General features: G+C 40.3%; 2 protein-coding genes across 2 annotated transcripts in view; one reads left to right on the forward strand and one right to left on the reverse strand.

The window, feature by feature from the left end:
* Positions 1 to 16309, reverse strand: part of usp31 (ubiquitin specific peptidase 31) — a 16649-nt gene extending 340 nt beyond the window's left edge. The window contains exons 1-16 of the mRNA XM_041063071.1: positions 15126 to 16309; positions 14608 to 14742; positions 14145 to 14239; positions 13945 to 14037; positions 13177 to 13312; positions 12627 to 12774; positions 12351 to 12531; positions 12011 to 12122; positions 11663 to 11757; positions 10680 to 10757; positions 9164 to 9293; positions 8606 to 8725; positions 8236 to 8461; positions 7964 to 8122; positions 7444 to 7596; positions 1 to 7104 (exon numbers count right to left, since the gene is read on the reverse strand). The exon at positions 1 to 7104 is cut by the window's left edge and continues 340 nt beyond it. Coding sequence (XP_040919005.1) covers positions 5624 to 7104; positions 7444 to 7596; positions 7964 to 8122; positions 8236 to 8461; positions 8606 to 8725; positions 9164 to 9293; positions 10680 to 10757; positions 11663 to 11757; positions 12011 to 12122; positions 12351 to 12531; positions 12627 to 12774; positions 13177 to 13312; positions 13945 to 14037; positions 14145 to 14239; positions 14608 to 14742; positions 15126 to 15650 — 3867 coding nt within the window. The 5' untranslated portion in view covers positions 15651 to 16309 and the 3' untranslated portion in view covers positions 1 to 5623. The remainder of the gene's footprint in view (positions 7105 to 7443; positions 7597 to 7963; positions 8123 to 8235; positions 8462 to 8605; positions 8726 to 9163; positions 9294 to 10679; positions 10758 to 11662; positions 11758 to 12010; positions 12123 to 12350; positions 12532 to 12626; positions 12775 to 13176; positions 13313 to 13944; positions 14038 to 14144; positions 14240 to 14607; positions 14743 to 15125) is intronic.
* A 6838-nt stretch (positions 16310 to 23147) lies between these two features.
* Positions 23148 to 57189, forward strand: baiap3 (BAI1 associated protein 3). Its single transcript, XM_041063526.1, has 34 exons — positions 23148 to 23261; positions 32939 to 33081; positions 38610 to 38697; positions 39308 to 39391; positions 39549 to 39656; positions 40208 to 40267; positions 41356 to 41422; positions 42155 to 42368; positions 42619 to 42663; positions 43086 to 43163; positions 43893 to 43998; positions 44165 to 44272; positions 44352 to 44444; positions 45203 to 45306; positions 45402 to 45519; positions 45691 to 45815; positions 46959 to 47049; positions 47404 to 47460; positions 47550 to 47647; positions 47795 to 47846; positions 47974 to 48125; positions 48277 to 48400; positions 48805 to 48945; positions 49132 to 49227; positions 49502 to 49717; positions 50386 to 50454; positions 50557 to 50636; positions 51048 to 51156; positions 51707 to 51778; positions 51901 to 51984; positions 52338 to 52458; positions 52541 to 52664; positions 52752 to 52957; positions 53158 to 57189. The coding sequence occupies exons 2-34, from the start codon at positions 32948 to 32950 to the stop codon at positions 53259 to 53261; spliced, it is 3528 nt and encodes a 1175-aa protein (XP_040919460.1). The 5' UTR covers positions 23148 to 23261; positions 32939 to 32947; the 3' UTR covers positions 53262 to 57189.
* The last annotated feature ends 14900 nt before the right edge of the window (positions 57190 to 72089 follow it).

Raw genomic sequence — 72089 nt, forward strand, 5'->3', positions numbered from 1 at the left:
TACAAAATGTTTTATGTATGATACATAAAAAAAACATAAGTAAAACACAAAAAGGTCAAAGTAGAGACGTGCTATGTATTTAGCACTGTAGTGTTCTTTATGTTAGCTTGAAAAATATAAAATAAAATGAGACTAATGACATTCATTCATTACACAGCTCTTTAGTTTTTGTATCATCCTGATACACATTAACCATTAAGATTTGTTTTGCTTAAGGCTTCTGAAAAGTTTCAGTATCATCTGTTTGTAGTGTTTACGTCTGACAAATGTCCTCCAAAATCTATCTGCCCTCAAATAAAACAATGCAACCCCAAAGTACTATGAGTCTTCTAATGTTAAGGACATCACTTCTGTCCATGCAGCTGTATTGCTGTAATACTACAGTATCTGAAGAATCTTAAGTCTGTGGCTCAAATTTTGTAATTTGGTATTTCAGTTTCAGTGGTTATTGCAACTGTGACTCAGTGGTAAAATAGTTAGGCAAACACGTTGCATATAATATTAATTAATGGCCTCATCTTGGAAAAAATGGAACTTCTTGTGACTCTGTTAACAACAACTAAACAAAACAACTGTGTCACAACATTAACTCAATGCAGGAGGATTCTCTAATCTTAATTAACTTCTGCAGGGAGGCCTGTATGCATTTTAACAACTAGAGTGATTAATGTTCCACACCCACTTGACCAGTCATCAGGGAAAAAAAAAATGGCACTGTTTGCAAAGAATGTTTGGACATTGCTGTTTTTTGCTGATAAACTGCCTGCTTTGAATAAAAAAATAATAAAAATCACATCATGATTAAAACGATTGATGTGGCATAAATACTACAAAAAGTATTAACTGAACATTTATATCTGAATGTCATTTTTCGTTACATATTGTAATATAAAACTATAAATTTGCTATCTTTCTTTATTGCATTTAGCTATATATATGTGTATATTTATTTGAGTTGCCTTTATATTAGAGACTGACCACATCTTTGATGCAGCTGAGAACATTTTAACAGGGGTTCACGAACTGTTATCATTGAAGTGAACTAATGGAAGGCCTTTTCACAATACATACATACATACATACATACATACATGAGGCTATTTAGTACCCACATAGAGATTATCGCATCCATAGTGTTGTCTCTGCTGGTGTACAACAGTAAATATTAAACATCTTGTCAAAAAAAAAATCAAAAGACAGAAACCTACCAGTGTGGTAGGAGCACCCAGAGAGCACAGATCAGCAGAAATTAAAAAAATAAAATAATGAGGAAAAAATACAAAATATAAACATTAAAAGGTAGAATGCTTTTTTTTTTTTTTTTAGTTTAAGCCTTTTACATGAAAGATGAAATACTCTGTAATTTACAATTTCTAAATATTGGAATGGTGTGCAAATTAAGCGATGGGATATACCAGCCATGCTCTGCTTTCTACTGTACACAGCTGCAGACTCTTGCATAGATAATGAAATACATGCATTAGCGTTTTCATGCAATACTGCATTCCTTAGTCATTCTTAACTCTGTACATTGACAACAAAAAAAAACAAAAACAAAAGACAAACAATAACTGCAGTGAAGAAAGAGGAGAGAGGAAATTCAATCATGTAAAAATGTTTTCTGTTACATTTTACATTGATTTTTGACATCTTGTTTTAACAGGTCTGTATTTGGATTAATTGGATAGAAAACCTCTCATATGGAGTACAGTACTTGTCTGGTCTTCAACGGCCTTTTGAGCTCTCAAAGTCACGTTGCACTTTTTGGTCATTCATACTTCAGCCTCCTTAGTCTAACTGATGAACATCAAACAATGAGATGATTATTGGATTATTGCTCTACCACTAGCATATTGGTCAAGGCAAAATAAAAATCTTTTTTTTTTTTTAAATGATTGGAAGCTACTGATTAAGAAGTTTTAATGTTTGTCACTAAATGACAGCAGGTTCCTGTAACATATTACAGGACGGAAGTGATACCATAGACATTCATATCATACACTGGGCTTTACAACAGCTCTGCAATACATTACATACCTCGTTTTAAGACTTTAGGCTGTACAAGTTGCTACTGAATGAGCTGCTTGATGTGAAGATCAAACTTTGCTGCTAAACCACCATGTTTTATCTAATATTACAAGATGTAAAGACAAAACAACAATGTAGGCAATGTGGTGGCAATAATCAAAATTGTTATGGATGAATGAAAAATGGTTGGAAAACAAGGCAACAGGCTGCAGCTTTCAGAAAAAAAAGTCTCAAAGGTTTTGGTCGGACACAATTTGATCTCAAATTACGACCCATATTTATATAAGCAATAAACAACATGACTCACATTATTTACTGATCTATGTTTACAATACCCCCAGAAAATGAAATAATAATGGCAAAAGTGAAGGGGCATCGCATCCTAATGCACTGGCTTTTGGCTACAAGAATGGATTAAAAATCCAATAAACTGCAAATATAGCAAGTGTAATGACCCAGCTCTAAAATGCACACTAGCCACAACAACTTAATTACACACCGTCTCAGGCAAGCGAGACGGTGAAAGTTAAAATTACATAAAATTGTCCTGCTTTGATCCAAAGTGCCATGCACAGGTTCCTGATAGAGTACAATGTTAAGTAGAAAAGAGCAGCTACAGGAATACCACTATATTTAAATGATAAGTATGTTATTTCTATGGTCTATTAAAGTTTGAACACAACTTCAATCAGTCAATATATTTTCTCTAATGGTAGTCCCACAAAGTTTTGGGAGACAGGTTGCCCGTAAAGCGATGTGCTCACAGACAGAAAAGCCACAGGTCTACAGCAGATAACTTTTCCCCAACTCTATATTATCGCCTAAGGACAGAACACTATGTTAAGTCAGCGAAAAACACAGTGATAAAAATGTCCTGAGGATACAGAGAGGATTTTAGTGTCGATCATGTTTGTCACTTAACAGGTAAGCTGACTGACACATCTTCAAAAGTTTTTTCTTCCCCTCCAAATGTCAGCTTTGATGCCCTGGTTTCATGTCTTGGAGAGAAATTTGTTTGCTGTGTCTTAATATTCTCAGAAATTTTTCTCATACATCATGAGATGTAAAAGGAAAAAATATATATCCTCAAACCTTTTGGTTTTTGATGACTCCAAAGGCAAACCTCTCAAATCTGTTCAAACCCCATAAAGGCCATTTAAATAACATACTTAAATCTTTAAAATTGAGTGGCATTTCCTCTGAAACCATCTGAGAACCAATGTAAACCTGGTAGATGCTACAGAGAAACTGTTGAGAGAAATACTCTAGATTTATAATTCAAAGATTATGTTAATGCTTAAAGTAAAAACTGCTTACTAATGGTTGGATTTCAATGCCATATCCACATTCATTCACTGAAAACGTAAATACATTATGCTGGTATCTAATGTATGAATACTGCTAATTACAGGTGGGCTAATTCTAGGATGGTAAAGCTGTTCAAACTGACAACAGCAAGCATCATAACAGCTGAAGTGACACTAACCTGCCTCTGCCTTTGCATCTGTCATTATACTGCAAAATTAGCACGCCATGCAGTGCCTGATAGCTGAGGAAATTCAGCCTACATATCCAGATTTGGACAACTGCTCAGAGACGATATAAATGTTTTTCTATGAATTAAATGGCTCGTTATCAATATTCTGTTTCAGCCTGATGAGGCAAAAAAAAAAAAAATGGCAACGTATTGTCCTCCCCAATGAGGTACCACAGGTTATGATAAACGCTGCCAACAGGTTTCCAGTTCACTGAAGTCTGTGCGGCCACAGTTCTGAACACCAGCGTTTGAAAATATGTTCATTTAAGAAACTTCAGTGCCAGAGGAGCAGTGGTCTGTTACAGCACCAGGTGTAGTAAAGGGGTGATTTTTGTTTTTTAAATGACCCCTGAAACATTGAGATGAATGTACCCTTTTACCATTTCAAGTCTAAGGCCTGTTGACACAACCTTTACGATATGTCTTGAAATTATGTACAGACAACATATTAAAAACAAGATAATGACATTGTTAAGTCAGTGTGTACATATGACTGTTCCGGGTAAGAGAAACCTACTTTATCTATACAAAGTGCAAACAACACAACATTCCTACTCAGTGATGCATACAGTAGTAGACTCCTATGTTGCCAAAGGCAATTGTTTGTTTCCATGTACAGTATTGAAAGGCGCTTAAGATCATTTTCATCTTGCTTGTGGAAAGGAAAAAAATTGGATTATATGCTATATACTTTCTGTCAATATCTGTACAGGTATATATTTATATATTTTGAATTTAAAGGGTTTCATTCCAAAACACCATCTCTTTTGAGGAAAAGTGATGGCTAACTTCAATAAGCATTTAATAAAATACACTTCTATTGAAAAGGTACTAGTATAAAAAAAATAAAATAAATAAAATAAAGTTTTGTCTCAATTTGCGCACCAATTCTGATTCTTTCTCATTTCTCTTTTGGTCCGGGGTCTGCTACTACCTCTGTATTTCACAACTATTCTCTTAACATTTACAATAAAGACTCTTATCTCTTACTGCTGCTCCGTATTGATCCTAGATATTCTAGACATATAATGTGAAATTAGTCATGAGTACATGTAGTCTACTAATGTCCTTCTCCATAGCTTTACCCAGAAACCACTCACACTATCCCTATTAAGCAATGGGGTGAGGTGTGTGGAGAAAGTGTGTATGTGAAAAAAACAGACTGCAGGTTTTACATATCACTGGTCAGCATGACTGGCTTAAAACAATCAATGAAAACTACTTGCTTAGCCACAGCAATTTCGGAATGAAACTCTTTTGTGTGTGTGTGTGTGTGTGTGTGTTTGTGAGTGTTTCAACTCTGTTTCAGTATTTGTCCAGAGACAATTATCAATGTTACGGTTCTGCTCTCGCTATTGTTCAGTTAAAAGTGCATATAGAACAGAAGTGAGGTTTTAAGCATCAACAACCAGCTTATTTTCATCTCAGAAAATTGTGAAGCTATATTATTTTTAAAATGTTATTCTACAAGACCAACTGTGCGTTACAAGCGGCTGCATTTTAAATCAGGTTCTTCAAGCTGGACATTTTTCAAAGCTGTAACAAGCCTCTTGTCTGAAGAAAAGATAATTGGATTTCAAGATTCCAGTAGGGATTTCTGTCAGCTGTCATACGGGCCTCAAGTGCACACAATCAAACAGGTTGTGTGGTACAGCTGAATGTGTATGGCATGCTTATGTGTCCTTCATGCCAGAAAACATCTAATGTCAAGCAATCGCCCTGCCCTCCATTTTATCACTCACATCAAAACAGTACCTAATGCTCAAGGTGTAATTATACCCTATTATTAAAACAAGAACTGGAAGCATACCTGGTGAGTGTTTGGTCCCCAGATATGTATATGGCGAACAGTTACTTTATTTTTTATCCAGTACGGCAAAAAGGACTCAAAGCTGGCTGCCAATGTTAAAAACTCAAAGCCATCCTATGCATATAATGCAAAGAGTACAAACCCATAACATCAAAACATGTCTCTCTACAAATACATCTGGTGCTCACTGAAACTTAGGCACAAAGAAAATAGCTGCAATATGGTTCAATATAACTACTATGGATATATCATTGAGGCCTCTGTGTTGTACGTGCAGGAGATTGCATGCTTGACGACAGTTTTCGGGAAGACGCCATCTTTTCAAGAGGCTTCTTCCCGTTTGTGGGAGACTTGAGACTTACTTCAGAAGTGGAAGACTTGGACTTGCCTACGTTTAACAGAGTGCGACTGAGAGAGCTGGGGGGCTTGGAAGACTCCTTTGTTTCACCTCCATTACTGCCTATAGATGTCTGTGAAGACACAGCGTCTCCTGTCTTTCCATTATCAGCACCGATCTCCTTGGCTTGTCCATTCTGCTTGCATGTCCTCTCTGAGGCCTTTTTGGCAAGCAAGGTGCTTTTTCCCAAATCAGCCGACCGGCGGCTTTCCCTTTGTCGAAGGGCGCTCTTGAAGAAAGACAACCCTTTTTCCTCAGATTTGCTGCTGCGCTGCAGGTCTCTGGTGGATACACTTGGTGAGCGTAGACTAGTGACAGAAGAGCTGCTGCTGGAGCTTCTTACAGATTTCCTTTCAAGCCGGTTGCTTTCCCCACTCCTAGAGAGCGAAGAGCGAGCTACTGAGCTGCCTCGGAGATTGTCGACCAGAGGACTAGTGTGCATAGAATCTCTGCTGTAGCTCCTTTCTACCAGTCGTTTCCGACTACTCGTGGTACTTTTCTCTGTGACACTGGAACTCTTCTTTGCAGTTGGTGAGGGAGAAGCTGAGGACTGAGGTGTGGAGCGGACACATGGCTTACGTTGTGGCGTTGCCTCTGGAGGCTGAGTTGCTTCCTTTGTTTTGGAGGGAGTCCCAATGGGTGTTGAGGTGCTTTTCTTGGCATTTACACTCTTTTCTTTTGTATTGCTCACCTTCTTGCCTTTCACAGGTGTACTGGAAGACGTCTCAGAAGTGGAGGTCTTAAGGGTTGAGCACAAACGTTTTTTCGAGGTTTTCTCTTGCTCCGGTTTGCTGGAGCTCTTTGTGGAGCCTGTGCTTTCTGCCTTTGAGGAAAATCCTCCAATGCTGCTCTTGCGTTTCTGTTCTTTGGAGGGGGTTGCTTGGGCAGGTAGTATGTTTTGGTCAATAGCTGTAATCTGGTTGTTGTTTTCAGTTGGCTCATTTTTGGTGCTCTTCTTTTCCACTGGAGTGGGAGCCCTGCAGTACATCATGTCTAGGAACCTTTTATTGCTGTCCTGGTCACTGAAGTTGCTCTCCATCATAGACAAGGGAGTCCTGCTGCCAAAGTAGCGTTCATGTCTACTGTAGCTGCCAAAACAGGACGTGGAAACCTTGTCATCACAGGCCTCTCCTATCCTCTCTAGAGGAGGTGAACATCGAGAATCGAGGGAGAAACGTGAGGGCGAGTTGGATCGCATGTGCAGCTTTGCAGAGAGAGACCAAGAAGGCTTTATCCCGCTGTCGCTGTAGGCTAAAGGACTAGCAATAGATGACCTGGAGGACAAGCTCTGACGCTGAATGCTCCTCACAAAAGGGCGGACAGAGAATCCTCCTAAAAAGAGGTAAAGATTTTAGAAAAAAATTTGTTCTTTGTTAAGGAAGCTTGACTGGATTGAAAGTGCGATTAGAAACCCTGAACTAATCCAAAGGGGGAAACAACTCTGGGAAACCTTAAATGCAAAAGTCTAGTCTCATTTACTTGGTGGGTGTATTTACAAATGGCATTATTCTACCATCTAGAGTAAAGCTCAAGATCAAAAGCTCACTATGAACTCTAAACTTTAAAATATGAGGAATTCATGGGCAGGTAATGAAAAAGTACATTAAACAGCATCACAAAGCAGAATCTGGCACCGGAAATTTCATATATACAACAAAACAAAAATCTCACCATCATCCTCACTGCGTTCTCCTGGAAACTCTACTGATTCAGCCAGTGAAGCCAGAGAGGTGCGTCTGGATGAGGCTCCAGAGGCCAAGCTAGCAGGCCTGCTACCAGGCAACCTGTTGATCCAGTGGTCACACAGTGATGAACTGGTTGAACCTGTGTAAAAGACAACAAAAACTGTTGTTTCTTCTAAAAGTTTAGAATCATGGCAAGGCATGCTATCTAGTTATTTTCTACAAATAAGACACATTCTTTTTAAAAGTCCATGGACCTGTGTGGTAGTTGCATGCACATGAATATCATAATAGCTAAGAAGCAGAATAAGGGTTTACTTTAATTAGTTTACACTGGTCTTGTTCCCATGCTTCAAAACGCATTAGCTAATGGCTAAAGACACCTCCACATTACAATACATTGCAATGTTAATTCTCTCCAATATCCAACTGCAAATCCACAACTTCATTCACACAAATAGTGCAGCTAAATAAGAGTTACAGATAGACAGCAGAAATGAAATACTAACCAGCAACAGAGCTGTTGGCCGACCAGGAGGGAATGGCAGTCCTCCTCTGGTAGAAGAGTATATAGGCCGTCTGCTGACACACGTCATCATCAGCTATTGGTGACACCTCGCTGTCATCAAAGCAGTACCACTGACCATCTATGGAGTTCTTGCAGTAAGCTGAAAGCACAAAGGTAAAAGAAAACAATGGGTTAAAAATGAATGACGAAGGCAAGATTTCATGATCATTTTTATTTATATAACTTTTAAACTGCTAGAAATCTTTGTATTACCAGTGTAGTGGCCTCCGTGCATATTCCCATGGTGGTTGCACACAGCATACAGGTCATATAGGTAGTCATCAGGGTTTCTTCCCAGACCATAGGGTCTTCTCCATGGTGACCAGTGAGAGGGTAAACTCCAGCTGCTCTGACTCCTCTTAACTACATGAGGTGCCATGTCCATGCCCATCAATGGGAACCTCACCATGTTCTGCATCTTCACCCTGCGGTCCCCTTCCTGAAAGAGAGCACAAAAGACAGAAACAGGTCAGCATTTCGGGAACAATTTATGTTTACCTGTTACTTCCATTACACAGCAGGTTTTCAGCTTATTACCATAGACATAATGAGGTTTGATCATTTACAGTGTGAGTTGAAATACCTGTCTGAACCTCTTGAGATGTAAAATGAGCACATCCGGCAGCGTCCACAGGCTAAGCTTAATGCGGCCCTGCTGCAGCTGCTTGCAGTGGGGACAGCGCCAGGCATCGTCCGGGGCCAGCTGAAACACACACAGCCCAAGCAGCAGCCATCAAGGACGAGCTCTAACCACACTGCTTATAAAACAGGCCTCACACAGGATGAGGCTCTAAGTTTTCCTCTTGCTGTTCTCTAGTCTCCTCCAGAACATTCGCAGGCGAGTTAAACCACAATGTATATGTAGGTCTGTGCTCAGAATTTCTACTTTATTCCAAACATAGCATTAGCAGTCAAACACACAGTAAAACCACGGCAAGTGAAAGCTTTTTGAACTTTAGTAAAAGAATAATAAACCAATGGGGAGGAGACAAATGTGAAGCTCTACTAAAATATACTCACCACTGACATATGCCGAAGCAAATCTAAGATTTATTTTCTAATGTCAAACTACCGACCCTGCAGTAATTGACTGTGTGTAGTTGTGTGCGTGCACCCGTTACATGTCTGCTCAAAGTGTTACCTGCTCCTCCTTAGTGTAGAGCTGAAAGCACTGAGCAAGGGTGCAGGCCTGCGGCTGATGATGTTGTTCTCTGTGCAGATACACACTCTCAGCATCAGGAATGTACTCCTCCTCAGTGTGTCCAAACAGACTGTGGGAGCATGAAGCACAGTTGTCCATTCATTCAACCACTTAAGTCATGTGAGAACCACAGTATCTGCTTTGAGATTTTGGTCAAACATTTCAACATCTTATATCAAAGTACAGCATTAAAAACAACTGAGTTTGCTGATGGGACCACCCTGCTGCATAAGACCCAGCACAGTAAGACAAACTTTAATGGTTCACGGTATTATCACGGTTCTTCTGCAGCAGTGCGGTGGCATTGAAAGGCTTTGAACAGCATCACAAACATTAACATCAACACTAACAACATAAAGGTTTGAGAGGATTCATTCATCAACCTCCTCTGGTGAGGATGTGACTTCTGTTTGACTTGCAAAGGCGTGCATGTGTGTTACCTACACAATATAGTAATTAGCTGAGGAAATAAGAGCATTCATGTCGTTGATTGTGTAGGTGGAACTAGACTCTGGTGTTTGCTTGTGTTGAAACAACAACTGTTTCAAATTAAGCACATTTGTTTGTGGATTAATAAAGTTCACTTTTCAAAAGCAAATAGTGTGAGGGATAGCAGTTAGGGGAAAACAGTAGGAGGTACCTACATTCAAGGGCTCAAAAGAGGCTGAGCCCTGTAAAACAGCCTTTGTTAACTTTGAGGTGTTGCTGAACTTGAAAGTCTTTTTAGAAATCCTGCACAATGCAACAAATGTCACTATGAATTTTACTGAAACGTTGCCACACCTTCAACTGTGTCCTTAAATGACAGACGAAGGTGCAGTGATGCGTGGGCAACCTTGTTTTTGTGACTGTGGCAAACTGTTCCCTTCTAAGCCAATGAGCAGTCACATTGAGTTGAGAAACACGTGTGAAGACTGGATGACATGGATGACCAATTAAGGATCACAATGTTTTGGCTGTCGGCTGGGGCTGACACTTTGGTTTTAATATCTCATCCTGTTGATTGTTTTCACTAAGCAACGCCTTGTCTCTGTCATGGCTGACACACACCACTGCGAGGTTCAGGCATATTCTTTCATAATGTTATGTATTCAGCATTAAGGCTGGTTCTGCTTTCGACATAATTGCTTACACAGCCAAGCTTGTAAGTCTAACTGTTAATAAATGTCCTTTAATAAAATTACAGTAAATTACACACTCAGTGTCATGTCTACAAGGCAAGTTCATGAACACCATGGTTTTATCAAATGTTGTTTGGTGTATGGATGTCTCCCAAATAAACGGTTTTACGGGAAAGAGTCTAGGTTTTTTGAAATTCAATATATTGCTCCCAGTGAAGATTACAGCAACAAAATGTCAAAGTCTGGCTTCCTCTCATTCTGTGCAAAACAAATATAGTGTAGATAAAACAAAACAGACCACAGAAGTCCAGCAAATATTAATCTTTTTCACTCACTAGTCCTTGGTCTCTTTGTCCCACTCTACTACTATCTTCACATGTGGTGGTCCCCCTTGTCCACAGGACTTGTATGCTCTGTAACAGAAAAAAATGAAGTGATTTAGGCAGGTGACACTTATAAATGCCATTTTACAGTAACCCCAGTCATTTATGTCACCGTAGGCTTCTGGGCAAAGTTGTGTGCTTCACAATGCACTAGGAATTACATTGAATTTTTTAAAAAATGGGGAAAGCACCTATTGATCAGTCGCAGTAATGAACAAAACAACTCTGATTTCATTCGGATTCACGCACCTTTATGGATCAGCAATGTTGTGACTTTTATTACTGAGAACTTATGTAGGTTATGAGTCAAACGTACTAAACTGGCAGTTTAACACACAGTCAAAATCCTGTTGGGGCATGCCATCTAGCCAGGTCTATGAGAGAAACAGAACTAATGAGGTATGTCTGTAAAGCGAAGATTAAAAGGACAAGGTGGATATAATGCTGACCTCACCCCATTACCAAGGATTATGCCTGTCTTTACCTTTGTATGCACATGTACAGCATGTACAGTGTTTACTGTGAGTTTAGCCTTCTTCAGTTTTCACTTTCCACTGACATCAGTAATGAGAATGTTGTGAAAAAACACAGACACTTGAAAAGAGCTAGACATAGGTGATTCACCCTTTTGAAAATGATGTGTAGTTTTCTAGAATTTCTGTGCTACTACACTACAGACGTTCTGATTTCACACACTGGTGTCGAATATCTTGTGCAAGGACTGGTTTTCTTTGGCTGCATCCCACCGGATGAAATGTCTGGCTGGTTTTGACTGCACTTGCTTTGCGGAAAGAAATGAAGATCAAGATAGAAAACTTCTCTTCTGAACATTTGATTCAACAGCAATATGCAAATTCAAATGGTCTATAATACAATAATAATAGTAGTAAAACAATAAATAGTAAACACTCATTATATAAAAAAACAGAACGGACCTTTCCACAGTTGGGTGACACAGTGGTCGCTCGTCTTGGGGAAGGAGGTAGGTTATACCAACAACGCCAACCACCCGAAGGCTGAAAGGTCCCACCTACACAGAGACACCATTTTTTAATTCTTCTATAAGACCAGTACAGCTGGCTTACTAACAAGGTGCCTATTACTAATTAATAAATAGAAATTTCACATAATCTCGCTGATTTCACTCATTTAGAAGGCTCATATTTGAAATAAATGTTTTTATATTCATGCATTGTATCCTTAAACTGCCTTACCATGTGCGGAATCAAAATTATTAACTGTATGTTCATTATAAAAGATTTACTGCCCGTTCCTCTTCCTACCTGAATGTAAACCCCAGGCCTCAAAAGATGACGCATTTTCTCCAGGATCTCTTTTTGTAGAGCATCCCAGGTCACAGTGCGCTCCATGTACAGTACAAAAGGCAGGCCAAACCTAAAACAACGTAATCAGCTTCTATTAGCGGTTATCAATTTCTCCAGTAGGCTTCATAACTACGTCCATTAACCCTTTACCATTTTTGGGAACTACCAATTGTGTTATAATAACCCCACAACCTTTAATATGGACAAGAACATGAGAAGAGAATATGTATTACACAGTTATAAGAAATACAGAAGAGGCAGCATCATTAAGGAACAGAAAGTATTCTGATTGTAGTACCTCTTTCCTTGGTGGCCAGTACAAGCCCTGTTACACACTAAAAGGATCATTTTTTCTGGTCCCAGGTTTTTATTGGGTGATGCAGTTACAGGAGTCATGGCCCCCTGCATGAAAGACGGAGTCCTGCTGATTTCAGTCCCATACTTCAAGTTGTTATGATTCAGGTTCGCAAGAAGACTTCCTGTGATAGGTAGAAAAGAGAAGGCTTGACAAATTCTGTCCTATTCATTTAATTTGAAAAAGCAGTACGTTTTCAAATTACAAAGAAAGGGTTACCTCTTTTTGTGCGTATATTTTCCAGTTTGAAGGTCTCTGGTGTCTCAAAGGCAAAGATGGAATCGCTCTCTTGAATGATGTCAAGGTCATCGTCATCATCACAAAACGAACGATGAAAACCATCGTAGTACATTTCAGTCAAAACGAACTGAAAGGCGAAAGAAAAAGAGGAAATTTTAAAATATGTACCACCTGTGGTGTTCAGTTTCTTCAAGTGTTTTCACATTGTTATCCCAAAATAAACACAGTCATCTCAATATCACTCCTTATCCCACATAAGCTGTCATTTACATTTACTTTCATGGCATTTTCACCCTGCCATTTTTCATCAGTGTTAGCACTCGGCTGTTGAAGCCCTAAGGAAAAATGTGTTTATAAATATGTTACTCTCCAACTGTGTATTGAGCTCACTCTATAAAAAAAACCTGGCTTTGTAAGAAACTACTGCTCAGAGGTACAATCTGCTTTAGGAACGTTGAGCTAACATTGTGTGACTGTAATATAGTCTCACTGTGGCAGACCCTGAGATGATAAGTGACAGGAATAGCACCTGGTCCATTGGGATCTTGGTCTCACGTGACACAGCATCTCTGAGGCGATAGACAGTGCTGTTGAGGGGAACAGCAACTCCAATCCGCATACAGTGAGAGTACTTCCCCTGGTAGACCACTGTCACGTACAGGGGCCTGGCAAAAAGTAATGTAGCATAAATTTAAAAAGTACAGTCATAGTTTAAGTTGACTACCCAAGCATGGTTTGCTTTTATTATAGTGTAACCATAAGGACACCTTGACATAGGCTCTACAACACAACAACACCAAGAACAAGATTTTCCCTCCTCTTTATTCCCTGCACTGCAGAAAAGCCTAAAGTGAACACATTGTTGTTTTGGTTTTAAACTCTAAAGTGAACGCTCCTCCCATGCCTCTCTGCTGCTCCTGCTGCACCCTCAACCCCTCAACACCCCTGCCAAACCAGCTTGCATTCCTCCTTCTGTAACTACACACGCTGTTATTTGCTTCAGGTCCTCGTAAATTTGTCAACACACACTCGCACATACACTGAAAGGTGTCAAGCCTTTGAAGAACTCTGTCTTTGCTCAGACAGTAGAAAAAGAGGTAGAACAAACATACTGCATTTTCTGAAACTCTTGTAAAAGGATTTTGTCCCAAGAAATGTTTTCCTTATGCATGAGAGATTACTGTACAAAACTTGTAAACCAGCAATACTTAATCCTGAACATGTAAAAACTTGTCAGTTCAGGGCACTGTTAAATGATCACTCCCTGTGCTGTAGCACAGCTCAGGTGTGCACTCACCGTGTGTGTGGTAGCGGGATGGGTAAGGAGATGCAGAGGAAGGGATCAAACGTATTGCTCTGCTTTTGGCAATGCGGGCAGGTGAGAGAAGACCTATTTGAAAAAATTATATATCTTAATATAATCTTAATATGGCACAGAAATAATATGGACATAAAGGAAAAAACACGGAACTCTTAAAGCCAGGACATAAAGCCTACCTGTACTGAGCCTGAAACAGTTCTTGGACAAACGACCCCGCAGAGAGGGGAGGAGAAGGCCCCTCTATGCTTTGGTCATCTTCTTCAATAGGGGGCTGCACAAACACAGACAGGTTTTTCTGAGTCAAATAAGTCATAAATAACACTGGACTATCAGGGTTAATAAGCTAGAATGAAAGCCAAGCAGTCTTCACATAATGAGTTATTACTGACTAATCACATGGAATCAAAAGGAAACAAGATGAGGTATGCCTACTTCAACCGGACTGTGAAAGCGGCTCATTTGTAAGACACACTGAGTGACCAGAATTACTGTAAAGTATTATGCAATGTAACAAAATAACCCTGCAATATAAACAGAAAAACTAGTTTCAGATTTCCAGATATGAATGACTACATTACTAAGCAATGGTTGAGAAATTTGGGAAATATGCTCAGCCCCCCCATAGTCTTCCAAATTCACCTTTATAGTAGGCCTGCCGATGGGGTTGACTGTGTTGAGGTCCTCGTGTACTCTGTCCAGCAGCCACAGCAGAAACTCTTGAGCATCGTGCTGAGCGTTCCCTTTAAATTGCGTGGCATTTTTTGACACAACATTCTGCAACAAACAGCATGACCCAAAGGTTACAGTTCATGTTAGATCACAATCTCTGCGCTGTTCATCCTTAAGTGACTTTACATGTGCTGGTCATGAGGTTTCATCAGCAGCTGATCCTAAACATGATACTTTCCACATGCACTGACAATGGCATTTTTCCACAGACAGTGCACCAGTGAGAAAAGCAATATTATAAAGCAATATCAACTGAAACTTAAAACTAAGACACTGTTCATATTACTGAAAGCTATTGTGTCATAATTTTAAAGGTTTGCTTTATGTTGTAGTCTCTCTTACTGATTCATTCTCTGGTTGCACAATCACAATGATAGTAATCCTAGTGAGAGTATTTTGCTTAGTGTGACCATTCGTGTCACTCTTACCTTGAAGTCTCTGCTGTGCTGGGGGGTATACTCAAAGGTCCATAAAGCCCGCACAAGTCCTGACAGCTGCTCTGTAACTTCTCCTTTGGCCAGAGGACCCTTCTTCTGCAGATGTACACCATTTGTCTTCGGTTTGTCCTCATCTAGCTCTTCGTCTTTATAATGCTCCAGAACGAGGTACTCAGCAAAGAGTTCAGTGTTACTGAGGCACTGAAGAATTGCATTCATGAAGCAGGTATTCCCGTGGTTTTTGAGACCTGCCACCCCAGGGACTCTCTCCCCAGACAGGAAGCCCCCAATGTCCCCATCATCCATGGGCACATCTTTACTTCCAGACTTAAAAGTGGAAAATCCTCCATCATCTTTGTCATCCTCCGCTTGTACTTCAGATCCAAAGTGGGATAAGGCTGTCAGTGTCCTCAGGACTTTGCTCATAAAACTGCCCACAGAGCGCACAGAGCCTCTCCTGAACAGCTTCTTGCTGAAGCTCGACTTCTTGTCCTTGGTTGCGGCTTTGCAAGACATGATTTCCCTTTCAGAGACGTACAACTCAGACAGATGTTTTGAGCACAGCGACAGTCATCTCAGTGGCTCCTATTTGCTGTTCCATCTCAAAGTATTCAGACAGCAATAACGCCAACGAGTTAACGTTAGCGTTCACGCTGCTGGCAGCGTTAAGGTGTGTAAGCTAGTAATAACATTTTAATTGAGGTTTCTTCTTCTAAAGAATGCAGCGGTCGACGTTTAAGTTCACTTGTCAAATTACGCTGGTATTTCGTGCACTACAACCTAAAATACTGGCTGAGGCCAGTTACCTAATGAGCTAAGAAGCGTAACATGAACATTGCTCAGGTCAGCTGTTTAAGCCTGCAACTTGCTCCACAGTTCTCCTTGTCTTTGCGGTTTCACTTACTGCCCCGCAGCAATGAATCAACGTCGGTTATGCTGACAGCGAAGACAGCGGTGTTAGCTAATCTAGCTTACGCTAGCGCTAGCTACAATAACAAAAGCCACAGAAACAGCGACAGTCCCTCTCAGTGAAGATGTCCAAATCCGACAGAAACCGATGTTCCGCCATGGTATGCAGGCAATTGCAGTTAATGTAAAGAGTGTGTCCGAAATCTGGTAAACCTCAAATTTCTCACATATTTGGAGGCACATTCGGGCTAAGCTACCAAACAGCAGAATCGTTTTACTTCTTCTTCTTCTTCTCCGTCTTGTTTGTGTTGGCAGCTGGTCGGCGGGTTTACAGTTACATTGCCGCCTCCTATCGGTCAGGAGTCAGAGCAGCAGCCTGGCCATAAAATGTAGTTCTTTTTTTTTCCAACCCTCTTTCTTTTAAGTTGTTTACAACACAGAACTATCCAGCCATATTTATTGCCAACCATCCAGTTATACATACTGACAAATAAGCAAATGTTCCCTTTTTAATAGCTGAGCTTAACCTTAAGGAAGAAAATCTGTAGCACCCACTCACCAGAATCAAGGCAGTCTAGGACTATGAAAAACATATTCCACAAAAACATCACCAGTGTAACTCTGCACTTTTCTCCATGCAAATATGGACACAGGGATACTCTTGATTAATTGGTGTTTGGTACTGTAAAATGAGCAGTCTTGTTTTCTGCCTTTGCATCACCTATCAATCTAAAGTAGACAGAACACAAACATTAATCTGACTAATGATATTCCTCCCATTTCAACCTGTATTGCAGAAAATGATGATTTAGTTACACCACTACAAATTCAAAGTGCCCACTCTTGCTGGATATATACACTTTTTTAAGACATTTGTTTCTGCTTTTCATATGTAGGCTCTACATTCATAGTCTATTAGAGTATGTGTAATGACAGAAGCAGCTATGACCTCCCTTGTGTCAGTTTTCTGTTTTTTTTTCTGTTATTTTACAGCTGAAAATATTCAGTGAAAGCAGAGAAGACAAGCAGACAGCACTTGGAGAAGAATTACACCAAAGGTCTGAGATTTGATCAAGGATGACCATGATTTCAAAAAAAAGTTTTAAAAAACATATTAATGTGTCAAAACATACAAAAATGATCAAAAGCAAGTTCTGTTTAAAAATTTAAGTCAGTTCACTCTTCTGCCTGAGGGAGGCACAAGAGACATGGGAAACCAAAAAGACATGTCTAATTATTTGAGAACTTCATACACTAATATTGGAAAGTAATATGTACATACTGCAAGTTTGCATGTGTGTGGATTTGGTATGGTCACTGTGTGGTGATGCGTCTGTAGAGTATGTATTTGTCTTATGTAGTATAGAGTATGAGAGTATGTATGCGTCTTAGGAAATTGACGTGGTGATGAAGTGTAAATGCACTACTTTATCTTGATGTCCACAACTTTGCAAGTGTGAAATAAAAGAGTCAGAATATTGCTGTCTTGATGTCAGAGTATGCACAGTTAACTGGAGTGGACTTGAGAGCATGAGAGCAGTTCAATCAATATGAATCATCCCTCTGCGCAGAAAATGTAACACATTTCCTTTTTTCAGTTAAGTGTGTGGAGAAGACAGATAAAGATTGGAGAGAAGAGGAAATACACCCTCAAACATCACAAGGACAGTTGGAACTTTATGCTGTAAAGTTAATTCGTCAGATGTCACTGTGGTGGTGCTTCGTTTGTCTTGCCAGTGCTACAGATCCGTAAAAGTAGAAGAAAGCTTTATCTATGGGGTGAATACAGTCTGCCACAGGACTACAAATGAGCTGCACTTGGTCTGTGGCTTAGTCAGAGGAGGCTAAAATTAGTCATAAGTTACTCAGGTGAGTTTTACGGTTACTTTCAAGCATCATTGAAAGCAATGACACCACAGAATTGAGAGTGATTTGTATGCCCCAAAACACATCCAGACACATTTGCTATGCAGAGCTCCGAGCGGCACTTGATGTGTGCTGTGACCAAACACTGAGGCAACAAACCACTCAACAATGGGTTGCTGTGCATGTATTTTAAACGTCTGACATTTAGTCACCCCCCCTTATTGAGGCCCTTGAGAACAGCTTTTTGTTGCTCCTCACAAACAGAATACAGTGGATCAAATCTGAGTGGATGTATTTTTTAACCTGTCAGCACTTCTTCAAATCTCATTTGCAAAATCAAAACCATTGAAAACAAATCAATTCCCTTTTTGTGCTGTGTTGCAAGTTATGTGCAGCTTTGAGTTCTGGTGGACGTACTGATGAACAGTTGAGCAGGGGTGGCTGGCTAATAGTGGGCAATAGGGCGCCACCCTCCTTGACAAGAAAAACATATGAGTTTATTTTGCCGTTCCAAGTCTGAATATCAGAGTCAGATTGAAAATCGCCCCAGGCGCTCTCATAGACTTATATGTTAAGTTTATTTTTTTGTAAGACCTTGTAAAGCCTGCAATGCTTATCTATGGGCTCCGGGAGGGCTTGCCCCAACGTGTTTTCGTCATAGGCACTGATGAGGTCACGTGCGCTTACGCATCGCGTTCACGTTCAAGATCAACGTGGCTTGTATCGCAACTCAAGGGAGCAACTCTGTCGTGTTATTGTGGAAATTACCATTCTGTGACCGGAGCAATCAAGATAAATTGACTATGAAAGAATTAGGACCATCCAGACCACATTTAAATATCAAGCAGGTGTCTTCAAAGGCGGGGAAAACCTACAGCCGCGGATTTTCACGGAGCTGGTACGAGCGGAAAACGTGGCTAGCAGGATGCGAAGTAGCTAACGCGCTGTTCTGCTACCCCTGCTTTCTGATTCACCCGGATGGAAACAGACACCGACATCCACCACATCTCTCGGAGAAGGTGAGAAAACATGAAATATCGAGGATGCATATGGACAGCTGCCTGAAACTTTAGTCTTTTGGAAGAGTTAATATCGACACACAGTTGGATGAGAGCTACATGATAGCCGTGTGTCGTCACAACGATGAGGTGAGCAAGAGCCGCCATGTTGACTGTGTCACATTCTGTGGCGTATTTGAGTTAGCTTTGCGAGGCAAGGTCCAGCAACCCTGGGATTTTTCGTGGACTGGTCGACTTAGTGTCGTCTCTAGACCAGGTGTTTGAGAAGCACTGAAAAACGGCTTTGTTATTGTACTCTAAATGTGGAATTGTAAATAGTTGTATTGATTGCTCACTGTGATGATCACTGTATGTAGAGTAAATAGTAGGCTATGCTAACATTGATTTCATTCATCGAAACAACTGCTGTACCTAAAATAAAATGTCAGATGAATACAATGGGATTGTTGTGATTAATTGTAAAGCAGGTCTTTTTTTTTGCTTTCAGAGGTATAAATGAGGGCAAACTAATAGATTACAATGTATGTTGATGGCCACAGTGGAAGTGTTTCATCGTAGAACCGAAACAGTTGTACTCAAGAAATTAACTATGAACTTGATGTAAAAAATTCTCACTTCTCACCTCCCATTTTATTTGAAGGTTTTTCTGATTGAGACAAATAACTATCTAGTGCACTGAAAAATATTGCATTTAAGCCACATAATTTAGCCACATGGAAATAATGACAAGATTTTGTATGTTATACACCTCTCTTCTCTTCTCCTCTCTTCTTTTCAGTCAGACATTTCATATGCTCACTAGAGAGATGAGAAGAAAAGAAAATAAGACTGACTTGCATCTCTGAACGTTGCATCAGTGAGACAAATGATTACAGTAAGTGACTGAATAACCTTTAAATGACTCAGAAAATTAGACTTGAGTGTGATTTAAAGGTAAGAAGGTGCAGTGACTTGACATTAACTGGTACTGCATTATTCATGAGAAAGGAATTCATCAAATGTGTGATGATAAATTATATATAATATGTGAAATAAGTGAATAATTAAAAATACAAAAAATAAACACTGGTGTGTTTACAACACTAGCATGTTTATTTTTTGTCACTTGCAATACATCCACTACAATTGCTCCGTTTTGTCACAGCTATAGGACTTCAGGTTGAGTGTTGGTCTTGAAAGTCGGTTCTGCTTTGCTCTTGGTGGTAACCAAATCCTTCACTTGCTATTCGCCTTCGACACTTCAAGCAGTTGGAGCCAGCTGGGGAAGTTCTCTAATGATGTGTCCATGGAAACAAGGCAAAGGGTCACATGTGTCTTATCACTCAACATAGGAAAAGCCTTCTGTTTGATTTTGCTGAGATCTGAATATTATGTCAAAACATATCAAAATCAGAGAGGTCCACCGTTTTTGTTTTTCCTTTTTCCCTCATTAGGGCTTTGGGTAACACTTCTGATGTAATTCTCCAGAGTCCAGCCTCAGGCTCCTTGTCCCCTCATTCGCAGCTCAGGAGGTACTTTCAGTCAGTCATAAGAAAAATTCCCCTCTCTTACCATGCATTGGTGAGAAAACGCCAAACAAATTAAAAAAAAACAAAACAAAAATAGCTATGGCTTTTAACACTGGCAATTATCCAATCGTGACCTACCTAAGGATCAAGTATTAATTACCAATGGCTTTGAAGTGAAAAAACAGATTTAATTTTGAATACTGGACTACAGCTATTATGCCTGTGAGTTTGCTTAACATACAGCTCAAGTGTTGTGGTGTTGTTTTGACCTTCACTTGAATGCAGAGAGCCACCAAAATGGCTTTTCAACCTTTTGAGCAGTCTGGTGTTTGCAGCAGGGATTTGCACTTCCATGCGGCATTATTTCCACAAACAGATCAGATTTGATTTTACGTTACCTGGGCATTATAAACAAATTCCACTCTTGGTAATTGATTTAAATTGTTCCACGTCACACAGTAAATGCTTCAGAATTGGCTCTTATGTAGATTATTGTAGGTAAACAGTGATGAGGAAACTCCTTAATCTATGCTGACCAGCTTTGACTTTGTTGTTGATGCTGATGAAGGGTTCCATTTGTGAGTTATCAGTCCTACGCTATGAGATGGCTGCAGCTCCTGTTATAATGGCCATGTGTGAAATAATTTCCGCGCTTAGAGAGAGAGAGATACCTCTCCCCTACAAGCATATAATTAATGTTCCTGCGCCTATTTAAAGCGGTTGTGCACATGCCTTTTCCGTTCATGTGTCCTACAGTGCAAACAGACAAGTGAGAAAGTGCCTGACGTGTCCTATAATACAAGGGCTTCGTCTCATCTGCACAGTCTTTTTTGCATATGTTGTAAATATTTCTGTGAGGGTGTCATTCAACAAAGCACTGACACAGAACATATTGTCAAAACAGACATCAGTGCCAGGAGTCAAGAACAAGTAACAATAGTAATAATGTAAGTAATATAAGGAAATTTTATTTTAATAGGAAATTATGGTTCAGGTGAAATATTGCATGTCTCCACAGGCCAGTGTAATATGGCATGCTTAGTAGGTTACTGTAGTAACATAATAGTTTGTGGTGGACGTATGCAGTGAAACTCGCTTGTGGACATTGATTCTGATTCAGCTGCATGTGCCAGCAGTGTAGTGCAGCTATGTTCATTTTGCATAAAGCCACATTGTGAAAGATGTGAAATGTTGTAGTTATTGTTCTTCTGTTCAGGGTACAGCTACACCGAGACCTACTTATTGTAAAGCTTGTGACTTCTTGTAGCCTGCTAATATACTGTATTTAGATCCCGATGAAGTGTTGTTTGGAAATGACGGGATTGTTAATGCACTGTTCCAGCTAATTAAGCGGGAGAAACTAAAGGTGAATGAATCTCAGTCTGACTGACAGCTGGACCTGCTCCCCTGCGTCGCTCAGAGGATTTTTCTCCGCGACATCCCTCAGCAACAGTCAAATGGTGCCTTCAGGTGCACACCGTAAAATCCTGCTTTTCATATCGTTCAAGTGCCTTTGGTAGAAAGTAATCAAAGTAACCCAGCCTTAAGAAAGAGGAATACCAAGAGTTTAATTTAGATGAAATAGCAGGCAACTTAAATGAAATTACTTTTTGGTTAATTTAGCTACATAGTAAATTTTCAAATTGAATTCCAATATGACAATTGGACACATCATGTGTCAGAGACTCTAAATATTAACACTGAAAAATATAAAGTAAAACCACTTTCTCTTCCGTAGGCTCTGTGCTCTATGAGAAATGCAGTTTATATTCTTGAAAATATGCCCCACTTCACAAAAGTAAAATTAAGCTACAAACCAAATCTGCACTCCCAAAAAGTGTCACGAACCAAAAATGTATATCATAGTTGTTTTTTTTTTTGTTGTTTTTTTTTTTTTTTTGAAAAGGACTACAGTACAGCTGATCTTGTTTAGCCGTTGCTTTATTTATGGCAGGGGTGTCAAACCTGTTCCACAAAGGGCCGGTGTGGCTGCAGGTTTTTGTTCCAACCAAGCAACAGCAGCACACCAGACTTGACTCATTTAATCAACTGATCTCAGTCTTCAGACAGTTGATTGGTCAAACTGTGTGCTCTTGATTGGTTGGAACAAAAACCTGCAGCCACACCGGCCCTTTGTGGAACAGGTTTGACACCCCTGATTTATGGTATCATCCATTTGCTTTGTATTTATTGTAACTTTTTTCTGTATTTAACAGTCTCATTTACATTACCACTGTTTAGACTGAATAACAAACTATAGCAAATGATTATAATAAAACCCATCAGGCCATTAAGTCACCTTTATGATTAAGTGCGTTTAGAAACAGCACATGCTGACCAACTATGCTGTACAAATGGGCCAGTGGGATCACAAGTCTGTAAACAGGAACAAAAAGGCTAGTCCACACAGCCTTTTCACGTCTGAACTTTTCTTAAAAAAAATTAGTGAATGAAAAAAAATCGTAATTTCACCGGTTCCATTTGAACACTACACCTGTTTTTTGGGTCGTGCGATCAAGTCGTAATTGCCATATTTCCTACAGTAGTTTAGGGCAGTGAAGTATCGCTGCACTTCCTACGACCATATTTGGCTGCGCACTGGTGGCGCGTGAGCTCAGGAAATGATTTCGAAGGACTAAAATGAGCTTTTGTCTGTCGTCTATCACAAGAAAAATATCCAAACGTTGTTTTCGCTTAAGTTGATTGCGCCACGTTTCCGGGAGCAAACAGCGTCTTCCTGCAGCGACCGAAGCTTTGATTCACAGGAACTCTGACACACGCAGCTGCAAAAACATTTCACACTGGAAAACTGTCAGGAGACACAGGTGAGCTGGGTTTTTCGTCTTTTAACATCATGAAAAAATTACCTCCGTAGTTTAGAACAATTAAAGCAAAAATAAATAAAAATAAATATGCGTCAGCTGTTCTGACTCATACTGTCGCTATTAAGGTTGGTTAATTGGCACCTGTTGCTCAGAATCCAGAATAGTTTGAAATCGTTTGAATTTGACCTTTTTTTTTAGGGAGTTTAAAGTTCTGTTGATGCTCAGATAATAATCAGTGTGTGAATGGATAGATGATTGACATATGATGAATCTCATGAGGGTTTACAACCGCGGAATCAGACCTGTGCCACTTCTTGTGAGAAGAAATATCATAAATGCTGTATCCTGCCGTCTGTCTGACCAAAAGTTCGTCTTCTGTTCATCATAAACATCTTTAAACATGATGTTGGGAACCTGATCAGTAGCTCAAGTTGAGTGGAACCAGATTTTGGCAGACAAGGCTGCCACACCACACACTGGAAATCCATTTCAGTGCAATGTTACATAATTTTGGTTTTACTAAAACTCTGGACAAGTGGACAAGGTTGCATGGTTTTCTGAAAGTAGTTGACTTGTCTTTCTACCGTATTTCTGTGTTTTATGTAAATTCTATCTTATTATTATGGGCAGTTACTCTGCATATTTTAAAAGCTAGCAACGCCCCACACCCATCAAGAATCGAAACACAGGTGCAGCACAGCAACATCACATCAGATAAAAAATTAAGTTGGCACTGAAGATGTACTATTTCTCTTGTGAGCCTGGTTACAGACATCCTGAATGCACTCTGAAACATTTGTAGACTCGAAACAGAAGCAATGCTTTATTCTGATCAACAGGTTTCCTAGAATAAGTTATATTTCTCATGAAAATGAAGGAAGATCTCTTGATCTTGATATGATTATAACTCCTTTAGCAGCTGACACACAATACGTGCTGAGCCTCATACTGTGTATAAGTCAATCTTGTGCTTTAGAGATGCCTGTGGACCGCTGTCTCTCTCACACAGGCACACTCACACACTTGTCTTTCATTAGCTGTGAGGACACTCATTGACATGATGCAGTCCCTAGCCTCTTAACCTAATCTTAACCATCACAAATAAATGTCTAACCCTAACCGAAACCTGATTCTAACCATAACCCTAAAACCAAATCTTAACCCCCAAGAAGCGCTTTCACGGTGTGAGGATCGGCCACAATGTCCTCACAGCCATGGTCAAAGCAAAATTTGTCTACATAACCATAGAAAGACACACACACACACACACATACAGAGACATCTCAGCTAGTACTATCTTTCCCCCAGTGACAGCAACAGCAGCTCCAAGCCTGTAATTTACCTGCACTTTTAATATTGACAATGATTACATGAGCAGCCGATTAAAAGGGTAATAAAAAGGATTATTATTCACCAACTGCATGAAATTGCTGTCTTATAGAAAAAAAACTCTTTTCTATAAGACAGCAACAAAAAAAATCCTTGTGTTTCATGTGTTTGATTCACAGAAACCATCTTTCCATCTTTGCCTGTTTTTTTTTTTTTTCATAGTTTAAATGATGTGACTCTGTGGCTTTCTCCTCTTTTCTTAAGAAGCCTCCCGGTGGTGGTCATAACTCCACTTTAGACCAATCATTATGAATCCATTAGTTAATAATTAATCACTGCCTCTTATCATTATACAGTAGATCAGTGGTCATTGCTCAAACCTGTCTATAAAAAAAGCAGCTTCCCCTGTGTTTTCCTCTTGCTGTACAGCCAAAGATACATCATAAAAGGTTATGGTAATGCTGTACAAATGTAGTGTTCTGTTGTTCTTTGCGGAAGTACGCCATTAATTACAGCATGTGTGAGCAGTTGTATGACTTTAGAGCATCACTTGTATTGTAGCGCAGTGTCTTGTAAATGCAGATTGATGTTTTTGAGTAAACTATGGAGGTGGCATTATTGCTTCTGCATAAAGACTCAATGGCTGCTATTTTTGACTGTAGTGTTACTGCTGGAGTGAGTGTTTTCAGGGTGACAAAGGATGTATTATCTGTGGCATAATAAGCAAGGATTTGTGCCATTGTTTAAGTTTTATATTTTGTGCGTGGCTGTCAGGGATTTCTGCTGCTTGGCTGTGGTGCAGACGCCCTTTACAAAAGCTCACAACCATCAGTTCCTGGGATTTTCTCTGGCAATCAATTTCCAAGCCAAAGTGCCTGTCATGTGCCTTGACAACACAGACTCTGGGAGCTTTTGGGAGTAGAGGACCAGTAGCACTGTGTCTTTTAGGCTGGATTATAGATTATGTGTTATCTACAGGTGCATACAGTATAAGTCACAGTGATGTCTGTACTTTTTCAGATGCGATCTGGAAGGCTTTTGAAAGATTTGACACAGAAGTGTCAGATTGATCCGTTTAGCTCATATGTCCCTAAGGTCCAGTCACATAACATTCATGGCCACTGATGAGGCTTTTGGTTCTGTCTTAAAGGCTATGATAGTCGTGGTTTTTATCATCAGTGACACTTCAGAATAATATGCTTCGAGTTATGATTTGAATCTGTATCTCCTCCGGCTGATGTAGTTAAATTAAGTCTGAGGGAATATGGAGGTCAAAATGTGCATTTGATTCAATTACATAAACTGTCAATGTCATCATAAAATGAGATGGTTAATATTTCCCTTTCATTTTGGAGACTCAGGAGGAATGTAATGAATTAAATACATGGTCCTAATTACACTGATTGTAAGACAAAGAAACATGGAAAATCATAATTCCCCACCCCCTCCTTCCTTCTCTCTCTCTGTCCCAACCCCTTTGAACAACACTCAAGGATGAAGCTTTCACGCTCAAACAGACACTTGGCGAAGTGCTCAACAACAAAAGACTAATGACTTAGAAAGGTGTGTAATTGAAATCCACACAAAGACTAATCTTGAGTCTGTTTGAAGCCGCTAATGACCGACCGTTGCAGAACACATTGTAAACCTTGTTACTTTATTGATCTGCTACAGTATCTCTAGCTGTGTTTTGTCTGACGTAGATTTCGGAGACGTCAGACGGAAAAGGAATGAGAAGTAGGAACAATAGTTGAGATGTATAAGCTCGTGAGTCACATTGAAAAATTATTCATGACTCCAAGCTGATTGACACTGTTGGGTTCAACAGTGACTGACAATGGTAGCCCGAGATGCTGTATAGGTGAGGAATTGCATTATATACACAGGGATTACAGTTGCCTTATACATTGTGTATCTCGGTCGTGTTTGGAGATAAAGTGACCAGATTGTGACCTGTTGTGATGGCCATACTTGTCAGCATGAACTGTGTATATATAATTCTCTCCATGTTTTGCTGCGTTAAGGTGAACACATTATAACATCAAGGGTCTTTTTTCAGCCTTTGTAGAATTCCATTTACCTGTATTTACCAGCTCCTTTTTCTCTGCTGTTACCATAGAGACACTCCATCCCCATAAGCAAGGCGCCTTTGGCTGCCGGGCTCATTGGCTCTCACAGGAGAGAGACACTGGTGAGCAAGTGTTTCCCTGGCATGACTTCAGCACCAGTGTAGCGAAAAAGGCATTTACTTGGCTTTGACAATGTTTCCTTGGCAGCCGGCGCCCCACCGAAGGTGGCACGTCGACCCGTTTTGTCACTATGGGATGACGGCTGAGACAGAGTGAAATCCAGTTGGGAGAAATCTACTCCTGTAATTGAAATGAGTTCACCTGGGAGACAGCTGCTCTGCGGTGCCTGTTAGCTGTCAACAGTCCATGCTTACCAACCTGCATGTAGTGGATATGATGTGATGCTTGAGCAGTTTTTTTTTTGTTTTTTTTTTTTGTCAGTGTCACCACAGTTTGAAGTTGGAAAACATTTTTCCTGTTTACCACAGCAAAAAAACATGCCTCAGGTATTTCAGCTGCTCTGCCTTTTAAAAGATGTCATGAAGAGAGCATAACACTGTTAAATAGAAGTCACCCAGTAGAGCATAAATGGTGAACAATTTCTCACCTCACAAAGCTGTAGACTCTGATGTTCAGTGACAAAATGCACATAGATGCAGTTCTGTTTCAGCAAACAATCTGGAAGCCTGGGAATTTGGGCTTTTCAGTACTGGAACATTGCATAAAATCTATAGAATGGATACAAGATAAAACTGTCTATAAATTTAACCCTGTCAGTGGCAGAGGTAAAAACAGTCTCTCTTTGCAGTTTACCTGCTGCTTTTTATACCTGTGGATAAATATAAGTACCTAAACTTAGCCATTATACCTTCACGTTTATGACATATTTCCAGTGGAGCTCCGATGGAGATTGACAGCAGAAAGTATCAACAACTCTGAGACACAGTCAGACTCAAAGAGCAAAAGCTCTCTCAAGAGACAGGTTTTAACTGTGACATAGTCAAGAAGCAAGCAAGAATAAATCCATCATACAAGAGGCAGCGACTCACAGTAGCCTCAAGACATGTTATGTTTATTGTTCAGTGTTTATTGCTAAGAGGATCCCCCATTAGCTCCCGCTGACACAGCCACCAGTCTTCCTGGAGTCCATTAGTATGCACAGACATAGAGCAAGATATACATATACATTAATAGTTACTGAAGAACAAAGGTTAGAAGAAGAATATAAAATAAAACAATAAAAAAAGAGTGAAAGAGTAAACTGTTCAATGTTCATGTTATTGGTTCATTTAAGCTGAGCCCAAAATTTAGGTTTACCAGAGAACATGATTTTTTTTTCTTTGATAAACAACAGGATACTTAGGTGATGACTTTTGGCTGCAACCCAAGCAACAGAAGAATATTCAAGGTGTGCTATAACCAGCGATGATATAACTGTGTTCATAACATCTGGGGTGGCATAAGGAGAACACTTTCTGCTGATGCCTCATCATGTATTTTTTTTATCATCATCAGTATGCTGTGACCGAGAGAGACTGTGGTTCAAATTGATACCCAACAGCCTGTTTTCTTTAACTTGATCCAGTAGAACACTCAGCTTTTCAGTGACAGCGTTAATTGTGCATTGCAGGCTAGTCTGGTTCCGGATCAGAAAAAAAGCATAGATCTGGACTTGGGTAAATTAAGCACTAAGTTGTTTTTGTATACCCAATCCATCCACTGTTTCTGCCTTCTTATTTCAGATTTCAGTTATATGGTCAGTGGTACCAGCAGAGGAGTACAATGTACTATCACCAGATTATATCTTCATGGTTCCTTGGTGTACAACACTCCACAGTCAATTAAATCAAAAGCTGAACTAAAATGAATCCCTGCTAATTTACTCTCATCAAGATTTTTAAGCCAGTGACCACCTGAACCAGGGCAGTGGTGGTAGAGTAACCGGGTCTGTAAGCATGTCGAGAGCAAGTGATTTCGTTGACAAAATGGGGAAATACGCCAGTAATCAGACATCTATTGAAAATCTGAGTAACCAGAGGAGTTATATATGTTGCTGCGGTTTTCAGTAATGTAGCATCTAAATGGTTGAGGCCAGGAGATGACTCTTCAGAGAGAGATGAAAGCAATTTCTCCACTTTGATGTTATTGACTAACCTAAACTCAAAAGAACACTGTTTATCTCCAATAATTTTCCTTTTGATTATATAGAGAACAGGAGAGTGATGGACAACCATAATGCATTCTTGAGCTCTGAGTGTAGAATTTTATTTTATTTTTTAAAAATAATTGGCAATTCCAAGCAGCTTATTAATGATGGACCCTTCCGATGCATTTTGTGATATACCTGGATTAGTGCTTTTTCTTATTGTGCCTTTTGGATCCACCCATGTGTTCTTGCTGTAGTTAGCAAGACAGCTTGATAGTATGATTTCTTTTTGTGTCCATTCATTTTGGAGACAGTAGTGTTCCTCATTTTATAATGTGTGAGCCTGTCATATGGATTATTTGATTTAATAGCCATGTGTTTAGCATTGTCTTAAAGATTTTAACTCATAATTTGTCCAAGTTGTTCATGTTTTGTAAGGAGCATGTTTATTGGCCAGTAACGCCAGAGCAGTTGTGGGACATGGTTAATTCTTTGCAAACCTGGCACCATTGAACTTCCTGTATATCAATAATAAATGCATCAAGACTGAAATGTATGTACAACTGAAAATATGAATTTCAACACATAATTTGTGCATTATTTAACCACTGGTGATGCTGCATGACTCCATGTGAGTCTGAGTTAAACCTAGTACATGAATATAATTAGAAAGAAATATAAGTAGAATGAACCAAAACCTATGAGACAACCATTTGGCTATTTCTGAATATTTATATGCACTTCCGCCACCTTGGATCGGAAGTAGTGAGGTGACACCTTATCTGGGGGAAATAGACAAAATCCCAACAGTTCCTCACTGAATTGCATTGGAAATGACACTTTGATAATATCTAACAGGGAAGGAGTATCGACACTTCAGTCTGATAGAGTAAAGTGCGGATACTCCAAGTAGATAACAGATGTCAGCCTCCTGGATCAATAGCGTACTGTCCTTTGCCTCAGCCAATGATGCAACTTGTACCATGAATTTCTGGCTTACTCCGAGCTTGAAAGCTGGAAAGGCAACTGCACACTGCTCTCAGTGCAATTGGCCTGGAGCACCAAATGACAGCAGTCGTACAAGCCAATATGTTTCATTTTCTGGATCCATTTGGTGTAAGCACTGTAATTCAAAACAGGCAACCTTCAACAGTGTCATCTAAAAGATAAAAAAAAAAAAAAAATCAATCAACATTGCCTTCAAAATGGGCCACATCAGCTCAGAATCTCTTTCCACAAACACGCCGAGCTAATCGTCCTCTATTACAGTTTATTAATAACAATAACTATTGTGTCTTTTACTGGTTGAAAAGTCAGAACAAGCTCCCAGCCCATGGCTCATTGCTTCTTTTTCACACAGATGTACAGACACTGGCTGTCAACTATTGAAAAGAGTGTCTGACTGTCTGAGACTGTCTGACTGTCCTCTGAAACAAGTTCTCCATCAATCAAACCTCTTCTCTTGTGTCCTTGTCAGTCCTCTTTTTTTTTTTTTTGAGTGCTCTGTCTCGTCTTCCTTCACTACTGTTCTGTCGACACACAGACTGTTGGAGGCTCACAAAAGAGTCTCAGTCATGCAGGTGGAGCCAGTATCACAATCCCATTTTAAAGAACTTCACATCACAGTTAAAATGCAGTAAATTGGACAAGCAGGGACAAAAGTGATTGGATGCTGTTAAGGAGACTCTTTGATCTGACAGCAAGCTTCACTCTCTTCCTCAGTTGCTAGGCAGATGTATGAGTCCTCCTCCATCCATGTTTTGCTGTGGAAACTACTGTAATTTATTCAATTAATGACCTTGCAATCAGATTTCCTTCCTGCACTGTAACCATTCATGCTGCCACAGTGGCCTGAAATGTTGTGTTGCACTTAAAAATGTGGCAGCTGAAAATGTTATTCTGTTCCTGTGAGGTTTTAGTGACTGACTTCAATATTGAACCGCAGGTATTTATAGACGCCCAACCTTCTGTCGAGATTGAAAGGATTAACTCTCAATAAAGGGTATATACTGCAGATACATAATGAAGTTCAGTGTCTGACTTTTGACCAAAAAAGTCATAAAGGGGCATTACAGTTAACAATATTATGCACACCAGTTATGTGTTTCTTTAGCTAGATTTGTTAGACAAAATAGAGACAGTTTATATTTTAGCTTCCTTTGCCTAGAAACTCAGACTGCAGAGTCAGCTATGGTAGGCAAAAATTAGCTGATATAAATTATTTGATGTTGCTAATGCAAAGAAATTGTAAAGTTTGCTTGCTTTACATTTTCTTTACCCTTTTCTTTACCTACTTGGGAGCAAATGGTGACATTCACAATTCCATTAAATATCTTATTATTCTTAATCTTTATTCTTTGGCCCTTCTTCTGTGGGGAGCACCGACCGAGCACAATATTGTTATGAGGTCATATAATTCAGTTATACTTTAAAGACACCATGAAGCCAAAATGAGAGTTCACTTCATGGCCTCTGAGAAAGGCCTACTCGGTCTCAGTGAATTGCTTAGCAACACAGTGCCAATCTCTACAAGGTTGTCAGATAGGCTCATTTTTCTAAATTCAAATTTCACAGTCACAATAACCAAGGTATACCTTGCTCTGCAAATGCTCAGATAACACTCTGTTAAGCCTTATCAAAGTGAAAAGCTGCCATATGTGAATATTTGCAAAAATATAATGCCTTGATTCCCATTTCTTCCTAAATTGCTTTCTGTTTAAATATTTTTGGTTAATATTATTGGAAATTGATGATTTATTATTTAACATATTTAATAATTACTGGTTTATTCCTGGAATTTAACAGAATGTATAATAGTTTCTTTTTTTAAAAATTGCTCATCTTCAAAATATGATGGTGGGTCAAAGGACATGAGAGATGTTCTTTTATTATGAGTAATAGAGATTTTCAGGAATACGCTTATTTTCTTTTTTGCTGAGAATTAAATGAGAAAACTGATGCTGCTCACATAACCTTTATTATAAATCTACAGTCTACAGCCAGCCAACGTAACTTAGCACTAAGACTGGAAATGGGGAAATCAGCTGGCTATTTTGTAATTGATATGTTATATCTTGTTTGTTTAATCCTTCCAATAGCTCAGGTGTACTGTAAAAACAACCTGGTCAAATAAGCTTGGAGTCTTTATGCTAAGCTAGCTAACTGACTGTACAGACATGAGAATGGTATCAGTCTCCTCATCTAACTCTCCGCAAGAAAGAGAGTTAGCATAGCTCAAAAAATATTAAAGCATTTCTACTAGTGGATTTGAAGCATTTCCGTATAGTAGTACCTATGTCAGGAAACTAAATTGTGTTTCTGGTGTTTCTGTGCCACTAAATGATCCTAATTACTTAGTGAAATGTAACAGCTTTGCAACTAATGCCATTATTACGCTAATTATCTGTAAACTTTTCAACTGAAATTAGCCATCTGCAAGCCCACATTACACTACACGTTTCCTGCAGTCTTCTTTATTTCTTATTATTCTCCATTTTCATATCGTGGTTGACTGAACTGTGTTTGCAACATATTCGGGGCATAGCCGTTAAAGTCCTCTCTCATAGTTTTTACCCTGCAGATGTTCCAGGTCTATGATTAAGACTTTCAGGAAACATTTCTAAACATAGCTCTACTATACATACTTAGCTCTGTTTTCTTGCCGTTTTTATTTTAGTGATACAACCGATTCTGTGACATCCCTATTACGACTCTTAGCTTGGCACCAGGCTTCTTGATTTGCATATTTTGTACAAAGTGTTGCTGCAAAAATAAAGGTCGAGTGACTATGAACTGACCAGACTAAAAGGTGGAAGATAAATTGCACACCACACGGCATCAGTCAGACTCAGACAGAAATAGAACACACCTTCTGCTGAGAAAGAGTATAATTATGTTAAAAGAGCGAGAGGGGGTGATTAGGCAGCTGATTAGACCGAAAGAGTCCCCTGCACCAACTGTATTTCTAGCAACTAGTTGTATAAATATGATCCCACAGCTGAAATTAAATGTATTTTGACTCACTTTCCTAGAATAGAGCTTGTGAATTACTCCCTCACACAGACACTGCCAGTCAGGGTCTTGCGGCGGAGTGACAGCGTCCTGATGTTTGCTCTTTGTTTCCGCTCTGGCAGTGAAACATCATGACGACGCTGCTGGACCTGAAGAGTAGTGTGCTGCGGCAGGTGCAGAGGAGCCAGTCCCTGAGGAGCCGGAGGGAGCCGCCACCCACCGCCAGCAGCCCCCTCACGCACTGTCCTGACCCCTTACCTCGCAGGTGAGCACATTCACGCTTAACACATGACTTCAGGTACTGTAACTGGTTTACAATTATTATGAAGGTTTTTTTATGGATGTGATTTTCATGGAATATGCTATTTGGGGTCTGGTGCTGTTTCTTTTAACATAATACTAACATGATACTAATGATTTTACTGAGGTTTCATGTCTGTAAATACTTTGCTGTCATTCGCTGTTTACCTTCCAGGCACACAGGGTGGCAGAAATGTGTGGCCTGAACTTTGTGTCTTGTGACATTAGAGTTAGGGTTGTGATGCACTTTCGGCTTTTACTTTCAGATTACCTACTGAATTAATGTCAGACATAAATTAAGCCTTGCTTGAGTTTGAGCAAGAAGCAGGTGGCAGGCCATTTATAATTATATTACTGTTTCTAGAAAAATAGTTTCTAGAAATTGTTAATATTTAGTTGAGTGTTGTGGTTTAGGACAAGTAATAGCTTCGGTTTAGGAAATTAAATTGCCTTCAGTGTAGCTCAGAAATATAATGACAGCCTTTTGAAAACAGCAGCACCAGCTTATAAGCAATAATTCCTGTCTGTTATTCATTTATTTTCCACTGGCCATCCCGCTGAAGCCACAGGTCATCACTTCTTGTCAACAGAGTGTTTTAATGTGGTTGGCATTTATTCCACAGTGGAGACTTGCTGTGAGGAGGTCATGCACAAGCCGCCTGTCCCCCAAGGACACATCAACCTATTCACGATTCACTTCACTATTACATGCACAGTCAGGCTCTGAGGGTATAGAAGTTTTTATTGCACTATTTATTTGTGTTGTATGAAATCAAAGGGATTAGTGACAAGTGGATCACTTCAGTTTGTGGGCCTTGTGACATTTGTGATTTCCCTTCAGTTGTTTGCTGATTGTTTTCAAGTTTGTCAGGCAGCTGATCTGTAAAAAAAAAAATCCACAAAGGTGAGGTGCAGTTACTGACTACACCAGATGGTGACATTATGTTAAGCTATGCATATTTTCAAGTAGCTCTATTTCTGTATGTGTTTTTATTAGCAGGTTTTGTTTTTCTACTCTTTATTTTCTGTTTTACTTTTTCCTTTTCTCTTATAATGTTGTGTGAAGTACTGTGTTCTTGAGAGCATGGGAGAATAAGCAGGACTTAAGTAGATTTTGTACCCCGATCTGGATTTTGTCGGAACCTTTTCAAGATTTATATCTTTATGTTTTTTTTTTTTCTCTTACCTGCCTCGTAGAAACGAATAACGTTGCACAGGTAAAGTCGGTCATCTGTTTTTGGTTTTGTTTTGCTTTGTTTTTTCAGGCTTGTTTTGAAGCTTCATCTGAAGCCAAAAGTAATAGTATGAACCTGAGGTTTCTATAGCAACCTAAACACACTTGTAATGACGACCATGTCTATTTTTAATGTGGAAGATAACCTCAGGCTCTGGATTGAACATTGGTCAATTTTGGATTTGAAAGACTGATACTAGAACATTTTCATGTATATTGTATACTTTTTATTTAATGCACATTATTAATGCTGTCTCAGTGTGATTTATTGATTTATCATTTTAATTACATTTTTTTTACACTGTTTAATATAAAAGCTGCTTCAGTAGGACCCTATTTCTGTTCTTCATTAAAGAGTGATTTGAACTGTCAGTATCTCACCTTTTTCTCATTTCCCATGCCAGCTCCCTGGTGCCACAGCGTTCACACTGAACCTCAGCTGTGCACAGACCCCGAGCTCTCGTCATTATAGTCAGGCTGTTGATCTTTGTTATCCATTCAGACTGCTGCTGTTCTGCCTGTGCTCTCACTTTAATTGAGAATTTGCAAATGAGGCCGTGTAGATTTGGGCTGCTCCGTCCACAGTTGTTGACCCAGTAGTACAGTCGGCTGTCAGAGCCGAACTCTCTGAGCAGAGACTGGCACACTGGAGGTGAACTTTTTAATTCAGACAAGCAAATTATGTTTTTACCTCTGTGTGAGTGGGTTGTTAAGTGTGTGGAAATGCACAAGACACTCAGAGATTAGCTTGACCTGGGGTTATACTGCATAAAACCAAAAGTGATTTGTATTTACACCAATCATCCTTCTCATTAAAACCAGTTACTGGTTTTAATGAGAAGGATGATCAGTGTATATTTTGGTTTATTATTGTTTGCGTCTTTGTCAACAACAGTGGACTTACTGTGTTTCACACTTGACTTCACTGGGATTTGAATCATGAGCACGCTGCAGTGCCACTAATGGATTTGACTCCTCAGTGTCACTGTCGTGAAGCTCTCATTTTTTTAATTAATGTAGAATAACACAATCAATTTAGAATGACATTAAGTGGAAACCCCAAATGCACATGCAATTACAATCTTAAATGCCAGAAATACTATGCATTTAAAGGCTAAGGCTGGTGTTATTCTATATTTTTCTTACTGAAAACAAATCAATGAAAAGATCAGAACCAACATTTTCCTGATTTAGAAAACCCTGCCTGTTGCTCTCAGACCCAAGCCCATTCGTTGTCAGTCTAAAGTACCATACCCATTTGTCCACTTGTCATGGAGTTGTTTAAGCCAACATGGACAAAAAGGTCTTTAAGTGAAATATGGACATTTGGCTTAGTACAGTACTTGTTGGTAAGATCAATTCATAGATTTGGATAGGATTTGTCGACAGTAAGGAAAATAAAGAACATCAACAGCTTTACCATTTAAAAGAAAAAAAACTAATACATATTCAGTTGTGTTCATCAAAGAGAGACTACACATTTAAACCCTGAGGGAGGAATAACCAGTGTACTGGCTTAACCTTCACAAAATGACCTAATACTGTGAGATATATCCAGGAGTTATTGTCTTTTTGCTCAGCAATGCTTTAGTCCAAGCATTGTACTATAGTAATGTGTTGTTTGATGAATAAAGCACAAGGAAAATTAATGAGATTTTCTTGAATAATTGTGTAAGCGATTTACGTTGGAATTGCCCTTTGCCCGTTTTAAAAATGGGTCAAATCCTCAGTCAGCCATTGACCCTCACAGTGAGGAAGTATAAACTGTGAAACACAATTGTGGAGCGCCCAAGAGGACCGAAGTTGGAAATAATTTCACACCAGGCTACTGTTCAGTCTGTCAGTACTTCTAGCTGAGAGACTGCTGTTTCTTTCTTTCTTGGTTATTGAATGGGGAGATTCTATCTGAGCTGCTGCGATCATATCTCCAGACTGAAGCCTTTTCACCTGTAGTGTTTTCTTGCTTAATCAAATGTGTAATTAGAGTAAAACAAACTGTCTTGTGTGTAGCATTGAGGGGGGGATTCTTGTCACGAACACCCTCGGTTATGATAGGAGCTGCAGGCTGATACCATGCACTGACAGCCGTGATGAATCAGATTAAAAAATCATCTTATTTTATTAGAATGCATACAGACGTCACATTGTCTTTCATGCTGCACACGACAGTGATGTCTGCACTATTAATTACTATGTATGCACTGCCATATTATATCGGAGTTTGAAGTGAGGGGCTGCTGTCACCTTCACACTCCCAGTCAGTCACGTTTAAACGCATATTCTCTCAGATAGAAGTAGTTCACAATGTTCATGTTTTTATTTATGTTTTGCTTCTGATTTACTCTCCAGACAGGAAAACATAATTGAAGTGTTTGAATGAATTCTGAAAATGAATTAGAATAAAATGACAGGAAAAAAAAAAGACCTGTTTCCTAGCAACATCAAATCAGTTTGTTATTCTGGTGGCGCATGTGTGTGTGTGTGTGTGTGTGTGTGTGTGTGTGTGTGTGTGTGTGTGTGTGTGTGTGTGTGAGTGAGAGAGAGAGAGAGAGAGAGAGAGGTTGAAAGATATAAGGATTTGCATCATTTGGGCTTTATTTCTGGTCATGAACACGTTGTCCCAAAACTCAAAACAAAAGATCCCAGACTGTCTGGACGAATCCTCAAGCTGTTTGACTGACAGAAGATGGGACAGATTTCTGGATGGAAGAATGCCCTAGATGATTGAAGACGGATGTGGAGAGAATATAGTGTCCCATAACAAAAGTATTACAATAGAATGAAGCTTATTTGCACTATATGTACAAAAAAAAGAAAAAAACAATGCTATAAACAAAGTCTTCAATCTCTTTTTCAGTGGAATGGGCTTTGTATGTGGAATCAGTCACACGTTGTAGACTGAGTTTTTGTCGTTTCAAGGTTTCATACGCCGACTGAGGTGTTTCAGATGACAATAACAACGCGTTTTTTATTTTGTGGTATTTTCCAGGGAGGCTGAAAAGTAAAGGCCCGTCTTTGTTGCAAAATAGTTTTGATTCTGTTTTAACAATTAGTGAATTTGATATTTGTTGTGTTTGAAGTTAAAATGTCCAAAAGTCACTAGTTCGAGCTTGTTGAATATGAATGGTCTTGGTCTTCTACTATTAATCAATTAGTCAAGAATAATCCACAGATTAATGGATAGTGGAAATAACACTCAGTTCCAGACCTACTACCAAGTGCTACGTGATAAATCAAAGAGGTAGTTTTTGAAAGAAAAATAGATAAAATATGTAAGTTTTACTGGTTTTGACGCCAGTGGAAACCTGACCAACTCTCCCAGCATGGCTGCCATTAGTCTTCATCAATACCTCCGGGGTTTGCCATCCGCTCCCCCACCATGGCGGGAGTCAGTGGGTGCTGGGATGGGCTGCCACACGCCTGCTGCGATGCGATGATGCTAATAAAGGAGCGTGATGGGGCCTCTGTGGACGGCTCTTCTGCATAATGTTGTAGGGATGGCGGAGAGATGAGGAAGGAGATAGAAGCTGGGAGGGTGGGGTTGAGACCAGTTGTGGGCAGAAGGCACGGCTGATGCCACCGGTTCTGCTACAGCTCATGTCATGGCTGCTGTCTGCCACGGTGATTTCCATACAGGCAGGGAGGCAAATGGCCAGTGAGAGATTTGGGAGGGAAGGGAGAGGTGAGGGTGAACGTGGTGGTGGGGTGGGGGGAGGAATTCCCAAGGTGTTCAGCCAGCTACTCCCTCCCTGAATGTGCCTGTATCACCATGACAACTGGGGCCAGCGGGAGTTCGGGGATTCACTCACACCTGGAGGAAACAGAAAACATCATTTGCATTTTGCACACATCTCTGCTCACCATAGTAGATTAACTTGGTTCATGCAGACAGCAGACATGTTGGATCACTGAGAGCTTTGGTCCAGACCACCTTTGCTATTTTTTTTAGTGTATGAGATAAGACAGTGTTTGATAGATAACAAAGAGCTGAACTGCAGGTGATGGAGTCCAGTAGATCATCATAAAAATGAAACAAATCATCTTTATTGACAGACACTCCTCCTAAGTGTCTGTAAACAGGATGCAGTGTGATTTCCACCAGTATCGCTGAATGTAATTATAGAAATATTCTGATGTTACACTGATGAGTACAACGTGCATTTCACCTCCCTTTTTTTCTTCTAAGTTAACATACTTTCACAAGTGTCTCATCTCTATATTTAGATATGAAATGTCAATCTGCTCCCTCTTGTTGGCAGGATTTCCGAGGAGAGCTTGGAGTTCTTTGAGCGTATGAACGCCATCCTTCAAAAACAAGAGAACATGCTGCGGGCTGCCCAGGCTGAGGTAACCCCCACCCAATTTCTACCTTTCTCTCTGTTACACATTTGAAGCACGTACATGTAGCGAGTAGGCCTCGGCGCTGTCTTTCAGCCCACCGCAGTGGCCAGTATGACGTCTGTAGACAGAAGGGCCGGGTTGAGTAGGGTGCTCAGAAGACTGGAAGCTCATCTGTGACAAGCTGCTGTCAATGGCTATGTTCAGCTTCTCCTGCTGTCAGTGCTAACAAGGCAATGATGCTTTATTAACATGTTTGCTGAGAGAGCTTGATGACTTCATTTCTAAATTGCTGCATGTCAGCAGAGTAAAAAAAGAGAAAATAAATAAGCACAGAGCAAAATGTTGTCCATAAAAACATAAGGAACATCCACACCACATGTCATGTTTGGCAATACATTTTATTATCTTCTTAGACTTAAATTTTTATCAGTTTTCATATTTATGGATGTCTAAATTTGGAATGAGTCTTATACACACGTATATATTATTATTTATTTATTATTTTTTGCATCAGATAAATCATAAAGCCTAGGAAACAGTGGTTTCCTTTTTAGGTTGTAACTCCTTAGAGAAAGGCAGGTTTTGTTTTGGTTAAACTGGTTTTGTCCTCTCACAGTGCCAAAGAGGGGCCTGCACAGTGCCGCCGCCCCAAGAGCATGTGGACCAGGCCTTTATCCCCGACAGAATCAGCAGGACAGAGGTGCGTCAGCTCAGCTTTTCTGTTTTCATTGTATTTCAGAAGGGATTAAATTTTAAAAGTCACAATAATACAACCCGCTTTTGATGTGCAGCAGAGCAGAAAGCATGAGCTTTTATTTTTGAAGGGTTGTTATTAAGTGGAGTGTGTTTTCATGCAGCTGGACCTGCTTTATGAGGAAGCTGTTTACACGGTGGTCAACAGGGTCGGAGTGCATTCACCAGAACATGTGAAAAGTGACGAAGAGCTTTTTGCGTACCTGCTAAAGGTATATTCCTATCTATATATCTGTCCGTCAGTACGTCAGTCAGTGATCATGAACATATCAGAAAAATAAACTATTTCCTGAGCCCCATTAAATCTCTGTCAGTAACACTAATGGCAGCCTCACAGAGAGTGTTATTTGTTGTGAGCAGGCTGTAAAAATCGGAGCAGATGCTCTCGGCTCAGACCTGATTAAACATCAAAGCCCAGTCACGCTGTGTACTGATATTCAGCTGTGATATTACATTCAGATGATGTCGTGCTAAGGATTTTAGCCTATTTTATGTGTGGAGTGGGCGTCTTTTTCTCAAGATGTGCAGGTGTGTGTTCCCAGCAGGTCAGTTGGTGGCAGGGGCTCTGACTGAAGCAAAGATTTTATAAAGGAATTGATGGTTTAGTGTATTTTCTACAGCTGTGGGAAGTGCATTTTTGATCTTTTTAGTTCCTAGTTTGAGTTGTATCAAGAAAGCAGAGTCTTTCTGTGATGTTCTATGAAGTTATACAGGTTATTGTTGCATAAAACCTTATTTTTTTATGTTTGGCCACCTCTCCAAGGTGTTTGATATGGGTGAAGAGGAGCATGATATCATTCTCCAAAAAGTTCAAGAATCCAAGGTGAGACTTTGACTTTGTACATGACTCACTGGCTATTCATAAATTGTCATAACAATAAATCCTTGCATATACTGCTGCCATGGAAACTGACAGTCCTTGTGCATCAGTTTTCTATTCTTAAGGGGAAATTTGGCTACAAGTCATGTAACTCTCCAGTCTGTGCTGATGTTTCTAACATAAGTTATAGAAGGCTATATAATTCATATTGTTGAATGGTGAAGCCTCTAATGTGAAAGTTTAAGTACTTGCAATTGCTTCTTTTTTGTGTCCAGTGGATTTAAGAGCAGAGTAAGAGCAAAGTATTTAAGCTCCTTGGCTGAAGTACATGTATACCTTTGAATATGTGCTGAACACTTTTGTACAGTTTGTATGCATTTTTACTGATGTTCCAGGAAATGTGATTTTAGTGTGAATAGTTAAGTGAAATAGCCGCTCTTGACAACAAATCTGAAGTTTACATTAGTTTCTGATAATCTTTGATGAATGTAATAATCCAGGTAGAACAAAAGAAAAATACATTCAGATTTCTAAAATTCAACATTATTTATATAATACATTTGTTTACATTTTGTGATTCATGGTAAATGTGTTAAAACATGCAAAACCACAGTCATGGTCCTTCCGGTCATTAACTTACTGAGTTAATAAAGTGCAGATCGAGAAACATCACTAACCCCTCAGTTGTACAGCCACAGGTTGTGGTTCAGCACATTTTCTGGCATTTTCTCCATGCCGATAGTTTGAACAGTGCAGTAGTAATACGGTGAAAGCATGGTCTGGAGAGCCACAGTTGGAGTGCACTGATGCCCTTGGAGAGTTTTGCGATGTAAGACCTGAAACACCTAAAAGCCCCATTTTGGACGATTTTGTGTCTTTTATTTGAGTGCTGGAAATGTTGTGACCAGAGTGAAAATATTTGGCCATGTAAATATTATATACAACGCCAGTGTACACTATTTTTTTTTACTTAAATGGAGTCACAAGAGAATCAGGTTATGGAAATGCATTGTTATATATTTGATGTGTGACCTTGATTTGCTGCTTTTACGGTTTTTTACTGAACAGACTGTAAATTCCTTTTTCCACAGCGAGCCAGTTTTTCCTTAAGAGTTTCTGTTATGAAAGCAAAGAATCTGATGGCCAAGGATGCAAATGGTGAGACATTTCAAGCATTAAATAACCATTTTCTAATGGAAAGCAAAACACTTCTGTGAGTTATGGGTTATCCAGCAACACTGTGGAATTGAAAAGTTTTAAATGGCACTCACTCAGTAAATCTTCAAGTGATTGACCTCCTGTCAGCTAGCACTGTGTGGTTTTCAGCACTTCGTGGGAATCTAGTTGTTCAAAATAAGTGAAGCCTGCGTAGTGAGAATACAAGGGATAGTGCAGGGATAACACAATGCATGATGGGTATAATTACAAAGTGCTCCTGACTTCTTGTGGTGTCATAATGAAAAAAACTATTAAAAGAAAACTAAATTTCACAAAATTAGTTTTCAGAGTTGGAGGCTACAGTTGCTTTCCTGTGGCTGACTGAGTTTTCCCATTTAAGTCTCTTTTCTGTTTATTTTCATAGATTTTAGATTTGTCTTGCTTTAATTTCTTCTAGGAAAGTTTATTAATGTAATAAAAGAATTGTGTGTCACTCCTCGGAAGCTGAATAAATACCACGCATTAACACATTGGACTTGAAATGAATCTCAAACAAGCTCACTGATAAACAGTCACACTGATTACACTGATGAGCACCTCAACAAAACACAGCACTGATTGTAACTGCAATGGCTTCCCTGTTCTTCCTGCTGTAACGGTATCATCAGGGTGAAATAAGCAGCTTCACGTGTGCAATAACCTTTTTCTTGGTGTCGCCCTGTGGCTTTCCAGGGTACAGCGACCCCTATTGCATGCTGGGAATCCTGGTGGGCCAGAGCCCTCGGGAAATGGAGGAGAAAAAGGAGAGAAAGTTCAGCTTCAGGAAGAGGAAGGAGAAGCTGGAGAAACGCTCCAGCACCAAGGAGGTGTTACCTGCCAGGTGTATCCAGGTGACCGAGGTCAAGCCGGAGACTCTCAACCCAGTGTGGGACGAGCACTTTGTGTTGTGAGTGCAGCTCTTTAACCTTTTGCAGCACTGGACATGTACTGGACATGGTGATATGTGTGACTCGAAGGATTCACAGTTTCATTTGTTTCACACTAACACCCAACACTGTTAGTTACGTGACCAGTGCAGCACATTATCGTGTGTGGAAGAAGCACCAAAGGATTTAGGTGTTTATTGTTACTGTTTACTCACTGAGGTGATTTAATTAATAATTTTCCTGTTTTTTTGTTGTTTTGTTTTTTCACAGTGAAATTGATGATGTCCACAATGACGTCTTACATCTGGACATATGGTAAGATTAGTTCTGGTCATAGTTATAGTTGACAGTTTAATCCACTGTTTAATCCTTTGGTGTAAATATTATCACAATACAGATGACGTTGCCTTTTGACCTTAATGTCTCAACTCTAAACTATAAAATTTCCTTTTGGATTTATAACAAATTTGGAAACCGTGAGCCACGTTGCCTAACAGACTCGGCTGGAGAGTCATTATTCATAAAACTTTTCCCGCCTCTGGTATAAGCTCTGCTAAGAGCTGACTCTTGACTCCAGTAAAAGTTCAGCACGCTAATGCTTTTCTTGAACTACAATGGGTCTTGATTGTAGATCCTCACTTCTCAGTTCCGTTTTTTGTTGTGCAAAGATAATGAAATATGTTCTCCCAGGAAATGAGAGGCAGTAATAACCTTCTGACCTATCCTCCTTTCTTCAGGGATCATGACGATGACGTGTCTGTTGCTGAGGCCTGCAAAAAGCTCAATGAAGTCAGTGGACTTAGAGGAATGGGCAGGTAGAAGAAACTACATCATGTAATCCTGAATTGCCATTAATGTAAAAGTATAATGATGTAAATGACTTTCAGGCATCTTCTGTAAGAAATACTGATCTGTTCTGATACTGTGCACAGTCATGTAAATTGATCATTCATTCATTCATTCATTCAGTTGGCATGGTGGCAGAGAATAGATGACTCATTCAGCCTGTTAATTGAAGGGGCATTTCAATCTAGACTTAGCCAGAAGGGACACTTTATGAATGAAGAGGCCTGGGTTATTTACATTGGTTGGAAAAATCCTGGCACTGTCCTGCTTGTTAATTAGGACAAAAAACAAATGATCCCCTCTCACCTTAAACTGAGACTGACATACAGCAAAGCCCTGTGCCAATAAAACCGTGCACACAGACAAGACAGAGGGTTCAGTCGGGTTCATTGAGACACCAATAAATGGCAGACATGTCTAATGAAAACCTGAGAATAGCAATCATAGCCAAGGGAGAACAGGATCCTCGTCCTGTGGCAGAAAATGTGCAATTTCCATTTTAACAAAATAACTGACTAATAGCTGACTTTCATTAGGAAATGAAACTCATTCTGCTGTTTCTCTAATTGCAAGTCACGGCGGATGAAAGCACTGGCTAAATGCCAAAAAACGAAAAGCACAATTAAACACAAATTCAACCTGTTACAAGCCAGAAAGATTCTAGAAATTTTCAGCTTTTTCCTTGTCTCTCTTGTCAGATATTTTAAGCAGATAGCAAAGTCAGTGCGTGCCAATGGATCTGCTTCATCAGGCTCTGAGGAGAACGCCGATGACTTCCTCGGATGCATCAACATCCCTTTGAATGTGAGTGTTCAAAGTGGAAAAGTTCAAAACAAACTCTTGGCAGTCTGCGCTGCTGAGCCGCTGTGACAAATCAAACACAACCACAAGCAGAGCAAAGGATTCAACCTGAAGGATTTCCCTGGAAGCATGTCACTTGCCTATAATTAGGCTGGTTTCCTTCTTGCAGGAGATTCCTGTTGTCGGCTATGACACCTGGTTTAAGCTGGAGCCTCGATCGAGTGCTTCTAAAGTTCAGGGAGAATGTCATCTGATGCTGAAGCTCTTCACCAGCCAGGTGTGTGTAACAGTGAATCAGTATGTCTTCCTTAGTATAGCTTATGAAGCACTGTAACTTATGTTAATTCTTCCTTCAGAGAGACACAACTTTGTCTAAGAAGGACTCAAATGTCTCCATTCACAAGAAACTGCTGAGTCAGATCGTGGAGTATGAGCACTCTCATGTTAAGGTGAGTCTCATCCAGATTATTTAGTCAAAACAGTCTTTATAATAAAGCCACGTGTTATTTTTGCAATTTACTCTGATGCAACAGATTTTACTTCAGTTACTTTTGAATTGTTTGTCTGTTCTTCCAACCATTTAATCACTTAATATGTTATTTTTGTATTACTGCGGTTAGCTCCCCAGTCAAAGCGCAGAGCTTTAAGGGGGACCTCAGCTGATTAATTGCTTGATTGTCCTGTCAGCTGGGACGAAACAAACCACAAACGGCATCGTCTCTAGGGGCTACTGAAGGGGATTTAAAGGGGAGCAAACTCTGACTGCAAGGAAATAGATTTTGTATATGGGAACTGGAGTTGAGTTTTTCCAGTGCAAAAACTTTTTTTTTTTTTTTTTTTTACATGCTCATTTGTTGCAGCACACAACAGTTGCTCCTGAGGTTGTTGATGTACGGTGGTTGAAGTCTGTTTTGTGAAGAACATCTCATATTGCAGCAGCCAGACAGAAATGACAGTTCATGTGGGTGAAATCATGTGGGTTTGACAGTTGAGTTCTGATCTGATTCTGGCCTTGGTTTGTAAAAAAAAAAATATAGATATAGATATAGATTGATTTTTTTACTCATTTTTACTCTAATTATAGTTATCTTTGCTTATTTCATTAATATTAATAGTTCATTATATATAATAATGTTTATGAGTACAACCTGGTTACACTTAAAGTATGATTGAAATGACTTTGGGATTCTGTCACACATAATTGTAGAGAGAGCCTTACAACTGGAACGGGCAGGTCTGTCCTCCAGCGTGGACTGTGCTAACTCACCATGCTGTGCAAACTGATCTCTCACCTCTCCAACAGGCCATTATGTGAGTATTAATCGAGGAATAAAATTGATCAAATCAAACATGAAAGCTTTGGCATCAGGTAAAAGGTACTTGTTTTTTTTTTTAAAAAAACGCAGTCGTTGGCAGTGCTACAGCAGCCACCATCGGACCCAGAGGGTGTGCTACTCCCTGCTGCTGCGCCTCCTGAGGACTATCGATGCAGAGTGGGACCCTCCTGCTGTGAGGGGAGACCTGGTAGGTTCTCCGCCATTGGCCTCCCAGTAGGAAAAAACCTTTCATCATCTGGAAACAGTCACCTCATTAGCTCAGCTCTCCACTGACATTCATCAAGATTTTTGGTTCAGCCAAAAATGTCTCACAGCCAGTGTACTTGAAGCTATAACTGAGGGCCCTTCCTGTGTCCAGGAGAGGCAGCTGTCAGACAGCTTCAGGCTGTACACAGAGCACTGCCTGTGCCTGATGAAGAACATGCGTCAGGTTTTCCCCAGCACCAGCGCTGCTGCCATTACACGCTACGAGCTCATGCTGAGGTAAAGTCACACTGCCATCACATCACATCACGCACTCGCCCGTGCTGCCATACCAGGAACACGCTCGACCTCTCACCCCACCAGACACAGAGAGACTACAACCAGTCAGTCACACTCTGTGGAGGAAGCAGTGTTGGGCTTTTTATTCAAACAGTAATTTCTTAATCATTTCTCATTACTCATATCAAAACAGGTATTCAATGTTTGTTCCCGGCCAGGTTATTTGGGCGAATATGTTATGATCATAAGTAACAATGTGGATATTTTACCCTGCGTAGCATGTATTATTCTCTACATCAAATTATACCTCCATTCCACCAGTAAAATCAGACCAAATCCTGTCACACACACTGTCATGAGGGCCTTGCAGTCATGAAAATCTGACAGGATTACAGCTATTGTAGAGCATCAAACTGATATTTTTAGAGATTGCGGATTTAGATGCAGATATAGTTTGCTACATGGGGAACTTTTAGCTTGAGGAAATCACCAAAATCATAAGCATTCATCTTGTGGAGAAACATGAATATCCATTTAGAATTTCATGGAAATCTGTGCATTAGTTTTCTAGACACATTGTCACTGACGATGTGTTGGCCAAGGGAAAATTTAAACCCAAAAGCTCAGGTATCTTCAACAGACCAGCCCGTCCTTTGGCCTTCGCTTCCAGTTACCATCGAACAAAAGAAGAAAGTTAGTGCAGTAAAATGCACCAAATTAGGGAGTCTGTTCACATAACTGGCAGCCAGTAAAATCGGCTAATTATTGAAGTTCATGGTGCTGTGTCGGACTAAATTGGAGGAGACTTTTTTTTATTTTTTTATAGAAACTTCCCCTGTAAGAAATCCAGCTCTGCCCAGTGATCAACACCTTGAGGGAGATCTTCTACACCTCTCAGAAACACACACACACTCACACTCTTACACACAGAGTGACTCACCTAACATTTCACATCCCTCCTCTCCTGCAGAGATAATGCATATAATTAAAGTAGAAAGAATTTTGAGAGATTGTAGCTCCTGTGTGCTTATTCAATTCTACAAATCTTCCAGTACGTTTTGTGTATGATGTGAAACCAGCATTTACGTGACCTGAAAGCAGATCTTCTATTGTAAATGGCTTTTTCCTGTCTGTGTATGCCAGGGGGGTTGGCTACATGCAAAACATGCGGGCGTTTAAGACTGCATGTCCTCTCCGCAACGAACTACATTTGGACATCACTACTGCTGTCAAGGTAACAGTGAAAGCAAAATAAAAAACAAAACTTTTGTTGTATAGTAAGTTCACTTTAAGGGTACCCTGTTGAGTTTTGGACTCGACTGCGGTATAGTTTATATTGAATGAAAGCAGCATACATACACGTGTACATCATGAAAACAGGGGTGATATATATCTGTGCCAGCCACAGAGTGCAGTAATGTATTGTACAGCTTCTGGTGTTTGTGTTAAAGCAGCAAATAACAGTAAGAGAGGAAGAAGACCAGTTGTGAATTAAGCTTTTTATGCCGAAGAATGTATAGGCTTTGAGGATACATGCATACATAATTAACTGTTTTATTCTTCTTAATTTGTGTAATTATTTCAACAGAAAGGAACAGCAGAGTGGTATGAGAGCTTAATAGCACAGTATAAACCAGAGGATGGGGTAAGATTATAGTGATAACATCTTATATTTCTACTGACTGTGCCTTAAGAAATGATATTCAATATGTTCATTGTGTACCGACAATGTAGACTCTGGAAGAGCAGCTGAAGAAGCTGGTTCAGGTGGTGGATGCTGTGTGTGCGGACGTACAGAGAGCCCAGAATATCTACAATAAACTCTTCTACAGGTGAATAGTGACTGTACATCAGTCCATCTTAGAAAAAATATAAAAAAAAAAAAAAACAATGTGATGAATTTTCTTTTACTTGCCACAGAAACATTGATTTACATTGCTGGACTGATTCCATTTCATCCTTTGTTTTTGTTTTGACAGTGCTGTGAAAGTAGATTTCTTCAGCATATCATACAGGCAGTTGGAGAAACAGGTATTTCACTGAAAATGTGAAAAGTAAATATAAAAAATACGTTTTTTTGAGCCTTACTGTTTTGTTGTTGCTTACTTTGACACTTTATATTTGAATACAGCCAAATTTTCAAACTTTCATCCTTCAGGTAGCCGATGATGTAAATGTAGCAATGGAGCGGGTGTGTGGGACTCTGGAGCAGGAGAGCTCCAGACTGACTCAGACAATGGGAGAAACCATCTTTGAGCTCTTCATGTCCCTGAAAACCCTCAAAGGCTTTCGGGAGTTTCTTCCACTCAAGTTGGTTATCAGTTCAACTCTAATGACCATTCACATAGCAGCGTAAAAGGCTCCAACTGGTGGTTGTTTGAAATGTCAGCAAGAAGACGAGAATTCAACCTTTTCCTCAGCTTTGGATTTATTTATAAAGTTATGTGTTCTTCTCTAACAGGGATGCTAAAATGTTGGCCTTGACAGGCTTTCATAACTGGTTCAAGTCCTCGATTCATAAGTGGCTGCAGATTGTGCACGACAGATCCTGTGACAGGATCCTTAAAGCGGTGGAAACAGACAAGGTGAGAGGCGTTTGCCCTTGAAATGATGCAAATGAAAGTGACAATATCGTAGATCAGATATTTTGTAGGCAATAGTTTTATAGTTTATCATGATGTTTTTTATATTCATAAATGTTATTAAATGCAAATTAATCACTGAAATGATTAAACTGTTACTGTAAATGTGTTTAAACCTACTAAAACTACAACATATCCTTATATATGATTAAATCTATATTATACTTAAGCATTTATTAACTATTCATGCGCTAGTTATTCATACTTAATTGGAGGAGATGACAAAAGCATGAATAAACATTTAAAAACTCTGTACAGCTACTTAAAAATGCATTATAATGTGTGAAATAAAGTATCATATCTGTTTCATTCACGCACCGTGCATTTTCCGTGTTTTCTGTGAGCAGCTGGAGCCTGTGCAGCAGGCCAGACACAGCTCCTCAGCCGTGGAAGTGACAACGTGCTTCAGCCAGGTACGCGAGATCTGGCTCCAGCTGGCCTGGCCAGACTCTGCAGGGGCCTTCATCTTTGTCACCCGTTTGACAGACGTGAGTGCCACTTCCAGCGTCACCACACTCGTTGACTACACGCAAACATGACTCCGAGTAGACACACACACACGTAATCAGGATTAATGAAAGATGATTTAATTATTTATTTATTTGACAAGGGTCGGAAAAAAGGAAACCAAGAATTTCCCTGTAATAAGAGGACCGTGATTTTATCTGTCATAGAATTTCTGCAGTGAGGCTGTGTGCTACTCAGAGATGATAACGCGCAAGATTGAGAGGAACCAGCTGGGCCGAGATCACAAGAGCTTCACAGTGCAGGTAACGCCTGTAGCAAGACAGAACTGGGGGAGCGCACACAATGACGTGGGAAGTAAATGTCAGCAAGTGTTCTCCCTGGCAACACAAAGGGCTCAGCAGGAGAGCAGAGATGTTTACACTCAGAAAAAACAAAAGCAGTTGCCTCTTGTAGTCAATCATTTACACTCACACCCTCCATCCCTCCACTTCTCTGTAGCCCTGCTTCTTTTCCTTCTTTCTCTCTCCACTTCCACCCTCTGTTTCTCCTCTTCGGCTCCTCCTCGCTTTCTGCTAGCTCTGCATCGCCCTGAACAACACAGAGCATGTGCGCGTTTTCCTGGGCCACCTGCCCCGTGACCTGGACTGGCAAGGTGTGGAGCGGGCCATGGAGGAGTCCTGTGGGATGGAGGGGAAGGAGCAGGTTTACAAGGCTCTCAACGGGCAGCTGTTCAACATGGACCTGGACCTGCAGAGAGAATCCAAACGCCTCATCGCACTGCTCACCGACAAGGTGAACACATGCTGTTTAGCCACACCTGAATATGTGATACTTCCAGGGACTGTTGTAAATCATATGCAATTTGTCACTGTCATGTAAAAACATTGTAATTCCACTTTTTTTCATTTTCATGCCTTAAAGAGAAATGATTCACCCCGACTTTGATCTTACTGTAAATGTGGAAAAAGAAACATTTCACACTGCATTAAAATCAAATCTTGCCGTCTCCTGACAGAACTCGTATAACTGAGTCAGATCTGAAGGCCTCCTTTCTCTCACATGCTGTTTCAGTTCTGCCCAAAAATTTTCTCTTTGATTGAGGGGTCATTGTCCATTTGCAAGACCCATCTGCAGCCTAGCTCTGAAACCCTGGCGGATTTCTTCAGATGCTGCTTCAATATATCCACATAATTTTCCCTCCTCGCGGTGCCATCTATTTTTTGAAGTGCACCAGTCCCTCCTGAAGCAAAGCGCCCCGATGGCGTGATGCTGCCACCCCCGTGCCACCCCCATGCTTCACAGTTGGGATGGTGTCCTTCAGCTTGCAAGCCTCACTATTTTTTCCTCCAAACATGACAGTGGTTGTTATGGTCAAACAATTAAATTTCAGTTTCAGTCTACCGACTTCAACTGTACATATGCACTTGCATGCGCTTGTGTGAGAGATTATTTCTGTGCAGATGCTACCTGAGCTGCGGAGGTACATCCAGCACATCAGCCTGTCTCCAGACTCCATCAACAATGACGACGTAAGGCCTGGTCGTACTCTTCTACAGCATTTATTCTTGTAACAGTGGTGTTCGCAGGTTCTTGCAGTGCATGACATGTCTCTTAATATGACATTCTTCCAGGCTGTGTCCCCTCTCATGAAGTACTTACAAGACACTATGGTTATCCTCACTGAAAACCTTGTAAAGGAGAACCTGACTAGGTAATTACTCTTTTCTCCTCTCTCCCCATTATAAATATGACTTCATTTATTTTTGTTTAACAGGGACAATACGGATTAAAAGTTATAATTGTGACTCTTTCCGAATAATTGCTCATTTCCATCTGGTGTGCCTGTGCATATTCAGCAAAACAAATGAGCACATAAATCAGTTGTACACACATTTTGCAATCAAACCATTAAAACCACAATTTTTTACTTTTTTATTTTTTTTTGCTTTAAGATGTAAATGATTTGATCTGTGAGTTTGAAGTGGGATGTTTTATATTCACATAAAATACTGCATCATCAGTATATGTTTGAGTGGATATCATTATTCAGCTATTATCTGTGAAAACATACTCTGCTGACTGAGGGTAACAGGGGTGTGTCACTGTGTCCGCCGCCTCGTAGAGTCCTCCAGAGCATGTGGGAACTGCTCCTGCGGATGATCCTGGACGCAGTCACAGAAAACAGAGGTGTTCAGGTGGAGTTTTACAACCGCTTCCAGTACACAGTGGAGGTCAGTGCTCAGTGAATCTCATCTCACAATACGCTGTCGTGGCTGTTTCCCCACATAGCTTTGACTGTGTGCCCACAAAGAAGAGTGGCCTGCTTAAAAAGACATGTGTCAACTCTGTAAAGATTATCATCACTACTGTTATCATCATCCCTTAATTATCTCTGTATGCTTGCAATCATTAGCATATATCAGATATTTATAAGGTGGCAGTTCCGTGCCAAAGTGAGCTCCCTTGTGAATTACAATGTGGGAGCTGTTGTATATTCTAATGCCAATTTAACCAGCTGGCAGAGGACGTGACAGATTTGCATGAGAAGTCAGGGCATGCCACATGAGTGGGCAGAGTTCGGAGTTTGGCAGACAGATATCGTGTTTGCCTCCTACCAGAGGTTTCATGCTGTTTGTGTGAACAACATTTCTCTCTACTATGGTGAGACTTCATTCTATCAAAATTTGAGACATGAATATGGTGGCGTCTAGCTTATAAGTTAGATGTCTCGTTTTTTTTTTGGTTTTGTTTTTGTTTTTTTTTTTTACTTGAATGATTTAGACCGTGTTGCAGTTCTTCCATGCTAAGGGAGAAGGTCTTTCCCTGGAAGACATGAAGAGTGGAGAGTACAAGGTAGGACATTATCAATTTATCAATCAATACACTCTATGAGTGGATGCAAGGTCAAATTGATGTCCTTTGGGTCATCGTGTCATTTCTTTCTTTCCTCTCTGACTGCCCTCATGCTGCTTTAGGTCCTGGATGAGGAGCTCAGGCTGAATAAATGTTCCTCCTTTGAGCTGATTGAACAGTACTATCTGGAGAAGATTTCCCACCAGGTACGTTTCAACTTACCTGGCTGAGTGGATGAGAGGTGAAAGGTTTTCAAATATCTACAACAAAGTCCAGTTGCCCCGAATTCAGCTCTTCTTGGATAATCATGACCTGGATGACTGAGAATCTTCACAGACATCTGCCTCCTGTTGTTTTAACTCTGATTGAAAATCTGCCTTCTTCTGGACTCCTGAATAACAAGATGCTGTCAAGTGATGCCACATGTAGATGGATATGTCCTTAATATGTTTTTGTCAGAGGAGTGATAAAAAATAATTCCTTCACAATTTGAGGATATTTCTGTTGAGGAGACTTTTTTACTTTTATATGATTTTGTAACGTTTACTTAACGTTGCAGAAAACACTCAAACATACCCGTTATGGTCGGATCAGTGTGAAGTGCTACTATGATGCTCCAGAGCAGAGACTGACGGTGGAGATTCTGCACGCTGCGGATATCATTGCACTGGATGCCAATGGTAAAACTGTGAAAAACTCTGAATTAAATATAGGCTGCTGTTTTGAAGATGAGCTTTCACTCACTTTTCTGGTCTTCCTCAGGTCTGAGTGACCCATTTGTCATAGTAGAGCTCTGTCCTCACCACCTCTTCCCTATGGCCAAGAGTCAACGCACGCAAGTGAAGCTTAAGACACTGCACCCTGTATTTGACGAACTCTTTTACTTGTGAGTACGATTTCCCTCTCTCCCTCCCTCCTCCGGTTTATATGTGTGTAATGTAAGCCTGGTTTGTTTGAATCCTGTGTCTTCCAGCCACGTCAGTCCTGAACAGTACAGACACAGGTTTGCCTGTTTGACCTTCACTGTGATGGACTACGACTGGCTTTCCACTAACGACTTCGCCGGTGAAGCCGTGGCTCCTCTCAGTGACTTCTGCTGGCCTGGGAGACCGAACGCCTCTGCGGCCGGCAAGAGTGTCCAGCCGGTCATTCTGCACCTGTCTCGCAGTAAACCCAGTGGTACATATAGCTCCAAGCTATATCTTTTTTTTTTCTTTTTTCTTTTTTTACACAAACATAATATTGGCTTCTTTGGAGACCAGAGGGTGTAGGTCTGGCTTTCCAATTACTTCTCCAATACAACATGAAAAGCCGTTCAATCTAGAGATATTTGTGTCAGGTGTAGGGAATTACTCTCATCTGTTTGCTCTCCCCTCCAGAGAAGCCAATCATGAGGATGCTGGACGCTCGCATCGGAGACAGGGAGGCTCAGGAGTTTGTCCGCAGGCTGAAGGAGATTGAGAAGTCAATGGAGGAGGAGTAAAAGCTTTCAGCGCTGCCTGTGTTGGTGTTTTCTGACCACGTCTTGCAACATGTGCTTTTGTACTGGTACGATGTTTACAATATTTGAATTTCTTTTTTTCCAATGTTATTGTTTGTTCAGTAATTATACCAAAATGAAAAGAAAAAAAAAGGAAAGCAGTGCAGCTTATCGCTGTTTTCTAACTGGGAAATGAACATCCTGTCACTGTGCAACTCTATGCTGTCTCAGTTCAACTATATTTTAGAATTTAATGGATAGTTGATCCTAAATGTTACTAGTCTATATTTTTTGTAATGAGGTAATGTTATCTTTGTTGTATGATCTTTGATATGATAGATTTAACATTTCAGAACTATTTTGTGGAAGTAGCTTACATATCCAATAGTATTCAGTCAGAGTCTAAATCTATACCTCAGATATGCTCATTAGTTGCAGGGGAGTTTAACAGGTATTGAGACTTTTCACATTCTCCACAGACATTGTGGACATAAAATGCATGAAAGCTTATTTAGGATGCAAAAGCATGAACTCACAACGACTTTCCAAATCATATAGTCGCTTTTTCAGCAAACAGCTATGAATAAAAGTACATATTTTTAGGACCCAAATCGAGAAGAAGCAACACATATCTTTGGGGAATTGCACTTCCTGAGACTTGGTGTTTTAAGGCCAGTCAGACAGATCAGCAGCAGGGAGGCCTAACACTCCCCCGAGGCACACACCACAGCTCGGGTTCATTCGGCTTTTCAGATTGCTCTTCACAAAGCTCATGATGGGTCATTGAAGAGGCCAAAGACAGTGCTACCTGAGTGGTGGGAAGACCAATTCTTTTAACTCAGTTCTTTCTTTCTGTGTAACACCAGTGAGTCAACATCTCTGCGGAAATATATGTGGCGTTTTTGCTCATTTAATTCAGCCTTAATCGATGTTGTCGACTCAACAATTAATGAGTGAGTGCCTGAAATGGGAAAAACAAAAACAAATTTAATTTTGCATTGTTGCAACTGCACCATAAAATAATTAACTTAATTGGGTGTCACAAAAGGAACGATCAAACAGAGTTAAAAACTTAAGCATTCGGTGTAAATTGTTGTGTATTACAACTAATTTGAAGCTATTCTAAAAGTAGCCTGCAAGGTTATTTAACTTTTTCATGCTACTTTTACTTTACATACTATTGCAACTCAGCAAAAGCAGCTGAATAGATTTAAAATTTTGAGTTATTTATCAATGGCAAATGGATTTATTTGTAGAGACTTCAAATTAACAATTTGTGAAATGAATCATCACTTTTGTTCCTTGCTTTTACTCTGCTGGTAACAGGAACTATATTCAGAATCATTCATATTTTCATGGTAATGGGGATACGCCAGGAAACTCTGATGCCTGATAATTGAAAGGCAGAAAATACACCATGACATCCCCAAAGATAACGCAGTGTGTGGCACTGTGGCCTTACTTCCAGATGGTAGAGCTTCAAAAACGTTTATTAGGAGAAACCCTGCTAATTGCAGCTAATGAGCTCATGTAGCGTCCAGAAAGATCTGGAAACAGCCATCAAACATGGCAAAGCCTTTGTTAATACAACTTTAAGATGCAGACTCATCACAGGCAGGAGTCTTTGCACAGTGTGAGGCTTAATCTCTAGAGGTGAAGAGAAAGGAAAAGCATAATGAACCTGTGTAATAGCGTAATTATGCTTAAGGGGGGAAAAGGCAAGACCTGCCTGCCCGCAGTAGCTCTCATGGCAGGCACAATTCAATGCCTGCTCTCACCAGTCCTCTGAAGCTATGTGTCTGTGACTGCAAGGTTAGGATTTTAATATTATTGCAGAAAAACACAACCTGGAATCTAACTTTCCTCTCGTGGAGAACATGAAGTTGTTATGCAATTGAAACCTCACTATACAACTCAAACAAGCACAAATTCTAGCTTAATAAAATGATCATGGCAGATTTTACCCTCATGGTAGCAAGCTAATATTATCGTAGCAAGTCTGAAGGGCTTGTTTCCCAGAAAGAGTTTGAATTAAACCAGGAGAAGCTAGAATAGAAATAATGAATTATGTTGTATGAAAAAAATGAAACATCTTCAGCAAAGAAAGTCCTGGACTTAATATCAAGTCCTTAGAGCACAAAAATCCCATAATATAAGATCCCAGAATTTCTTATATCTACATTGACTGACCATTAATCTGACCTTCCGAATTAGAGGTTTGATTTAAGTCTTTAAGTCCCTTTAGTTCTGGAGGAAGTTTAATTTTCATTCAGGAAATGGGTTCAGTTCAAAGACTGAGTTAAATGAAGGATGTCTATGAAAGCCATCAGTCTCGTTCAAACACCACTGAAGTCTCGACTGCAGCCTACAAGTCCTGTCTGAGTAATTGACACCTACTGTCAAAAATGTAGCTTAAAATGTACAACTGGTAAACATGCAGTCAGATGAGGCTTCAGAGAGATTTAGAGATGAGGTTCTAGGTTGGAAAAAAACAGGTACACTCCTCTATGCTGCTCAGAAATACCCATCCAACCAACCACATGGGTATGATGTTTTTGAGTTTCTGCTCGCATTCACAAATAAGAAGAATACACAATCAGACTTTTGGGAGCTGTTAATGGATGTTGCCATTTTTTAAATGGCAGTTTTATTTTAGAAAGACACCTTACAGACAAAACAACAAGATCTACACATCTACAAGAAAGTAGTAGTAGATGTGTAGAGAAGAAACACTGATAAACACTGTAGCAAGTACTGAGAACTTAGCACCAAAATCTTCACACCGACAGCATTTTGATAGTGATGTATCTTTACAGTAGCTGCTTGTGTAGTGCTTTGTCGTTACCCTGTGGAGTTGTGAGGATGAAGCACGCAAAAACCATATCTATGCCTGGAGAGTGTGCTGCATTACAGGGATTGTTCAGGTGTTTAAGATGCCTGCCTTACTTAACAGGAGCGAGGAATCCTTTCAGTCCATCTGAGCAACACTTGCCTTTATGTTTGGTATTGTTTTTTCAGATACTGTAGGCAGAATTTGTTTGTTAGCATTATTACTGAATTATCGCCCTTCGTCTCCTGTGTTAACAAGATAATATATATAAATGGTTAATAGGTCCATTGACTGAAGTATTTTTCATTCTCAGTGTTGTGATTGTATTTTCCATGCATTATGTTAAAACCGGGTGTTCGGGCCAAATGTTTACAAAGAAAAAAGATGCAACCTCACTTTGAGTGTAAACAACCATTATATAGTCAAATAAAGCTAATATTATATAATAAAATCTATAAAAGCTCACAGTACAAAAGTAATTTACATATTTCTAAGAGCGTGGAAAGTTAAATGGAAAGCAGTCTTTTTCCAGATTCTTTATGTGAGGGAAGCACGCTGTCTTATCACCTTAAATACAACTGTGTTTGGTCACAGTGTTGTAGATGTCTTAACCGTATGTTGCCCTTAGACAGGCAATCTGAAAAGTAGTGGATGAGTAAATCAATTTATTTTTTGTGAATTTCAAATTCAAATAAAGTATTTTAGTCTTCAAATGTTCGGTGACTTCATACTATTATCATAGTATTCATGTCCTGCAAAGCGCACTTCATAAAATGGCCATAATTTTTAAAAAGAGGCAAAGGTCAAAAGCTGTGTTATCTAGTTTTAAAAACATGGCAACAGACAGACTGTGAATTAACAGAATGTCATCAAAACTTAGTTTCGTAACTGTCAGTGCCATCATGGACATCTTTCATTTGAGGTATTAATATAGAAGTATTGTTAACTGAGTATTTGGTTTGTGGTCTGCCAGCCAAATTTAAAGGCAACAGCTGGTGAAACGTATCTTCAAGAGGCAAAACACCTTCGATTTGTTATTGTTAAAGTGAATTATTTGTCCTTGAATTGTAAATGCCTGTGTTGCTGTTTATTGGATTATACCTTTGGGAGATGTCTATGACCTTGAATAAAGATTGTATGTAAATTTGAACTTTGTACTGTTACTGACATGAGCGTAGCTGAAATAATTATAGTTTGAATCGTTACTGAATGAAAAAGTGGAACGATACCTGCACCTGCTGTTTAAACTCGGCGGGGGTATGTCGTGTGGAGAAATGCTGCAGGCTGACACTGACCTGTTTGTCTACACTTTATCTTCCCCACGGTGTCATCATCCTTCCAATCAGTCTCCCATGTTCCTCCCCTCCGCACTGTCTCTCCGTCTTTCCTCGACCTTTAATATGTTACCTACCCTCCGCAGCAGCTACCTGGCGATCAAACACATCCTGTAACACCGCAGCAGCCCTGGAGAAATACCATACACAAACACTGTGAAACAGGAGTGTTCATTATGTCCAGCATGAGATCAGAGGACTCACCTTGACACAATCGCTTTACTGTCCATGTTTCTCAAAGGGCTGCCATGATAGTGGATTAGACAAGGATTTCTCATAGCTGGAGGACATGAGTGTCTTTGAGTGCTTGTAGTCTACTGCATGCTATCAATACATTTTATATTACAAGCCCAGTGATGACTGAAGGGTATTGAATTGTGTGCTGGCTCAGGTGTGGAGAGGACCATGTCATCTAACACAGACATCATGCCCTCTAGTCAGCGCCTGCACACACTACATCCATCGGTGCACCTGACTTCTCACTATGCTTCAAAGTCTCTGTGCAGCTGGGAGCCTCCTATATGAGTTAATAATACTCTCACTGGTTCCCTCTCATCTACTCTGGATCATAAAATGCAAGCTGCATTCAGTACATGTCGGATAAAATGCATGCATGTAAGAGAAAGGATCAACTGGGATTTTTTATTTTAACCACTAGATGTCCTCGTAATATTACAAATCCTTTCTTAAGCTGAGACTTGCACGTACAGGTAGCCCTATGCATGTAGTCCTCGGATTTCCGTTTACTCATGGCAACGCAGAGCAGGAAATCAAGACTCCCAGACAGCCTCTAAAGGCTCATGGTCCTCCTCCATCATGGTTGTGACTTTTGTGATTTTAGAGGCTCTGAAGTAGACAGATGGTCAGATTGTGTTGCATTACTGTGTTGACATGGTGCCTTATAGTTGAAGACAGAGGGGTATCTAGTGATGAACAATCTGCATTTGAGTTTTTGGTTTACACTGGTGGAAGAATCAGAAAGAAACTGTCTGTGATAGTTTTTTATATCATATAATTGGATCATTTTTATTTTATTGATATATTAATGTGTAAAATGATCATAGCATAGGACTGTACGTGTTATAATTAAGTTTCATCTGTATCAACAAATCATATTTTCGAAGTTATGTTTTGTATAATTTGTAAAGTTGCACTTAATGAAAATACAAGTACATCCAATTTGTACATAAGTACAGTACTTGAGTAAAATAGAGTACTGAATTTCTAGGTGGTTTGGTGCTGTGAGAGGCTACAGTGAGATTGCCTTATCAGGTATTCTTTCAAGTTTTGGCAGCAGGGGAGAGAGGTGGGAGCCTTCAGCTGGTGTTGATCCCCAGGAATGTTGGCAGAGTCTCTGCATCGCTGCTGCTGCTCTGCTGGCTCTGGCAGATGCATTTAACAGCGCTGTGATCCCATGGTGTCTTATCTCCCCTCAAACAACCTTAATCCTCCACACAGAAATGTTACACTGCAGAGCCTATCCCCTCCCACTGCACCAGCCCCCACGCAGGCACCCCTTCCACGTTTTTTTTTTTTTTCCTGTCTCAGATTTTAGATTACACACCTGCAGATTCCCGGGCGTGGCACTGTGCGGCTTTCCAGTAAAGACTGACGCAAGAGATTTATTCATGATACTTCACCTGATACATGTTCCAAGAAAGCAGGGGAAGATCCGTAATGCAGTACAGCCAAGCTATCACATGTATGTACATGCATGTGCATGTGTCTCCAGAGCAGTTAAAGAAATGGAAGGAATGACTACTTCTGAAGCATTTCCAAAGAAATGTCCTCCTTTATGACTTAAAAAAGAAATATGATTCAATCAGACAAAGCAGATAATAAATATCTACTGTTGCCAAGACCTGAGACATTTCCTTTTAGAATAAAGGTTCCTCGCCGGCTAAGGAGATAAACACCTGTTGGCTGCAGGTGCATCCTTAGCTGTGGCATCAGCATAATTAGGCACTTCTGAAGTCGGCCTCTCCTCTCCAGCAAATATGATGGGGCCAGGGTGAGGAGAGGCCGACAAAGCAAGTCTTTTGTGGTTTCAGGGGGCCTCTGTTGGAGTGAGCAGAGATAATACTGGACAGCTTGCCCCTGAGGAATGCAAATGTGCTTGAGCCAAAGCCAGCGACTCTACTGAGCCCTTTAACAGAACTCATCACAGAATCATCCCTTCAGCTTCACAGAGAGCCGTGTCAACCGATCTCAATATAGTAAGGGAGTGACTGAGTGAACTGTCCAATCCCATTGTCCACCATCACTGACTCTCAGCCTCCCATGCATGTTCTGATTAGTCCACAAAGGCAGTGGTCTGTCACACTGTAAAATCTCTCTGTGCTTCAGGCCTTTCTTGCAGGATTTTTGAGCTTCTGAGGACCTTCCACAGACTTTACCCACAATTCATAGCATGGTTAGATTGTTAAATGGAATGACAGGGGAAACCCAGACCCCTGCCGAAAAGATTTGTTTAGACCTGCATGCACTTAGCTCAGTAGCAATCATTGCACATACTTTTTTTTTTTTAACAATTTCCACGTTTTCATATGATTTGGGCCAAAAATGACATGATTTCACTAACATATTTAGTTTGAATAACAAACAATGCAAACTACAAATAAACTACATAAGAAAATATGAGCCTTTCTGTACTGAGCCTTTCCCCTGGTCACTACAAAGTGCTGCCCTGTGCCTTATACAGTTTAATAGTTTGAGCTGTTGTACTGAGGTTGTGTAAGTTAAAATCTGTGACGGTTCAGTGCTCAGGGAAGAGAGTGACATCCACCATGGCGGCCTGGGGAAGCCAATTTTTACGTGTAGCAACAATACACAGTTCCTTAAAGGTCAGGGAACCAAGAGAATGAGAGCAGCTCTAACCAGTATTTTTATATTAACAGTGCACTGCACGACTGCCTATAACGTAAAATGAGTCACATGTTCTACACAACACTGCTATTTTACATTTATCAAGTTTAGGAAGGTTGCTTGTGGCAGGGCAATCCAATGGGCATTGTTGGCCGTAAACATGAAATTCACCCACCACTGAACACAATCCTTCTCTCCTCTTTCCACATTTGATGTTGTCTTGTTCTTCGGGCCACAGCTGCAGAGCAACAGTTGGAGCTGGTTTCATGAAGAAACGGATCAAGCAGACCCCTCCCCTGCTGGTGCACTTGCAAAGTTTGGCTCCCAGCCTTCACTCCATCTTTCTGTTCAAGCTCTTGTTCAAATGTCTTCAGGGCGTCTACACAGCAATTGTGCTGTGAGCTGTGAAGAGCTCTGTATAATTAGTTATGACAGTTGCACAAAGTAGATTATGTACAGCAAAACCTGCAATGCCCCAGAAAATAAAGAAGAATAAGTGCTTTATGGACTAATGATAACCCAAGATGTTGTCACATGAGCAGCATCTGATTTCCTTCCGATCTTTATGTTCCACAACAGCCCAGAGGAGGTTCTTTGATTCCTTTTGAAAGCACTGATCATTTCATCGTTAGCTCTCCAAGACAACTGGACATCTTGGGTGTGAATTTACTCTCTTGCTGCTAGATGGACGGCTGAGTCATCGCAGAGAGGATGGTTGTCCAAAAACAGAGCATGAAAAGTAGAGAAAAGGCCATAAAGTGAAGGCTAGCCAACACCATAGTTTGATGTCGCAGAAGGATGTTCATTTTGAGACTTAAATGAAAACAGAACCGTTTTCTTCCCTCACAGAGGGCTCTGTGAAGAAGTCATTATTGTGGCAGGGCATGTCCACATGAATCCTCTGTTTATCCACTCAGTTCGGCAAGCACACCAACTGTGGTTCACTTGGTTGGTCCCAAACACGCACATCCATCCCAGGCTATTTCTGCCACAGCACAAACAACTTATATACTTCCTTAGCTGTATGTACCCATTCGAAGCTCACCAACAACTCACAATGAGGAAAAAAAAATTAAGGAGTTTTCTTTATTTAGCTATGACGACACCAGGGTACCTACAAAGGCATGTATCTTTGTTTGCGAGTGTTCACAGTGATTACAGGATAAGAAGAGAGCATTAGTCATTCCTCTGTGTCTATGGAAAGTGTGTATTCACCTTCAGATTTTATTTTCTCTTGGCAGTTTTTTTAATGTGTGTAAGGGAGACTAGCTCTTCCTAATTTGGTCAGTGGTGTTAAAATGAACCTTTACAGTGCCTCGAAATATGGGGCCAACACAATTTAGTTGACACATGGTGAGAGTCCACTTTACATGCAAGACTGGTTTCTGAAACTGCAGATTTCCTCGAGCAAACAGAAGGTTGTCACCTTAATTAATGTGCAGTGAGCAACATTTGGTCCAAATAGAAGCTGTGAAACTCTAAATACCTTTCATGCAAGTTTGAGATTAAGAAAGCAGAGTTTAGCATGAGACTGTGCATAACTCCGCACATACATACACTATAGTGTGCAGCAAATTTCAGTGTGTAATGTGACACTGCAAGACAAAAAAAAAGATACTGTAAATGGTAATCTGATGGGAATGAGAACTTTTATTTTTCATTTAAACTATAAATAGGCTAAGTGAAATAGTAAAAAATAATGACTTTACTTTTGCCAGGAACAACAATCAGAACTGCAGAATGCAACTGAGCGGGTATTTAATTCAGTATTTGAGTTTTGGATACTTAATTTCTTGAACCTAGTAAGTATACTTTATTAACAAAGAGAGCAGTGACTATTTCAACACTGTAAAATGGGAGTGTTACTAAATCTGCTGTGTTGTATTCCTGTACTTTTATGCACACTGTGTGCTTTGGCACTGTGAGAGCAAAATGGCAGACTTTGGGGAAAACTGTATTTAGGGATCATGCCAGTAATCTGGCCTTGATAAAACAGTTCAAACAGAATAATTTTCCTTCGGCACTGTGTCTACTTTTCATCACATTAGTCATACACTGTGAGACAGTTATATTTTTTTCTACCACTACACAAGCAAACGTAAACCTTCTCTGTTTTTGGCACACGTTGACTGCAATGATGAATGTGATAAAGCTTTTTCTCTGGCCGAAAGAAATGCACAAAGTGTATTCTCTCTAAGTACACCCGGGGTATGAAGGTCTGAAGGTCACAAAAGGTGAAGATGCTTGCAGAGGGAAAAAGACATGTATCCACTTTTAGTCAAAGCATGCTCACCATTGCATCAATAACAGGAGTGACATTAAAGATGACATTTTGACCAGAGCTGTTTAGTCCTTCTGTTATTTATTCTGCGTCAGTGCTGCCCTTTTCAAAGACAAGAAATAGCACAACCAAAGTCTGAATTCTTTAAAGTAGCAGCCATGCCACCCAAAGTCAGTATTAATTGAATCTGAAGGACCACCACCCTAGCATTTATCTCTGAATGGCCCGCGTATTCTTCTCTCTTCGTGCTACGAAGGCTAATATCCTCTGGCGTGAAGCCCTTTTTTCATCCCCTGACTGATTGTGGTCAGAGTAATCTTTAGTTCATTTCCTATTACAGCTCTCCACAAGCGGGGCATCCGAGGGTCAAGTGGTCAGTTGCAAAGCCAAAGTGTTCACAGCTCTGTCTTTGAAGTCTTTGATGGCCACTAACTAACAAAGACGACTGTATCCATGGCCACCAGCGGTGAAAGAGGGAGAATGTGACCAGTTGCTGCTGATAAAAATCTCCCCGGTTCATTTCAAGGTCAACAAACTTTTCATGCTTCCCAAACCTTGTTGGACAAGAAACACATTCTGTAGAAAACCGCTGCTGCAACCCCCTGTTATGATTCAGACAGGAAACACTGGCCACTCAAGCAGACTTGAACGCAATGTGCTTCCTGTCTTGGTCTTTCTATATGTTTGTACTGGCTGCAAATATTTCATAACATGTATGTGAGTGCTGTAAAAAGCTTTCTTGTTTTTCAGTGCAAACTATTCAGTTTCCTTGGAAGATTTCCAGTCAGTTCGCATGAAGGATCTCATGCCCCCTTTCATTCCATGCAATAACTGGATGGTTGTCTAAACATGAAAGGTACAAATTTCCCTTTTTTTTAATCTTTATTTTTGATGACGCCCAACACAACTGTCAAACTAATGTCTTTCATTTGGAAAGGTTTTTTTTTTTGTTTGTTTGTTTTTTTTTGTTTGTTTTTTTTTTCTTTTTTAATGAATGAAGCATTGCATTCATTAACAGCAGCAGAGTTGCAAAGAGGTGGTTGTGGTAGATGGTGAGTGTACTGGTTCGGGTCCAGAGCCCTTTGTGTGGTTCGATTTAGGCAACAAAATCACTTTTGTCAAGGTTAGTAAAAAATTGTGGTTTTGGTTAAATACATTCGTTTGAAGGTCATGTTGAGGTCACAAAAAAAACATAAAAATAAATGTCTATGTACACGAATCACTAGATATTACTATTTCACGAACTGCCATGATTGGAAATTCACCCACCATCAACACATGACTCTTCTCTCCTCTTTCTGTTTCTCTTTTTATGTTGTCATGTTATTCGGCCACAGTTGCATCACATAAAATGGCTCCTGGACACTGCGATAATTTGACTTTTTCCCCTTGCTTCCTTGCTGGCAGCAACAGTTGGAGCTGGTTTCATGAAGAAACTGATCAAGCAGACCCCTCCCCTGCTGGCACACTTGCAAAGTTTGGCTCCCAGCCTTCACTCCATCTTTCTGTTCACGCTCTTGTTCAAATGTCTTCAGGGTGTCTACACAGCAATTGTGCTGTGAGCTGTGAAGAGCTCTGTATAATTAGTTATGACAGTTGCACAAAGTAGATTATGTACAGCAAAACCTGCAATGCCCCAGAAAATAAAGAAGAATAAGTGCTTTATGGACTAATGATAACCCAAGATGTTGTCACATGAGCAGCATCTGATTTCCTTCCGATCTTTATGTTCCACAACAGCCCAGAGGAGGTTCTTTGATTCCTTTTGAAAGCACTGATCATTTCATCGTTAGCTCTCCAAGACAACTGGACATCTTGGGTGTGAATTTACTCTCTTCCTGCTAGATGGACGGCTGACTCATCGCAGAGAGGATGGTTGTCCAAAAACAGAGCATGAAAAGTAGAGGAAAGACCACAAAGTGGAGGCTAGTTTGATGTCACAGAAGGATGTTCATTTTGGGACTTAAATGGAAATCAGTTTTCCTTCTCCTCACAGAAGGCTTTGTGAGGAAGTCATCAATGTGGCAGGGCATGTCCACATCAATCCTCTGTTTATCCACTCATTTAAGCGAGCATACCAACTGTGGTTCCCCAGGATGGTGTCAAACACAGTTCATATGAAGGATAGTTGAATTAGGAATAATGCAAAGGATGCTGTTAAATATGAGTATGGCAGGCACAGAACAAACACAAATGGGATCACAAAGTACACCTTTTTTCATGTAAGTGGAAAGTTGAAAATGCCATAAAGTGTCCTCAGTTAAAGGTCACTGGGTGGGCGGTACAGCCATACGGAGCGCTCTCTGTCTTTCTCCCAGCTGGACCCTCACACAGAGGCTGTGGGAATGGACCGAAGGAATCCTCCCAAAAGGGAATAAGAGTGAGAAACACGAATCTAAAGAGAGCCTCTGTGGTCACAGGGCCTGTGGGTACAGTATGTGAGCCCGAGGAACAGTGTATGATGTCTGCTTCTCTCTCATGCCCCCAGACCTTCACATAAGTCACATCATCTTTCCCCTGACAAAGCCTCAGCCGGGCCAAACAACATCCCCCCACACCCCAGCAGATTCTGTACATCAGTGGTGCTGATCTGGTGGGCGGTGGGGGGGGGGGGGGGGGGGGGGGGTGTCGGTGATGGGGTATTGGCACTTTCAAGTTGTGTTTTTTCAGGACAGGAGCAGCTGTTAAAATGTTATCCTACCATTCTGTCCAAGCACACAGCGTTTCACAACTGGCTCAGCTGTCCCATGTTTTGTTTCCCTGTCGCCTGTGATCTTGACTTTAACTCTGAGAGCCCATTTACCCTTTCAGAAATGAACATGACACATAATCAGAGTGGGTGTGAACTGAGTCTCAGCATACAACTCTTCCTCACCACTGACAAGCTGTTTAGATCTTGCTGAGCTTGGGACAGTAGAAGACTGTAATTTACTATGCATACAACAGACTTGTAGCATAGACCAACCCATATTTTTCTGTTTAAAATCTTTCCTGTTCATTTTGCATTGTAACAGCTACTAACTATCTTTTCTTACTTGTTTTGAAATATACAAATGATCCCACATAACCAAAAAGAAAATTGAGGTCCATCAAAGTAGTCCTTTAAATAGTCCTGTTGTTTCCAGCACATTCCTTCAGCTATGCCATCTGTATATAAATACACATCCTCGGTTAAACATATATGACCACTTAGCCACTTGAATATAGTAGCAATTTAAAGTAAAAATGCAAAATACATTTTCAGTGTCTTTCAGTGTCTCCACAGTGGTGAACCTTGCCTTTAATGCGGTTGTACCCGAGTGCAACTGTGTCAGAGAAACAATGATGCCGCTGTGGGGGACAGACAAACAAATTGAACGTGACAGTTTACAACAAAGCAAAGCATACGGCCCTCAACATGCCGAAATCCTCTACACCTAGCCTGGCTTTAGCCAAAATCCCACATTCAGCCACTTTAGTCTGCTCAGAGCCTGATGGATGTTGTCGTACAGTCCCCAGGACCACCATGGTAGCTGCCAACGCTTACAGTCTGCTCTCATCAGCTCCCACACAGCTAGTAAACTCTGTGGCCATTGTGGGTTAGCACTGCAGTGTGTTTTTGTATCATGTGGACATCATGTGGTGAGCTTTTCAAAAGAACCTGCCATCCTGTATTCCAGCCGAACAGTAGCTCAGTGTGTCCCCACCTCCCTTTGCAAAGGGTCCAGGAGCTAATGCTTGGTAATGCGAGGGCACACTCGGTCTGGATGAAGAGAAGGGAATATTGTGAGGCAGTGTGCCAGCTTGCAGCGAGGTGATGTCTCACTCTTATGTCGCCTTGTACTTGTTTGTTCTCACTGGCGGACTTGATGAAGATGTTTTACTGCAAAGCTGGTTCCACTGAACTGTTTACACAGCACCATCTGCCCTGAATTCCATTTGCTAACATGCAAACAAATCAGTTGCCTCTGTTCTGTAGCAAAAATGCTACCCACAATGAAAGTAATTAAAACATAAATTACATGTTAAGCTTTACTAAGCACTCTGAGTTCTTCTATGAAGTTAAGAGAAACAGGAAGAAACACTCCTGATCAATCATCACTCACTTTTACAGTAAATGAAGCTCTGCTTGACCGACCCACATAACAGTGTGGAAGTGCTTTTGTCCCTGAGGTACATTATATTAAAACTGGCCTTTTGACAAGCATGCAAGAAATGAGTGCACGTACAGAAAGTGCGAGGACCGCCCCACTGGTTCTAATCAGTGTTGTGTTGCTTGTTTGGCGAGGACCATCTGCTGAGGACGCCGCCTGGGCAGGGTGAAACTCAATCCAGATGCCTGCTATTTGGCAACACTAGCACGGTCTCATCCTTTACTCCTGACTGCTTTCCACTGACAACATGGCTGATTCTTGTGATGGCAGCAGAGAAGTCTGTCATCTTGAGTTGGGTGGAAGTTCACTGAGATGATCTGACAGTCTTTCCAAAATCTGAGAAATCCGACCAAAGCCACAACATGAATCCACTCGGCTCCACAAAGAGATAGAGCTGTGACAAATCAGGCCCATGTTCTAAAGGGATATCTCACTAATTTGTAGTGTAAATACTGAACTTTCAAAACATAATGACAATCAGTAAAAGTCTGAATAAAGGCCTGTTCTCTGCCTTCACTTAATCTTAAAATGTTTTAATAATTTTGATATTTTAACATTCCCAACTTCTGGATTCTACTGAGGTTCCGATAGAACATAAACAAGTAATAAAAATAGTGAATAAGAAATAAAATCCCATCTATTGCTCCACTTTGCTTTAGTGTAAACACACAATTTACAGTGTGATGAAGAATGAGGCTAGCCACACACAGTTTGCACACATATCACCCCAATGCAGTGTATGAACAGACAGACTATACTTTATCAGATCAAGTGCATTCACCCACCCATACACATTAGCCCAGCCAACCCAGACACACACACACACACACACACACACACACACACACACACACACACACACACACACACACACACACACACACACACACACACACACACACACACACACACACACAGCCTCCCTTTCGCTCAAATCCTAGAAACACCCCTTAGTTGTTACACAACAGCAAAATCCTGCTGTTTGCCCCAGAATGCACTGCTCTCTTTGAAGTGAGGAGTGATGAGTTCACAATGTGATTTATTCTTGATAGATAAAGTGTATGTCTTCTCAAAACTCTCTCTTCCAATGTGATTACTGATGTGTATAAAAAGGAATAAAAAGAGGAATGTGTCTGAAAACAAAATTATTCCAACTTTATGGGCAACAGTGCATTTGTTTTTGTAGCAGTAGTAAATGTGTAGGTGGATAACAAATGTCTGCAGTTACTTCAGCCTAGCCTCCAGAATTAACTACTCACTACATTTTCTGGATATATGCACAAATGGACAGATGATGAACCTCAAACCTCAGTCTGTTACCAGTGAATGTGGTGAATCAAGACTTAAATGTGCCAAAGGCAAATCAGCTTTTTTTTCTTTGTGTTTGGATCACAGATTATTTCTAAAATAAATCTCTGCCCATGTGGTGCAGTGGCTGAATTACAGTGTAGCGTGCACAGTTTAAAGAGCCATACATCAAACTCTGCATCCAGCCAAAACCAGTAAACAAACCATTAGACATAATGAAGTATTATTTATGGTAGGTCTAATTCTTGAAAAAAAAGAAATGCCAACATAATGACATCAGATATTAATGGGATGGAAACACTTTTCATGACAATTTAATCCATCAGCCAAACCCCAGAAGTGCAACAACATGAGCAGAAATAGTTTGTGAGAAAAGCAGGTCAACAACAAATGTGTGACTTTTAGTTTGAAGAGTGCAGCAAAGGTTTGCAAATTTGGGTCCTGCATATGGAAATCAGCAGCCTAGAGTCAAAACAAGAAGCTGAGAGCATTTTGTCCCTGCAAGCAGTTACAAATAGAAATAGCTTGAGAATAAAGCAATGGCTTCTTCTGGTTATTTCCATGTATGCATGTAGTTAATTAATCAATATTGCATTCTGACTGAAAGGCAGGAAGAAAGTGTTTACTTCCTGAAGTGACAAAAATGGAAGGAGACAAGCAGACTTTGTAGCTGCACACTACCCACATGTTCAAAGCACAAAACACTTACATTTTGTATTATCATGGTTCCATCAAATTTCACACTTTTAACCCCTTGACACACAGTTTCCCCATTTTGTTTTCTCCTAAGTAGCTTTTATTGTTATGATCAGCCCCTTGGTGACTGCGTTTGGACGCTTGTTAGGCTGTTTGGGGGTTTGGTTGAACTCTTGGTGGCCTTTTTGGGTGGACTACTTGTGGACTGTTGTTGGACTTTTGTTGAACTTATGGTCATGATCAGCCCCTTGGTGACAGTCTTGATTTCTTTTGGATTTTATTTATTTATTTTGGGACTCCTTTTGGATGGTTTTCAACTTGGTTGTTCAGTCTTTCTTCTTTTCCTGGTTTGGTTTAGCTTTTTCTGTTTCGTGTTGAAACCCTGTTTTACTGTTCATAGTCTGCTTCCTGTCTTTGTCTTGTTTCCCACCTTGCTGATTATCTGCCCCATCCTTATTTGTATCACCTGTTGCCAGTTAACATCAGCATATATAAGCCTCCTTGTTCCCCTGCCTCTTTGTTAGTTTGTCTGTGTTTGTGTCCTAGTTTGTTCCTGTTGTCTTGACTAAAGCTGTATCTGTTGTCGCCCCTGAGTTTGCTCCCATGGTCTTGTCTCTCTTTACACCTGTGATCCTGCGTTTGCCCCATGGTTTTGTCTCTTGTGTTTGGTCCTCATGTTCCTATGTACTTATCCCCATTGCCTTGCTCACCCCAACTAAGAATTCCCTGAGTTTTTGTTCCCAGCGTTTTACTCTTTTGTGGATGATTTTTTTTGTTACCTGAGTTTTATTGTTTGTTGTTTGAGTTAAATGAAGAACGTTGTCAAACATCAGTCCAGCTAGTGATGTCTGCATTTAGGTCCTTCCCTTGTGTTCCTGACCACAGCTGCCATTATAACATCAGTGTTGTTAAAATCATTTTATTTACACTGTCTCCATTTTCTCATAGTATCACACATTGGACCGCTATGATATTTATATTAACTGAAATATTAATAGCCATGACTACATGTTTTTATGGCTGCACCATTCAGCCAAATGAAAACATTCCAGATGACTTGAACTTCATTTTATGCACATTTCCCCTAAATTTAGCCTGACCTTTTTGGCATCTTTGGGATTTCTATTTGAATATAAAATAAAGTTCTGTTGGAAAGATGTTTTGCTACACAGCATGAATTTGTACAACAGCAGGCCAGTACTTGTTAAGGGCCTAACCCTATTATTTCTCCAATGCTATTTTCCTATTCATTTAAATCCTTTTTCAGAATGTGATAATTTAACCACAGTGATATGATCCAGCTTATGTTTCTTCCTTTTGTTTATACTTGAGAGGCTTATTTCAAGACTAAAAGAATCTATTGTCTAGTCTACCACCGTCATAAATTGCTGTTTAGTTCTTTAGAGGCACCAGTGATGACTTTCTATCTACTATCTACTACAGTGTAAATCCTCTTCTCCGTCAGTGTTTTTTACTCACGTTGAATTTAATGTATCTAGGTGTAGAAATTCAGGAATGCCCCCAGGAGGCTTTTAAATATAATGATACCTTTTCTTCCTGTGTGTCCCAGTGGAGAGAATTAACCCCTTAAAGCCCCAATTGAATGATCTATTGTGATGTATCAACACCTCAAGACTTATTGTGAGGTAATGCACAATAAGTCTCATGGATTTTCTCAGTTTTACCACAAGCATGAGGTACAGCAAGATAAACACACCTACAAAGCAGACAGAAATCACTATGAGGCCATGGCTGAAAAAAAACTTTGGGTATGTTCCTTTATTGTACAAAGGCAGTGACTGACTCTGCTATCTCCATCTCATTTAAGTTGGCTGTCTGGCCCATTATGCACAGTAAATGTAAGGCTCTAACTGCATCATCTTATTGTGTGATCCAGTCAGGTACAAGTTACCAAAGGCTTCTACGTCTCATAAACAATATGCATCCTGCACTGACACTGGAACAGGGGGCAACAGATATGGAGGGCAGATAAAAGCTGCCTTGTGTGCAGCAGCAGAGGAATGCTCAGGGACGTCTATGCCTCCTCCCTGGACTTACTGTTATCTGACTGAAAGCACAGGGAGGCCCATGCATTTATTCAGGCTCTCTTATACAAGGCTGGTTAAGCCTGAAGCCTGGTTCTCCTACGCAGCTGCTGCAGAGTGACTTGAGTTCATGATGTCAGCCAGACAATCCCGGGAGTTTAGAGAACTTTGCGGTGAGGGTTTTCTAGCAGTCAATCTGTCTTTGTGTTGCTGGACAGACCAGAGGCATGTTCTTTGTTTGCACTACAGTCATGTGTTTTTGGGTGTGAAGGAAATGTGGCTGATGTAAGAAAAACTGTGTAATGACACCCTTGTGGTTCACTGATCCTACCCAAGGTCCCCCATGTGTTGGCTATAAACATAGTGTCCCACCTCTACATGACCTCACTATGCTCACACAACTCATCCCTCTACCACCTTAAATACATAAATAATGTGCACATGAGGAACATAAGGACAATGGTTTATACTCCAACAATGTCTTGATTCTAGCTCTGTGTGGGAAAGGGAGGTGGGTATGTCCAACACTCTGTCGTCTGCTAAAGTCTGCATGTCTCTAGAAAATCCTGTGTGGTGAATGTAGACCTCCCATAAAACAAGCCTTCCAGACAAGGGCGGCCACCTCGGCTTTACCTCCATACAAACCTCCCACAATGCATTAAAAAAGCCAATAAACAGGGCTGCTAGCAGGCAAAGAGTGGAGACTGTTCAGGGAGTAGAGTTAGGATGGTGATATGTGATGGAAAAAGACAGACATGGCCCATAGATTAGTTTTGTTTAACGTTATATATTCAATAATGCATGCTTTTTAGGGAGCAGGACAGAGAAAGTCAGAGAGGGAGATATTTGAGATGTTTATAAATAGGAGGGTTGGAGCTTGCACAGCTGATAAGAGCAGGCCTCAAACAAAGAACCAAACACAAGAACAATAGAGAGTAGGAGGGCTTTGGAGAGGAAGGGGGCCCAGAGAGGGGCAGCTGAAAGGCCCACAGTGTAGCTGAACAGAGAGAGAGAGGGAGGCACACAGCGCCATGCTGACAGCACCACTCTGAAAACAGCACAGCAAATGTGTTTTGCCATCATCTTTCACCAGTTCACAGATCAGCTGCTCTGTTTTGTTATTCAGGCATATTGTCACATCAATTTTAGTCAACACTCAAAAGGAAACTAAGACAGAAAAGAAATTGCTTTTGGGGAGTTTAATACTTCTGGAATGATGAATGAAATTATCTTTAAAACATGTCAACTTGTTCTAACATAAAACAGCACCACCCCACATGAAAAAAAAAAAAAATGCATGTGCTAGAGTTCAGTGAGACGCACACTTTTTCCAGAGCCA

This window comes from Toxotes jaculatrix, chromosome 18 (assembly GCF_017976425.1).
Source record: "Toxotes jaculatrix isolate fToxJac2 chromosome 18, fToxJac2.pri, whole genome shotgun sequence".
Classification (NCBI taxonomy): domain Eukaryota; kingdom Metazoa; phylum Chordata; class Actinopteri; family Toxotidae; genus Toxotes; species Toxotes jaculatrix.

Excerpts from the sequence above, each read along its gene's own strand:
- baiap3 (XM_041063526.1), top strand. The coding sequence starts at position 32,948 with ATGACGACGCTGCTGGACCTGAAGAGTAGTGTGCTGCGGCAGGTGCAG. Across the intron at positions 48,126-48,276 it reads CGGGAGTTTCTTCCACTCAA|GGATGCTAAAATGTTGGCCT; the intron begins GTTGGTTATCAG and ends CTTCTCTAACAG. Across the intron at positions 51,985-52,337 it reads TGGAGAAGATTTCCCACCAG|AAAACACTCAAACATACCCG; the intron begins GTACGTTTCAAC and ends TTAACGTTGCAG.